General features: G+C 35.2%; 4 protein-coding genes across 4 annotated transcripts; all 4 read right to left on the bottom strand.

The window, feature by feature from the left end:
• Positions 1–21824: 21824 nt before the first annotated feature.
• On the bottom strand, positions 21825–37174 carry LOC132554698 (uncharacterized). The gene is made up of 5 exons (XM_060219009.1): positions 37001–37174; positions 35168–35234; positions 24204–24303; positions 22590–22771; positions 21825–22102 (listed from the first exon to the last, which is right to left on the bottom strand). The coding sequence occupies exons 1-5, from the start codon at positions 37172–37174 to the stop codon at positions 21891–21893; spliced, it is 735 nt and encodes a 244-aa protein (XP_060074992.1). The 3' UTR covers positions 21825–21890.
• Positions 37175–38200: 1026 nt separating this feature from the next.
• Positions 38201–44074, bottom strand: LOC132554697 (uncharacterized). Its single transcript, XM_060219008.1, has 7 exons — positions 44033–44074; positions 42233–42461; positions 41946–42095; positions 41321–41656; positions 40863–41129; positions 39178–39303; positions 38201–38376 (listed from the first exon to the last, which is right to left on the bottom strand). Exons 1-7 carry the CDS (start codon positions 44072–44074, stop codon positions 38201–38203), a joined length of 1326 nt encoding a protein of 441 aa, XP_060074991.1.
• A 1160-nt stretch (positions 44075–45234) lies between these two features.
• Positions 45235–51876, bottom strand: LOC132554696 (uncharacterized). Its single transcript, XM_060219007.1, has 8 exons — positions 51796–51876; positions 50371–50602; positions 49333–49482; positions 48796–49143; positions 48027–48293; positions 46739–46864; positions 46382–46532; positions 45235–45445 (listed from the first exon to the last, which is right to left on the bottom strand). The coding sequence occupies exons 1-8, from the start codon at positions 51874–51876 to the stop codon at positions 45235–45237; spliced, it is 1566 nt and encodes a 521-aa protein (XP_060074990.1).
• A 5547-nt stretch (positions 51877–57423) lies between these two features.
• LOC132554705 (protein NEDD1-like) lies at positions 57424–68348 on the bottom strand. Its single transcript, XM_060219016.1, has 13 exons — positions 68015–68348; positions 67214–67308; positions 66634–66747; positions 66122–66262; positions 65309–65538; positions 64804–64996; positions 63615–63723; positions 62410–62493; positions 62096–62194; positions 60983–61125; positions 59309–59426; positions 58424–59073; positions 57424–58196 (listed from the first exon to the last, which is right to left on the bottom strand). The coding sequence occupies exons 1-13, from the start codon at positions 68142–68144 to the stop codon at positions 58092–58094; spliced, it is 2211 nt and encodes a 736-aa protein (XP_060074999.1). The 5' UTR covers positions 68145–68348; the 3' UTR covers positions 57424–58091.
• Positions 68349–72089: the final 3741 nt, after the last annotated feature.

The raw sequence follows: 72089 nt of genomic DNA, 5'->3' as shown, positions 1-72089 counted from the left end.
TAACATCCTATAAACAGCTATTGTTTCATGACTGCACTGATTCACGGAGGGTTGGTATTGTTTAACATCCTATACACATCTATTGTTTAATGACGGCACTGATTCACTGAGTGTTGGTATTGTTTAACATCCTATACACATCTATTGTTTAATGATGGCACTGATTCACTGAGGGTTGGTATTGTTTAACATCCTATACACATCTATTGTTTAATGATGGCACTGATTCACTGAGGGTTGGTATTGTTTAACATCCTATAAACAGCTATTGTTTAATGACGGCCCTGACCCACCGAAGGTTAGTATTGTTTAACATCCTATAAACAGCTATCGTTTAATGACTGCACTGATCCACCGAGGGTTAGTATTGTTTAACATCCTATAAACAGTTATTGTTGTGTATAGTTTTAATGACACAGTTTTCCCGTCATCTTTATGTTTGATCGATATCCGGCGAAAAAACCTTTGATCAAAAGACTAATGTTCATTAATATCGATACTTCCGATGTTAATGTGAATTCTGTCTATCTGTCTACGTCATTCAAAAAGGAGATTTTATTTAAACCCTATCATTATTTATTTTGTCTTAAACTCATTGTCTGCTTAGAGCATAAAAGATATATTTTGAAATCTGGAGACATTATAAACGAGGTTTTAAATATACATCGCAAGAACTTGGAAATGGAAAGATGTAAATAAGAGTGGAAATCGACCCAAGTTGTGCCTTTTATTGGCTTCATTTCAGAATTGGAAAACCCTAATCACCACCTGTTTTGGTTATAATTTGTTTTTTTGTAAACATTTTCGGGGAATCATTTGAACATTGCCATCAAAATTAATAATCTTCATGCTCACTTGCTGATTTTCCCTCCGGCCGGGGTATCCTGTGAATGCGATACCACTTTTCATTTGCTGAGTGGTCCATCAAGTGATGTTTTGCAGCGTTTTATTTCAAAATTGATAAACATAGACAATCTGGGATGTGTAAACAAGAATCTTAATACAATTTTGTCGGGAAAATACTATTTTAAAATATTGCTTTTTGTTCGGTATTGCATTTACCTGGGATGTGAATCCGGAATCGGTGAACGCCGCAGTGTGTTTGGTTCATTAGTCAGCCCTAATGAGGCTCCACAGGCGTCGTAATACTAGTGTTAATTGGTGCATGGTGATACGTGGGTGCATCGATTTAGTACAAGGTTCTAGATTCTTTTTTGTGAAATTATTCTTAACTTTGGTGAGATTCCGGGAATAATGCTTCCCTAGAAATAATGAGGCTTCAGAATGTTCGACGTTCATTTAGACTAATTAACAGGCGCCGTATTTTACATTGTGGGTTTCGCTAAAACACTGCTGCACATTCGTTTCTTGATTTAAAGGCAGATCACGTTATGATATCTAAAACTGCCGCAGATTTTCAATGCACAACGGTGTAGTAATTCACCGGATGTACTTCGTGTACCAAGGGAAGCTAGAAATTAATAACACTTTAGATTGCTCTCCCGACTGAAATACATAATATTATGATATATTCAAGCGGAACCTAAAGCCTCCACATGTTTGTACCATTATGGTGATAAAAATAGGTTGGGCCGCAACAAATCCTTTGCGCACCTCTTGATATTTAAAATAGCTCGTCTTGGCTAAAAACAATTGTTAAAGCAATTGTCTTATTTATTAGATTTCCATTGAAATCTTATTTTATGTAAAAAAATTAACTGACTTTGCCAAAATGTGATTGAAATATCGTAGTTCGTTAAACCGAATAATAAAATGAACGATATGAGTTGAACCAGAGAAGATGTTTGAAACGTATCTTTCAAGATGGCGGCCATGACGATTTTTAAAAATTACAGATCGACTTTCATATATAAAAAAAACTATCAAAGATTCGTTCTTACCAAATTTCAACTAAACGAGAGAGGTGAAACTTTACAAATTAAGATTTCTGCGTTATGACCTCTTAAAATTACCGCCCTAAACTACGTATCAAACATGTGACAAAGTCGAAAAGTAACAACACTTTTTCAGCTTGAATCTTTGAATACTTTCACTATATTTTGAATAAGGACTGATAGGTCATGAAAAGTTTAAAATGTCTTTTCAAGATGGCCGAAATGAATTTTGAATTTTGAATTGATCAGAAAATTACAACACTTGGCAAGAAATATTACCCTGACAGTTAAGATCAGATGACTTCAAAAGCCTAACGTGCTGAAGAGCTCCTTACTTTCCTGTTGTCGGTGTTAGATTATTTTAAACCAGACAAATAGAAAACCAGACGTAATGTTAAAATACAGCTGGATATTACTTACCTCCTTATAACGGTCGTAACATGAAATGTTATATAAGTATAAAGCCGCACGGATAATATACATAACTATTTACCAAAGGTTCGATAAGAAATAACCTTTACATAAGTAGCCACATGCAAGCAAGAAAGGCATGATAACTGCATGCCAACAATCGACCAATTTTAGCCTCCATCATATTTTTTTTTATTTCGGTAGAGGCATTTTGCCGACAGCCTAACACGAGGCTTTCTCTAACTATAGCGGGGGACAGAGAAATCTCTACCCGAAAAGGAGATACTTGAATATTCAACCCAAGGCTTTCACTAGATTTAGTGTGGGGCAATTCCCTACCCGAGTAACAGATTAATGACTGTTCAACCCGAGGCCTCCCTAAATTTAGGGTAGAGCAGATAATTCCCTACCCGGGGAGGAGTTTCCTGACTATCAAACATATCCTACTACATGGCAGATTGTCTGATATCTTTGATAATAATTTCTTACAGGATGAACTTATGTCACCAATACTTTCTCCTATGTATATTAGTGATCATTTTTCATGCAAAATTACAATTGCAATTGGAATAGTATGGTATGCATTCGGGACTAACAGTAAATATAGACAAAAATAAAGTGAAGATACAAAATAATGATAAACTGTTCTATAAAGGTAGTAGAGTGGACCCGTTTCCTAATTTCGAGGTAATTTTAAGTTCTAACAATCGATGTAATTATATCCAAAACACTTGGCTGCCAAGGGGCATACAGGTATGTTTGCATTATTTTCTAAATTAATATAAAAACAATGCTCCATCATTTTTATATCTGTGTAGGTATAAAATGTGCATACTTTTGAAGTCTGGGTTGCGTGCAACGCATTCGATTAAAAAAAGCATAAATGAATCTATTGAAATATTTGAAAGTGATAAAAGGGTCGGGGGGGGGGGAGGGGGGGTGCGGAGAGAAATAATATGACAAATTGTGATTGGGTCGCTTCTACTTGGCATTAGATAGAAAGTATGAAATGATAAAATACTGGTTCAAAGTTGTGATCAGTACGAATTGTATTATTTTATTTTTTTCAGTAAACAAGTGTGGTAATAAAACTACTTTTCACTGCATCAACAGTAGGTGACTTGAATAGTTTAAGATTTGTGATATTGTCAAATCACTACAACGTTCGAAATCAATGATTTTTTTTATCAACGTGAATACGACATTCGACTTCATTTGAAACTTCATCTAAATGTTTTATTTATCAGCATATATCGGTATTTTCTTTTCAATTATATATTTGTAAGTATATTCCCATTTGGTATAGAATATATCTATTCAGATTACATACTTTTCTTTTTATCCTGCAACTGGCGAAATACACTGCCTCATATATTTTGCTGTATTCAGCAGTGACGAAAAACAACTGTATTCTAAGAAACTATTTTCTTAATTTATTTTAAAATTACATTCAATAATATAAATAACTTTTGAACTAAGTAATTTTGTATGTTGTATTTACGAAAATTAATAATATCGCTGTCATATCCGTTATAGTTTGGAACTAAATTTCTACGCGGAGCAATTATTTTGGCGTCCGTAATCAGGCAAAATGCAGAGTATCGTCAATATCAGGTAAATGAAGATAGAAAAATAAATCTGTTGAAGTTTTGTTTGTCTAATGTTCAATCAATGTCGTAGGACAAATAGAAAACATGGTCAGTGCCTTGAAATATAAACTTCATTTTGGCTCAGGACACAAAGATAAAAGTTGCACGCCAAAGGCTCATCATCTTTCTCCGTGTGATTAAATGTATTGTTTTGATGGGTAAATTGCTTAAACTTTTCAATAGATATTCAATCTTAAACATGAGGATATTCCTAGCTTTACTGAAGAAAGAAATCTCCATTCCAGAAGGAGATTCTTGACTGTCTGATCCAAGGGTTTTCCTAGCATTACTATAGGGCAGAGAAACACCGTGGATGATTATCATGGCTGTATATTCTGCTGCCTTGTCGAGTTTATAGACAAACTGCGAAATAGTTAAGTTTTCGTATATTAACATCATCAAACAATTCGAACATATTTCAATCGCAGTTTTCAGATGATTGCTTTGTGAAATCACTTTTGCAATCTTCACAAAATATACATTCTAATTTACTTTTATTTATCTAGATACAACATTTGATGGGTCTGTAATTTAAAATTCATTTGCTTTATAGTCTAACCGTTGTGTCTAGAGGTTATAATACGATGGGTAAAATGTTTTTTTTAAAGAATTGAGTTAAGGATGGAAAAAAAGACGTATCTGTACGTTGGTATTAAAATTTGTGCGAAATAAAAACCTGCCTATGCCTGTGGATTATTTCCTAATACAAATGTAATTAGGCAAATCATTGCCGACACAAGATTTACTTCAATGTTTCAAATGTCCATTGTTTTGTTTCAAAGCAATACAATACGAATCTTCACTGTTATGTGATGTGCCAAAGTCGTCTTCTTCGTGCCTATAAAACCAGTTGTTGCTTGACATATACAAATGTAGTTAAGCGTTCGTTTAAGGATAGAATAGATTCAAGTATGAATGCAATACACAAATGAATATCAGGAAAAGAGCTAAGCTCCCGTGTTTCACCTATTTGGCCGATATTTTGCCTGTTTGCGACGAAAACCAAGGAAACAACCAACTAGGCCATTGGATGTAAAAACATTCTGATGGAACTGGTGATAGAAAAATGCCTAATAAAATATATTGTATTTATCAGCGTCGTTATCATGAGATATTTGTAAAATGATTCTTACTGACTCTTACAGGTAACTGTAATCTTTACCGTTCCAATTATAATAAAAGCAAATGTAGGCTTAAAAACCGAGGACTTGAAACAGCCAACCTGCAACTAATTTTCTATTAATCAAATGAAACTTTAAACACGTGCCTTCAAAAGGCAAATAAAACTACGTCTCAAACCAGGTAAATTCGTTTTGTTGCCCTCTCCCACAGGGATGAAAATTTCATCTCTTCTCGCGGTGAACGATAATGATAGATTGCACCGTAAATCAGGATTTTAAATTTATTGTACTGATGAAAAAAATTCTTACAAAACACAACACAGTCGATACGGTATAAATGATGGATAACCCATAATTTGTTTTTTATTATTATTATTTTTCGAAATCCAAAATTTCTGGAAATTTAGATGTGCATCAAGAATTTCTTTTTCTGTAAGGTGAAGTTAACATAATGCCAAATGTCATTGGGTCCAGGATGTTTTACATATCAACTTTCCGTTGTTTTGGAGATAATCCCGGAATTCCAAGAGAAACCCTTAATATAAATTAAACGAGCTAAACGATATTCTAGCGCATTAGACTTCAAGGCTACCGAAAACCCCAGAGAGAAGACATTTAAAGGTTCTCAGGTGATCCATTGCTATCGGTGTTGGTATCTACAGCAACAGACGGGGATATCAGCACACGTTTAGCGTCTCGGCCAGCTCCATTTTAGACTTGGATCCATCACAATTATCTTCTTCCTTAAATAGTTTTCGAGAATTTAAATTGATAAAGTGATACCTTGTGTGACGATATTGAAGCTTTATAGAGTCCATTTAAACCATTAAACCGATGACAAAAATACATTACGCAAGAGCTGCGTTTGAACAGGCATATTTGTTATTACTTAGAACTTGAAATTGATTCATTTAAAGAGAATCTTAAAATCTATTTATCAAATATTGCATTGTGTAAAGATCTATATGGAAACATTAACTCCGAATAGGTAGTAATTATATATAGATGTAAAAATATTCCAGTCTTCAAATAATATCAATTAAATTATCATTGGAAGATTAATATGAAAAGATCCTGAAAAAGGCACATACTGATATTGCTAGTTTCACCGTTCAAAAGATGAATAGTATTCATGATCAAAGATACTTCGATGACAAAAATAAATACATTTATATTTTGCAAACTTAATACATACAGGACTTTAGATATGAAGTCCGAAGTCTTGGGGGATTCGGACGAGACAATTGGTCAAATTAAGTGTTACATCAAATGAAATCACTGCTTAAATTGATACAGAAAGTGGCAACATTATATATGATGATATTTTGGAAATATTCTGATAAGGTCATTGCGCTAGTGTAAATGATATAAGTCACCATATATTAGGGCAAACGCCATCTCCTAGAGCCTCTATATATGGTATTCAATAGAGCACGGTCTAATTAATTTACCCAACTTCATGGAAACAAAAACAAACTTATAGAAAGGAAAAGAAACACTTCTCACCATTTTGCATATCTGTTTATGCAAAACCACCAGAAAGGTTTGAACAGTTTGAAGTTTATCTGTCAGAGAACTTACTTTTCTGCTCTTAACCTGCAGGTAGGACGACAAAATTGTACATGTTGTGAACAATATTCAATTATTTTCAACATGTGCACTGGACGTTGTTCTAAAATGATTAGATATGTGAATACTAAAATTACGAAATTTATTGAATTAAGGTGCTATAGTACAATTCCTCATTTAGATTTTGACATTTCTTTCGATCACTTTTGATTCTCCTCAGTCGTCTCCTATGCTTCAAAAGCTAGGCCTTTAGCATCATTGACGAGTCTTAGAAGAACGACGTAAATGTAGGATGGGGTTTAATATATTGTTTGGCTCTGTTGTATTTGTGTTTAAATGTGCTATTTTCTTGTGTGCCGTTGGTTCGATCTTCTCCCCAGTGTTTTCCTTGGCAATGCCTTACTTTTGGTATTTCGTTGATAATTTACCCCTGCTGTGAAGAGTTTTTTGGGTTATGTTCCCTAGCAGAGACGTACCAGAGTCTTTAAAATGGTAGTTACTACTCTAAGCTCAGAACGTGTAACGACTGGTTTGCCCGGTGTCAGTTTAATGTGATTTAAGGTGTATCCTGAATGGGGGGTTGGGCATTTTACTTCGGTGTGATACAACTATAAATCCTACTGAACTTGCACTTTCACAAGGAAGTCAAAATACACATATCGACCGCAGCCTTCATACGCCTAGCCTACATTGGGAGACTATCCTTAGATGACCACAGCTGTCAGCTGGCAACCTTGATTTAGGTCAAAGCATTACACTTTGTAACAACAGGAGGACAATAAGCATATCTGAACTATCTTTTGTATTATATCGAAGGAATTTAACAAAGTTTCACATGAGGGTTTCATTGAAACGCTCAAATCTTATGATATGTCAGGATATTTTCTGAAATGGTTGCTTAGTCGTTGTTTTATATGGATGAATCATATTTTGAAAAGTTTTTTTTTTTAAAAAGCAAGAGTGTTTTTTACTTTGTATTTAACCTATATAAGTGATATTGTAATCATAAGCAATATGTTTTACTTAACATGACAAGAATATGTCTTCATTTCGACGGCATGTTGATGTATGTTGATATGTAAGTCATCAATTGTAATCCCTGGAGTGATTTAACGTCATAATCAATAATCTGCTACTTATATACTTACATTTATTGTAGTAAGGATGAGTTAAACGCTATCAAAACCAGGGCCCGTATTCATGAAACCATTCTCATGCTCAAGCATAGATTTTGTGCTCAAGCAAACTTTTTTATAATTCACCTAATTAATATGAAATAATACGGTCTCAGGAATACGGGCACTGGTCTTCGCCTATTTAAGTTAACTTAACACAAAATCTGGTCTTCTCCTGGTTAGGTTTAACTTACTCACAAGACCTTGTCTCCTAGTTAAGTTTACCTCAATAAAGATCAGGGCCCGTAAAAAATCTATGCTTGAGCATGAGAAAAGTTTCATGAATACGGGCCCTAGTCTTCGTCTAGTTAAGTTTTCTTAAAACAAGACTTGGTTCTTCTCCTAGTTAAATTTAAGGACATGTTTTCATCGTTATATTTGTTCTATGTATTTTCTACACACAAAATAAAGATTGAATTAAACTAAATGATATGGATGTTGAAATGTTGAACTTTGCTATAATAGTCAAAATATCAAAATCTTTATCAAATATTGTATGTGTACGAAGTAAGAAATGGATGACAATCTATAACGTATCAAGCTTAAGTAAGTGGTTTAGTTAATGCTTATCTACAAATGCAAATGTTTAAAAATTTTTAGAATAGATAAAATAATGATTGGCATGTGGTTTTAATTTCCTTCTTTGTAAGGGTAGGTTTGTCTGTCTTACATTTATATCACCACGCAATAATCTGCTCTGTAATACTGCATTTAAGTTACAACACACACTTGTCAAATTTTAACTAAATCAGTTCACCGCTAAATATTGATTACTGTCAGTATTCCAATAAGCAATCGATATAGTTCTTTTTATCTTTTGTGACTTTTTTTATAAGTTATATTCACTATAAAAGATGGAAATGAATAAAAAAATTAATAGGCTAAGTCTCTATCTGTCTTCTCTATCTAACTGTCGCCCGGATGTAAGTTTCGGTCTAACTTTGGCCTCGGGTGTAATTGTTTGATGGAAACTTTCTTTACACTCAGATTATCTGTGCCCTCCAATGTTAGTTTTCTGTATGAATGCAGCCACGAATAACAGTTTTCGGTACAACTAACCCGGATGTTATCGGTCTTTCTGTACTATCGACTGCTAGCTTCCGGTTTAAATATAGCGCCGAATGTTGTTTCGGCATCAGTGTTGGTTCGGATTTGACACGTAGTATAGTTATGCTCTCAAATGTCAGATTTCGGTACAACTATTCCATAAACTGTTCTCTTAGGTGCCAGGAAATTCGTTACTCTCAGATTATCTGTGCTCTCAAATGTCTGGTTTGAATGGAGCAATGGTTTTCGGTATAACTTGCCCGAATGTTAGTTTTTGGTCTAACAGTAATATCTATTAGTTTCCGGTTTAATTGTATTGTCGGATGTTTTAATTTTCGGTATCAATGTAGATTTAACACTAGTAAAGCAATACTCTCCAATGTCAATTTGATGTCAGGATGCTGTACTATCTGATTTAAGGTTCTGGTATAATTGTACCAATAATGTTACTTCTGGATGGAGAATGAACTTCGAATGTTTTGTTTTGGTATTTATTATCATTTATACTATTTAATGTTTCAGTGTGCGCTTTGTGCGGAAGCAACTGCACGATGAACGACGGCCTTGTGACGTACTGTGAAAAGGGATGTTGTGAACACCAGGACTACCGATACTGTTGTCCACTGTAAGTATGCCACACCTTTTAAACATGTCTATGCGTTACTTATCAATAATGTCCCCTATACATCTTTAACATTTTTTTCCCGCTAGTATTAACGATTTCTCTCGATCTCCCCCACCAAGATTACTTTATCATCAAAATTAACTTATTACTTTGATTATTTGGATTATTGTACAATATATTCAAATGTTTACTCATTTTCTGTGTTCCTATCAAAAGAATCATTTAGTCGATTACGTCATCAATTTTTGTGTGCTTTATCGTGGACTATGTCATTGAATTTTATATATTATATATACGTCATCTAATGATTCTTGTGTGCCTTAATAGCGCGTAATCAACTTATTTGTGTTTTACAAATACGTAAACAAATGTTGTGTACCATGCAGATGCGTCATCAAATACTATGTGCTTTACTTAGGATGTATTTTCCGTTTGTTGTTGTTTACTGAGATGTATATCAGTAAACTCCAAAAAGGGAAATCATTGAACGCTATACGCACTGATGGAAAAGTCCGACAACTGTAAGAAAACAAAATAACGGATCCCATTTTGGTGGTAAAAGTTGTCGGACTTGACGTTTGACGAAGGGTTCACGTCCATTTTGTCGGCAAGCAAGGCTTAATACAGAATACACACCGGAAATGTTAATATAAACCTGTTATCAACTCATGTGTTTCCTCACTGTTTGAATTTTATTTACGGTAGACATGCACACGCCATGGATCCTCACACAAACACATTGATATAGTACAACCATGTTTATATTTCATTGATAACTATGGATCAGACAAACATATTGCAAAATTAATGCATGTGCTATTAGGCCGATATCTTTTTGTATCTCTGATCACTTCAGCATATTAAACTTTCTGCCGTTGCCAGGAACGCCACCACGATTGCGGAAGTGATTGTCGGCAGTGCCATTGGTGTGGGTATTTTAATCTTTGTCATTGGAGTCTGCGTCATTTGCACGCGCCGGAAGTCGACCCCCGGGAATCCTGGATCTATTTTTGATGTCAATGCAGGCAAGAAATATTATTGAAGATGTTCGTTTCTTTTATAGAATGAAAGTCTACAGGTGATCAAAATAAGTAATCCTTGTAAAAGATATCATTTCTAGAGTGCTCTTCTGTTCGTGTCGTGTTTCCATGACTCTTTTGTACAGTGTACGACATTGAATTAACGGTAGAGTCATGCGGTGTATTGGTTTAACATTAGCCGATCCATATCTGTCATACGTCATTACACAAAGGAACGATGTCGAAATTTGATTTAGCTTTATATTATATTTGTAGATTACCAAAGATTGATGGAACGAGACGGGAACGAATCTAATTTTCCAAACACGTACATGTGATTAGAAATTTCTCCCTGCTCCAACTGAAGTGCCCAACATGATCGATCGCGATCAAATACGCATGCGCAACTGTCATAAAGTACCAAGAAGACTCTGATGAAGTGCCAGTACGGATATTGCGTGACGCATGAAAATTCCGTGAATCTTAGTCAAAAGAAAGTTTTCCGTTTGTCACGAAAATATCAAGCGGTCTTTAAAAGCTGGATTGGAAACCACGCGACATTACATACCATACGTTTTCATGTTTCAATCAGGTTGGAGTTTACAACAAATAACTCCCAAATGAAATTGCTGGTTTTATGCCAGTAAACATTTAAACATACTAAATATGATTGTACTCCCAAGTAAATGCAATGACGGAGCTCAAATAGCAAGTTAGAGAACAGCACCCTGAGGCCAGAACCTCTTACCCTTCATACAAACACTTGCTCGTTGACTATTTTTCTGTACAGGATGGCGCGTCATAGTGTCTTCTACTCCTCATTTATTTTCATTATTTGTCCAATTACTATACTGTATTTAGGATTTCATTTACGAGTTCTCGTTTCCTGTAGGATGTTTTATGAATTGTCATCAGTATCGATTTCAAATTAGACCCCACATAGCAATTTAGAAGTTGATTCCAGTCATGATGTTCGATATTACAGTATTTTTAAACACAAATAAACATTAAGAGGTAATAAATACGTTTCGTGAGCTGGAATTTGCTTTTTCAGTTTTCGCTTCACCAATTACTAGCTGCTATCATGAACTCATGGGAGCTTATCCTTAAACATAAATATATATGTATTCACCAAGAAAACAATCATGCTTATGCCTTTATTTTTCACATCTAGGTGAGAATATACAAAATTAAAAAAAAAATACAGAAGCAACTATCCTACATGATAGTAGCCAACTTTTGAATAACTGTTTCCTTCAGGTAGGTAAATCAGCTGAATTCTTGCCTGCTTTAATGTACAAGCTTTTATCAGCCATAGTTATTTATGTTTCCGATTCTTCTCAATTTGTTTGATGGAACGCGCCGTAATTATTTTGTGTCACACATACTTTTGCTTATTAACAAAACATTTGTTTTTATTTCGTCAAGGCTTAACGATCGTTCTGAATGTTGTAGACAGATGCCAATACCTGTAGGCATATTTTGATGTACAACTATATATTCTGATGCAAAGTCCAGTATAATTTGATCGTTTTGATTTGAAGTGTTTTAAAATTTTGATTGTAGACGAAACTCTTTGAGATTGCTTTTTCAAACTTTCTGTTGATCTTATCAAAAACAATGGACATAATTAGATTCTAAATAAAAAAAAATGTTAACAAATAAATACAAAGGTATGTCAATAAATCCATAACATAGGGTCTAATAAGTAATACCGACGGTATGGTCCAACATTTGGTTCTGGATCCTAACAAAAATCGAATCGTATTTATGATCGATGGAGTGGAAACAACAGTACAGACAAGCGAGGAAATCTACCCCTTTACAAAGTAGATCTTACAAGGAGAAGGTTTTAAATTGTAAATCTATATTGATCTTCAATAAAAGTAAAGCTCTGCCAATATATATACGAAATCTATTTCATCGGTGTGATGTTAAGACCAAGCGTTTCTAGGGATTAAATTATTTCAACCCCTGTAGTTCATGATTGAAAAGCAATATTTTGGTTATTTCTTATATAAATTTTTTTTAAAAGATATGAATGCTGCTGTAGATCAATTTTGGTCTCAGAATTAAAGTCTATATTTGGATGGATGTTTAAGAACAGCAATAACGCTATCGTTGAACTAATAAAGTCGTGGTAGCAATGTTATATATCAGCTATTGCAGGCAGCAGGAGTGAGTGAGACAACATGACTGAGTGCAGTCGACATTTAACAGCATTCTCGTCTGTTCTTTCTTCATCATAAAACACTGACAAATCATTAATTAGCATATAGTTATAAGTGATTTAGTCACCGACTAGGAATTTTATCTCAACACTCCATCATCATGTTTTTGTGGGATTAAAATATTTGATTACACAGACTTCTCCTTTGAGAATGCTAACTAATTAATGTGATGAATATTTAATTACGTAATTCCGACACAATTTATGAGACCGCCAATGGTTTTATAACTTTAATTTAAACACAAATTTCGTACACGTTCAGCCATTTTTTTTTTTCTTTTCAAATATAATATAAACCGAAACCATCTTTTAAGACCGAGTATATTGTGACCGGGTGAGGTTTTCTTACAACATGTATGTGCAGTAAGCCATGAAGAGTCGTATGTTAATAGTGTTATCGGAAAATGTTCACGTCAAGAGAAAAGCTGAAAGAATATAATTTATTCTTCAATTTTGTATTCTGTTTACAAAAGTTATTTTCCTTTCATATTTTTGTTAACGGCTACAGTTATCTCCCTTTCAAACTGATGTGTACATAATTAAATCATTATAAATGTAAGTCTTCCCAGTAATGACTGTATCGCTATGTCCCCCATATTGATATTATTTTATGTGATTTTAATCAATCGTGTGTGTGATACATCAGGCTTTGGTGTTACAAACATCAGATCTTGATGAATGAAATATCAGCATCTGAACCAGAATAAATTATAGTGAAAAACTCTGTAGTCTATCATTCTTATGAACTTCAAGAGTTATTTCCCTTCGGTTCACTCTTTCAGTTGGTAAAGCGATATGCTTGACAACTGATAGGGACCGAGTTGGAGATTTTTTTTTCTGTCTTCTGTCTCAAAGCTGTAATACTTATCATTATTTCCATTTATTATGGATGCATTTAAACGGGAAACAGAAAATACTTCAAAATACAGTCGAGACTATTGATTACACCAAGATGTTGGTCGTGGCCAATCCGACTTCAATGACATGGCGCGTTGAAATTTACCTGGAAGATTCTATGTGGGAGACTACTGAAATTCTGAAGTACATGTAACCATCTGATTCATATTTAAGAGTATATATTTTATCCTGTAGAACGACCATGTCTACCCGAGCTCCATCATGCCGTAATTTTGAATGACAGGTGAACAGTTCATTCCGATGAGACATAACGATTTAAGTCACTCATGCTCTTATGGTCTACTGTATCAAAGGTAGGGTTCACATTTTTATAGAGGAGATATTCTTTTTTTTTACCTGTAATGCTAAAAATATACGTCTGTATAATATAAACAGGACAACAAATTTAAAATAAAGTAAGTCTCGCATGATAGATATGAACAGAAACGCATTCTCTGAGGCTGTTCCCATTCTTGCTCCGACGAAAGGTTTCTCATCCTCACTCCAACTGCAGGTTGTGTGACCATCAGTATGCTTGGACGTGACTGGAATTGGATAATAGTCATGATTGGAGATAGAAAGGTGATATTCCGAGGTCATGTTATTTTCACATCCGGTCAATTGATGGTCAGTTGGATGGTTAGTCGGTCGTAAGATTTCCTCTTTATCGTAGTATTAGAAAAATGATTTGTTTAGCTTTGGCATTGTTTTTTCTGTTCGTAAAGGACATTCTCAGGTTCGTCATCAGATCACGATCACAAAGATGAAAGTGGTACTCACCACAACTGCTAAGTCTTTGTGAAAGTCATGTTACCATGCAGTTATTGCGGCTACTGATGATCTGCCTCGCAGTGTGTTGGCGAGCTTGGCAACAATCCTTAGTGAAGGAGAATATAACGTACCGTTGTCGCTGCAGTATAGGAAAGTGGCAGGTTTGAAGGAAAAGGGCATCCTGTGTCTTGGAGGATCTGCTGACGTCATCATCATCATCATCATCATCGTCGCCAATGGTAAATGTTGGTCATACATATTCGAAATCGAGAGAAAAATAACACTGTTAACATTATTTACAAAGTTGAAACAATCACATGCTTTACAACTACATGGCGTTACGCCCTGTTCGGGTAACTGTTCCTGTATTTGGTGGAATCTATTATTGAATTGAAAGCTTCATTCCCAGACAACTAAAGAAATCAACTGCTGTTTCACGTTCGTGTAAACTACCTCCTTTTCAAAATACAAAATTGATCTACACTGTGGTTACTGTCCATTTCCATTTTGTGTTACTGTTCATTTACATTTTGTGTTACTGTCCATTTCCATTTTGTGTTACTGTCCATTTCCATTTTGTGTTACTGTCCATTTACATTTTGTGTTACTGTCCATTTCCATTTTGTGTTACTGTCCATTTCCATTTTGTGTTACTGTCCATTTCCATTTTGTGTTACTGTTCATTTCCATTTTGTGTTACTGTCCATTTTGTGTTACTGTCCATTTTGTGTTACTGTCCATTTACATTTTGTGTTACTGTCCATTTTGTGTTACTGTCCATTTCCATTTTGTGTTACTGTTCATTTCCATTTTGTGTTACTGTTAATTTCCATTTTGTGTTACTGTTCATGTCCATTTTGTGTTACTATCCATTTGCATTTTGTTAGATAATTACAAAGACAACCCAAGAGACTCAATAGTTATGAAAAAATAAGTCATCGGTATATATCAATAATAGACTTAATTCTCTCTAAGTCGTGATTCGTTTCGCCATATGCGATATATGACATTCCAAAATCATTAGCAGAAAGTGGAAACCATGTCAGAGATAACAATTCCCCTTCCGCTCATCCAATATTGTTTTCAAAATAATTGGAACATTTATCATTAATTGTGAAACAAGATTTTTAAACCTGATTTATACAATGATTTAATGTAGGATTACGCATTTCCCTTCGAATATAAAATCTAATTAGGTCAGCTTGCACCATATATACAACAACATACATGCTTCGATGGAGTGCAAAGCGACAATTGCATCAATAGTACGAACAAAATCCAAATTGTGCATTAAGTGAAAATGTGATATTTCATAGATACGTCATAGCTTTATTTTGTACAGAGGTAAAACGTTATTATGGTCATTATGGATGCCTTTCTTGTGCACAGGAATAAGTATGATTCATGACGAATTAGAAATAATTGTATTCTAGTAGACATTATGGATAAGCTGGAAGAATTAATTCGCAATTTCGCCATGTCCGTATGATTTACCACATCTCAATTTCCGTTATGAAATACGGTATTGATGTCAATAAAACTAAAGTCGTCTAGAAGAACTGAATTAGTATTGTCATGCACACGCTTTCTGAAATAATTCAACAATTATGTATTACCTTTTATCTGCCCCCTCTTTTATAAAAAGACTTAGAGTTGTGTTTTCCCTTAAAATCCAACATAACACATTAGGTACCTCTTTAACTTTTTTCACCTCCTTTCTTATTTATCAGAGTGGCATGTGTCGAGCTACATTTTTCAATATTGATTCACATTGCTTAAACATCACTTTAAAGCTATCAGTAAAGTGGCTTTTTTCATCTGGACTAGTAAAAGTATTGGTGTTTGGGTTAAAATGGGTAACAGTCGTGTTTTTTGTGGTTTTCTCAGAGAAAATGAAATCATAGTCTCTAGTGGGACATCAGTAAACTTACACACACAAGAATTTATAAATCTTAATTGATTAAAATCGGTTCCTTTACATAAATCTCAGTTATCTCCAACAAAATCAATAAATTGGAGTAGAAACTGCACCCTCCACGTAAACACGGGTCTATCTTGAAAGTCATCATCGTAAGCTTATACCTCCTTGGCAGAGACATTTCAAAGAATTCCAATGTACAAAGAGGCACGGTGAAAAAGTTCAACACTCGTGTCAATTTTACTGTTTATAGAACAATCGCCAGAGAAATCGTTAAAATATCTACCACTTAAAATGGGTAAACCGTAAACCCCAGGATTACAATTATACTAAATTAATTTATTCCTTCGTCTGCCTTTTTCTTAAAGGCGTATAAACCTTTTTTCATTACTATGAATACAATAGTTAAACAGAGCTTCAACATTTAAAAGTTAACCTTTATGTAAATTTTCGAATGAAATAAAATTTTTAGACGCACGGGTACGATTGTTGAATTCACCTACAACAATCACATTTCTGGATTCAGAATATTCAATGGTACAAGTGCGTCAAACAAAACATTTATAACATTTACAAATTTAAAATGCCATTGCGGATTAGTAGCACAAACCCACCATAGCGCACACATGCATCTGTTTGAAAGTCATTCAGAAAGTAAATCCCCTCCCCAATCACGAACTCCGTATAGGTGTGAATCTACCTCGTCACTTTGAATGGCGTTGGCCGGAAGTTGGCGCCCGCTCTCAATCATCCAGGTACGACTGCTATCTGGCTTCATTCTGTGAGGAACGGAGTCTGGTTACAGCTCCTGTCGCATTCTCTACAGGGACACCATGGTAGAGCCTTCAATTGAAGGAAAGCCCATTACATATCAACTTGACACTTTCGCACTGCCTGAGCATAGGGCACAACTCGCGATTTTTGTCCTCAATTTTCGCAGGAAACTGTTCATTAATTCAATATCCGGAGCCTGTGATTTTCAATGACCTGTCTCGGACTAGTTTCAGGCCCTTGTACTAAACAATTCCAGCTTCGAAAGGTCGATGCTTGCAGTTCAAGACCTTGCCAACAATGCCGAGCTCATAAATATTTGAAATCACACAGTTAAACTTCAGGGTCCTCACCTGGATGTTCCTCCTTTAGCTAATAGATTTGAAGGTTTTCTTTGTAAGTCTATCACAAGATCCTTGTGTCTATTTCTCTCAAAAATTATCAGAGGTCTTGTAATTTGTCCAGATTTATGGTGGTGTCAACTGAATGTTTGTCTTCAGCAGCTTTAAGTATTGGTCACATTAGCGTTGTTATGATCCAGACAAGACTAGAATTTTGCCATTCTTATCAATCATGGTCTGGGTTCCCTTTTCCATTTTATGGGACCACACAGTTATCAACGTCGATGTTTTTCATTTTCTGCTCTATGTGATGGCTATGATTCAGATCTTTCTGGACGGGATCAATCTTTACGACTTGGATTTCATTGTGCTTAAGACATGTATCTAACCTATCAAACAGTTTATTTATACGCTTCACAACCACCTAGATTGCTTGGTAGAGATAGATTGTTTAAAGGTCGTGGTGCAATAGAACAAAGTGGATCATTAACACTTACTATACACACACATATACGTCCATAATTCTGTTCGTGTGAATTCGCAAAGTACATATATATACCATGGTCATTAGAGCATGACGATATTTCGATGATGGTCACTCTATGGAATTGTACTTACTGACCAGGTAGCTATTATAGGGTATATATATATATATAATCATTCTAACACTATCGGTCCAAATATGGTTAGGATCAGCTGGGACGTTCAAAGTTCGATTCATTTATTTTACAAATTTTAATATTAATTTATAAATAAAAGATGCCCAGCCAAACAGTTGCTTAAATATAACAAGTTGAAAGACAATTTCTCCTTCTATACATAAACGCAATTGTTAAGATAAAACTCCGGGTCAAGACATTTTGAAATGAATTTAAATTGACTCTTGTCATCTAATTTAGAAAACAAAAACAAAAACAAAATAAAATTTTCATACTTTTTCACATCATCAAAAAACGAAAATCATCTTAGGCTCTAAACTATGTGATATTCAGTATAAAATCTTTTCTAGTTCGTTATGCTGCCAAAATACAGATCTAGAATGTGTCCGCTTCATTGTTGAAGGGGAGAGAACCACTTCAAACACCAAATAACACTTTGCTTGTGAGTAAATATAAAATATGTTCATCAATGGTTACCTTACTTTCATCATCAAATGAAGATGGTACCATTTTTCTTTGTGTTAAATCTCAACTTCTGATGTTCAGCTTATATTCTGTATTTTGTTGTATAATTAGCATATAAGATGGTACAAAAGACACACAAGTGAATAACACCTTTTAATACAAATTTTAAGTGAGATACTGTGAAGCTTGAGTTTATTCTACTACATCATACAGCTGTTTTGCCGTAGGACTCGTCAATGATGCTAAGGGTCTAAACCTTGGCGGCAACTGAGGAAAATCAAGTGATTGAAAGAAATGTCAAAATCTGGATTGTAGGTTCACTAGACTATAATTCAGTAAATTTTATATCTCTGATAACTTTAGAAGAACATTAATATAAATTATTTGAAATTTATTTATACGAGAAACAACTGTAGAGTGTTAAGATATTCTAGACTTTTTGGACTAATCATAGACCTTTTTCAACTAATTTTTAAATCCGATTTCCGTGAAGCTTTATAACTTTATAACTTCAAGCATCCAATCTACATGTTTAGTGTGGGATCTTTGTTACCTCCTTATGCCTTTAATACCCCTCATTACACGACTAAAAGTAGAGCATATTCAATTAAAGAGTTGAATAATTCATATTAAAAAGATGATAAGTCCTTTCACCGCTAAGCGAATACTTCACAAACAATATAGCTTATGTTCTGTTGGTAGAATTTCAAATTTCATGGATTGAAAAGTACATTTTGTCTAAATATTGTTTAAACCATATCCGACACCTGTTCTTATTCTCTTTGTACGTTTTCTGGAGTCTCTGTGTAAATATTTGTTTCTGAATATTTTGTCCTAGTCTTAATGAATTTGAGTTTAGTTTATGTTGACACGTTGATATTTTCTTGTTTTTTATTTCTTTTTTTTTCTTCTTTTGTTTGTTTTTTGTTTGTTTGTTTGGGGTTTTTTTTAGCAATAAATCGTTTTTTTCACAATGAAATTCATACGAAGTATAAGTGATTTCATTTCTACAATGCACAACATCTGGTTTGTTGGTATTTTACGTTTTCTACGCCAAGAAGGCAAAATTTCAAAACTACCGTATTTTTATGTTTTAAGCGTTTTTTAAGTCAATGTCACGTGTAAAAAAATGTGTCAAAATTAAACCTGAAAAAAAACCTTAACACCATTGTTTTAGACCACGTGATTGTTTATTACATAGCTACATGAAATAATACACTTTACGTCACACAGGTGACATCAGACATGCTGATTATCTTTTTTATATCTAAATATATAATTAACACTGGGGATCACAAGTTAAAGACTAGATAAAGGTTGTAACAATTAATTATGACACATGTTTGCATTTGGATCTGACAATTGTGTCTGGTACCATTGTGTTTTAGACTGAATGGTTCCTTAGCTATACAAATCACATATATATACACACATATATATACACACATATTTATAGTCAATTCTGTAAAAATGCTGTACAATTGTATAAATGTACCTTTTTATATTACACGTTATTAAAGGTTATAAAAGGGACATTAAATACTTATTATAATTTCTCAAGATATACTTTATGTTTAACAAATTTCAGCTCTTCAATTTACGTTTCAATCATCAAAAATTGATAAAAAACATATATATTTCTGTAAAAAAATAAATTATACTTTTGAATAAGAATTGAAGCATTTATCACAATAGATCATAACTAAGTACACAGCCAATAGTATACAATAGTGTTTTTGTCCTCGGGTTAGGACATGCACAAGTTCTTATTACAGATAGTTTTATATTTAAAAAATAGATAATAGTAATTTGTAATTCTTTTAAGCTCCAGAAACGTTCCAAAAAGGTTTATCAAAAATCAAAATAAAAAATCACCCGCACTCTATACACAATTATGAGATCTTAAGTCTGTATTTCTATATAAAACATTCTTTAAACTATCATCAAGTAAGGAGTATTCATACCAACTAAAGGAAAAAAAAGCGGTTATGAATGACACGGATTTCTTAATAAAATGTAACGGTGAAATTGATTTAAAAGATAAATTTGTTCATGTAGAATGATATGTTTAATCATTGGATAATACGAAACGAAATAACCTTTAATCTCGATAACATAGTAAATTTTATAGCACAAAGCAATTACACCGTGAAAGTTCGTGATTGAAGAGAGAAAATGTTGTTGTGATATACAGGATGATGATTAAAACAAGAACGTGCTTAAAATGTACAGGATAATGATTAAAACAAGAACGTGCTTAAAATGTACAGGATGATGATTAAAACAAGAACGTGCTTAAAATGTACAGGATGATGATTAAAACAATAACGTGCTTAAAATGTACAGGATGATGATTAAAACAAGAACGTGCTTAAAATGTACAGGATGATGATTAAAACAAGAACGTGCTTAAAATGTACAGGATGATGATTAAAACAAGAACGTGCTTAAAATGTACAGGATGATGATTAAAACAAGAACGTGCTTAAAATGTACAGGATGATGATTAATACAAGAACGTGCTTAAAATGTACAGGATGATGATTAAAACAAGAACGTGCTTAAAATGTACAGGATGATGATTAAAACAAGAACGTGCTTAAAATGTACAGGATGATGATTAAAACAAGAACGTGCTTAAAATGTACAGGATGATGATTAAAACAAGAACGTGCTTAAAATGTACAGGATGATGATTAAAACAAGAACGTGCTTAAAATGTACAGGATGATGATTAAAACAAGAACGTAAAAGTGAGTATTTTCAATTTAACAAAACTGATTGCTTTTGTATCTTAAACCAAACTGTCATAGCTTATACATGTCTTTTCTGTTATGAATGTTTTGATACGTTCATTCAAATATACTAAGGTAACTCTATATCAAAGGGATCGGACACAATTTCTTGTATGTTACTAGACTCTCTGCTGGTATTACAACATACAATAACTACATATAACACGTGATGGCCTGTTTTATACCAATTATAAATCTTCATATGAGAAATATTATACAGAAAGGAAGTAGACGACAGAAAGATAAAAAAAGGGAAGTTCTAATGACCTAGGTTATACAAATATGTGCCAAACATCATAACACTTTTTACACGGGAAATCACGAGAAAAGAAAAGCAACACTTTCATTTGAATTACGTCGAAATCTTGCTGTGGTGATAATATGTGATGAAATGTTGAGTTGAAGTTAATGAAAAGTCTACACAGTTCAATAGAGTAGTGAAAATACGACTTCATTCAAAGTGTTATCACACTCCGATGATTGTCGTTGATTGCGTTATCCGTTCCTTTCCACAGTTTCACAAAGAATTTTATTAATCACTTAAATACTTTGGTGGTGACTCGGACCTCTCATCGTACGGGGGAGGGTAAATTGGAGACATGGGAGGAGGAGGTGAGATCGGAGACAAAGACAAAGAAGGGCATTCACGGGTTAAATGGAAGCTCGCCGGTAATGTGTAGGTGAACACTCCATTTTGGTACCGGTTTTGGCAGCTAGGACATGATGTAGTGGTTGTAGTATAAGCTGAAACAGAAAATATCGTTTAAAAATGACTGTTACGGGTTACACATATTTAAAAATAATGTTGAAAAAAACAAAACAATCATTTCTTTTTTAAATTGGTGGTAAAAAAACATTTATGTCGTCTTTGTAATATATGTACGATAAATGGGTTCAGCGAAAACAACAGAAATTAAAGATTCAAAATTTATAAAACTGTTTCTGGATTAAATTTATTTAATTGCATAGACACAGTAAAGATGAGCGCCGTCTATCCCTATCTTCACCCCAATATTTGTTCCTTCTCAAATTATAGGTATTCCTCGTTGCATAGGATGTGATGAGCCATTGGACTGCATTTACCTTCTGTCTACTCGAGAATTTTTTATCGTAACGTTACAAGTCTAAAGACCCATTTTGAAACTGTTCGGATTTGAAGAATTCTATGTTATCTGAATTTTTAGTGTCGTACTCGTCTAATGTACAACGTATGGAGACCTGATTTACTTACAAACGGAAGTTGTATGCTTGAAACTATCGTCAAGGTTTCTGGGGTGGATTGCTGATGTTCGCATTCTAGCTGAATCACGTGACGTTTTTGCGAACATGCAACATATACAGACAGAAAATACTATTATAGCAATGATTCCGACGGTTATTGCAATGGCCACGCCCACTAATCCTCCAACGTCTCTGTAAAATAAATGAATCAATGATTGAAACAATAATTCGTTGCTTTTCTTAATTTTTCGTTTCCAGTAACGTGAAATTAAAAAAAAAAATTGTAATGATTTATTATAACTTGTCCAATTAAACGAATAACGATGAAGATGGGGGATAAATAAGAACTATTCAGTCATTTTTCTAAACTTTTGTCTCCACATAGTAAAGACTATATACATACTTACGATCTATCACCATTGATTGGTTATATGTCAGATGCAATAACCGTGTATCTATAACTTGTATCAATTCAGTGAGACAGTAAATTTGAAAAGACGGACAAATGTTGTGTATTTTGAACATGCCATTGTCCTTCATGGACTCTTCAAATCAGCACTGAGAGCGGCAAAAAGCGTCGGAAATAAACTTAGTTAATAAATATTGAATAAATATTGAAACAAATATAAAACTTATATTACGTTACATTTTTCAACAAATTCACACCTGTGAGTAGGGGTCGAACTACAAATCTCGGATCTACACCTGTTATAAGGGTTCGAACTACAAATGTTGGATCTGTACCTATGAGTAGGGATCGAACTACAAATCTCGGATCTACATATGTGAGTAGGGATCGAACTACAAATCTCGGATCTGTATCTGTGATTAGGGGTTGAACTACAAATCTCGGATCTACACCTGTGAGTAGGGATCGAACTACAAATCTCGGATCTACACCTGTTATAAGGGTTCGAACTACAAATGTTGGATCTGTACCTATGATTAGGGATCGAACTACAAATCTCGGATCTACATATGTGAGTAGGGATCGAACTACAAATCTCGGATCTGTATCTGTGATTAGGGGTTGAACTACAAATCTCGGATCTACACCTGTGAGTAGGGATCGAACTACAAATCTCGGATCTACACCTGTTATAAGGGTTCGAACTACAAATCTTGGATCTGTACCTATGATTAGGGATCGAACTACAAATCTCGGATCTACACATGTGAGTAGGGATCGAACTACAAATCTCGGATCTACATATGTGAGTAGGGATCGAACTACAAATCTCGGATCTGTATCTGTGATTAGGGGTTGAACTACAAATCTCGGATCTACATATGTGAGTAGGGATCGAACTACAAATCTCGGATCTGTATCTGTGATTAGGGGTTGAACTACAAATCTCGGATCTACATATGTGAGTAGGGATCGAACTACAAATCTCGGATCTACATATGTGAGTAGGGATCGAACTACAAATCTCGGATCTGTATCTGTGATTAGGGGTTGAACTACAAATCTCGGATCTACACATGTGAGTAGGGATCGAACTACAAATCTCGGATCTACACCTGTTATTAGGGGTCGAACTACAAATCTCGGATCTGTACCTGTCTTCGGTTCTACAAACCTAGCTATCGCGGCCCTAACGAAGAAAAAATAACAACTTACTTCGTACAGCATTCGTCTCCTTTTCCACAGCAGTAGCCACTACAGTAGTTGTATTTCTCTTCTATACTGTCATAACAAAGGTCGCCTCCTCTACAACGACCTGCAAGAAAGAACCGAATAAAAAACACCTTGAAATATAGTAACTGTGTTGTAGAATATTCAACAACTCACTTAGTAATATCCATGTTGGATAATAAAATTTCTATGATCTAGAAACAAAGGTAAGTGTAATTAAGTTTTCTAAGTTTCGTAGCTGTATAAACAGGTACATGTGCGTGACGGGAAGTAAACTTTCAATTAAGTATTTCAATTGGTTTGATGAATACAACGATACGTTCAATGATGAAATCAGTAAGCAATACATCGGAACGATATTACCGATGGTCATTTGATATCATTTCAGCTCCCCCCCAACCAAATATTTCCATCTTGTGACTGGAAAGACATATCCCTCTTCTATCGATATATCGATACTTAAAAGGGAATTTTTTAAAAATATATTCGACAGCAAAACGGTGACTACACATGCTTACAAAAGATTATGTGCCGTGTGTATGTATGATATAGTATATTTATTTGTGTTTGTTGGAGTGATTGCTCTTCCAATTCATTACTAAACATCTCATTTTATTTATTTGCAATTTTTAGGTTATCTTTTTAATCATTTATAGCTGCAGAATCTTGTGCCCTTCACTAACGTTTTAGAATTGAAAACAAGCGTGTTAATACCAAGAAAGTTCTTGTTTAACGTAGAATGTGAAATAATTATAAAGTTTTAAACAGGAAATGATACGGAGTGAGTGCCCGGAGTTTGGATCTGTGTTTGTGACCAGTGTCCAGTGGCAGACCTTATGTGTTTGTGACCAGTGTCCAGTGGCAGAACTTATGTGTTTGTGACCAGTGTCCAGTGGCAGAACTTATGTGTTTGTGACCAGTGTCCAGTGGTAGAACTTATGTGCTTGTGATCAGTGTCCAGTGGTAGAACTTATGTGTTTGTGACCAGTGTCCAGTGGCAGAACTTATGTGTTTTTGACCAGTGTCCAGTGGCAGAACTTATGTGTTTGTGACCAGTGTCCAGTGGTAGAACTTATGTGTTTGTGACCAGTGTCCAGTGGTAGAACTTATGTGTTTGTAACCAGTGTCCATTGGCAGAACTTCTGTGTTTGTGACCAGTGTCCAGTGGCAGAACTTCTGTGTCTGTGACCAGTGTCCATTGGCAGAACTTATGTGTTTTTGACCAGTGTCCAGTGGCAGAACTTATGTGTTTGTGACCAGTGTCCAGTGGCAGAACTTCTGTGTTTGTGACAAGTGTCAAATGGCAGAACTTCTGTATTTGTGACCAGTGTCCAGTGGCAGAACTTATGTGTTTGTGACCAGTGTCCAGTGGCAGAACTTCTGTATTTGTGACAAGTGTCCAGTGGCAGAACTTATGTGTTTGTGACAAGTGTCCAGTGGCAGAACTTCTGTATTTGTGACCAGTGTCCAGTGGCAGAACTTATGTGTTTGTGACAAGTGTCAAGTGGCAGAACTTCTGTATTTGTGACAAGTGTCCAGTGGCAGAACTTATGTGTTTGTGACCAGTGTCCAGTGGCAGAACTTCTGTGTTTGTGACCAGTGTCCAGTGGCAGAACTTATGTGTTTGTGACCAGTGTCCAGTGGTAGAACTTCTGTGTTTGTGACAAGTGTCCAGTGGCAGAACTTATGTGTTTGTGATCAGTGTCCATTGGCAGAACTTCTGTGTTTGTGACCAGTGTCCAGTGGCAGAACTTCTGTGTTTGTGACCAGTGTCCATTGGCAGAACTTATGTGTTTTTGACCAGTGTCCAGTGGCAGAACTTATGTGTTTGTGACCAGTGTCCAGTGGCAGAACTTCTGTGTTTATGACAAGTGTCAAGTGGCAGAACTTCTGTATTTGTGACCAGTATCCAGTGGCAGAACTTATGTGTTTGTGACCAGTGTCCAGTGGCAGAACTTATGTGTTTTTGACCAGTGTCCAGTGGCAGAACTTATGTGTTTGTGACCAGTGTCCAGTGGCAGAACTTCTGTGTTTGTGACAAGTGTCAAGTGGCAGAACTTCTGTATTTGTGACCAGTATCCAGTGGCAGAACTTATGTGTTTGTGACCAGTGTCCAGTGGCAGAACTTATGTGTTTTTGACCAGTGTCCAGTGGCAGAACTTATGTGTTTGTGACCAGTGTCCAGTGGCAGAACTTCTGTGTTTGTGACAAGTGTCCAGTGGCAGAACTTCTGTATTTGTGACCAGTGTCCAGTGGCAGAACTTATGTGTTTGTGACCAGTGTCCAGTGGTAGAACTTCTGTGTTTGTGACCAGTGTCCAGTGGCAGAACTTCTGTGTTTGTGACAAGTGTCAAGTGGCAGCACTTCTGTATTTGTGACCAGTGTCCAGTGGCAGAACTTATGTGTTTGTGACCAGTGTCCAGTGGCAGAACTTCTGTGTTTGTGACCAGTGTCCAGTGGCAGAACTTCTGTATTTGTGACAAGTGTCCAGAGGCAGAACTTAAGGAATAGTATCGGAGAAACATCGAAACAGACAGATAAGATAATTCTTTGGTTAACCATTAAACATATAAACGTCATTTATAACTCTGGAACAAATTATTTAAGCCTAGTCTACTTACCTATAACAGTCAGTACACTAATTAATAAAATCCATCCATTGTGATAATGAGTCTTCATAATTATCAACGAAACTTCATAAACCAGCTATCTGTTATAAATGTCGCAGATAAAATAAGTTAAAATAAACACCATAACTCTTCACCCTGGTAGAACAAGCCCTCGGTACTCTACCCTTTAAATCGTAAACAAGTATATTCATTCTAGATTACAATACTTAGGTGTCGTTAGTTCGAGCTACGTCACAATTAACAATGGGCCCCTGTGCAATCGGCGGACCATCATTGTACACAATACACATATACACGTGAACAAAGCTGTTTAAAATAACCCCTGATATACTTTTCTATCAATTTTTATCATGCTTATCCTAATAGCTCATCAGTACATGTGCATATTCACGCCAACGACAAATACATTAACATAATATCATAATGTTACGGAACTTTTGGTGTTCATGTCAAATAGAAAAAAACAATCATTCATTCGATGTTTAATATGGACTTGAACCTGTATCTGTGCTTCGTGTTATGTGAAGCGTGACTGGTGTTTTTTTGCCCAATGGCGACGAGTTCGCACGACATAACTGTTAACGTTTTTGTATGAGGATAATAGATTGATCTAAACGATACATGATATGTTTACATTAACAATGATCGGCGGGGATTTAAATGCAATACAATGCTGTAATTAGATTAGGTTTTTTAACTGTAATTTTTTTTGTTACACGTGTTTGGTACAAACTCAAACCACAGTTATTGACCCCAGAGTACCCGTTTATGTAGGAGTGAATCATGAGATAAAGTCAGTACTTATTTAAGGATTTTGTCCTCAGATTGACGTTTCTAAGCTGGTGTATCACACCTAGAACAATAGATTCCACAATTCTAATATTGTCTGTCAGTATCGTGATCATTCTTCTCAGCAAACATCAGAGAAAGTGGGCGTGGACGCGAGTGTACTCAATATAGATACCCTTTATATAAATATATTTGCTATACACAACCTTGATGTAACGATATGCCATGATACCCTAACAATTAGGAATTACGGGTTAAGCGATCCATTAGTCACCTCCCAGCATCTTGTTATATCATAAAGGAGTTTAATTGTCGGATGAGTTCCCCAATTATAGTTCTAAGAAGCGGGCGCTTTGAGAAATGCATCAAAAAGCATCTGTGCCTGTTCAACAACAAGAGTCTCACTTACTTACACCCAGCCAAAGGGTCACTGACACACATTGACCTGTCATTCTGCTACCCTCTCAAACTATCTCTAACTGGAGTGTAAGTGTGAGAGTGATCACAACAGGTCACTACTTGATGAACCTCCACCTCGGGGAAACATGTTCAAAACAGATTAGTCATTGTTCCAAACATTTTGCGAGAAGGAAATCAATAAGGCAGATTAATGCACAGATGAACTGTGATAAAACAAACGATATCAAAGTCCATCAAAGTTCATGCCGCTAACACGTCTTCACTACTTGGACTGGTGCAGCACAGCTGAAATTAAATCATCAAAAACCGGCATTCAATCAAGCACATTTCAATCCAAACTATGAAAAATAACCTCAACCAAAACGAAAAAAAAAACATATTCCAACATTAAGTTTATAAGTTCATGATCTGTGTGTTTGGTTTTCAGACATTGTTTAAAACGAAATTCTGCTGTCCCGCCGTCGACTATTAAACAGGTTTAAGTTATTTAGCCATGATTCAACAATTTGGTCACACTATTCCAGATACATGTAATGGAAGCAAGTTTCTCTGAACTGATACACAGACGATTCAAAAACGGGAAACGAGTTGCTTCAATATGCTGTACCGGGAACTATAGCGCTTCCATTGTCTTCCTGTTGATAATTCTATATTCTCTGCTGAAGCACGTGCCATTGATTTGGCACTCGGTTTAAGGTAGCAACCCCGAAACAGTGTGCTCAAACTCTCAAAGTCATAACATGTATTGTATTTATAATGATAATGTCTTCTATCTTCTCATTAGTATGTCAATAACGCAAGTTTTAGTTATATCCGTAACAAGGATGTTTGTTGTAAATATTTATTATGTCCGTAACACGCGTCTTTGCTATAAACTTTCGCTATGTCCATAACATGGGTGTTTGTTATGTCCATAACATGGGTGTTTGTTATTAACATTTGTTATGTCCGTAACACGGGTGTTTGTTATGTCCATAACACGGGTGTTTGTTAGTAACATTTGTTATGTCCGTAACACGGGTGTTTGTAAGTAATATTTGTTATGTCCGTAACACGGGTGTTTGTTAGTAACATTTGTTATGTCCGTAACACAGGTGTTTGTTATTAACATTTGGTATGTCCGTAACATGGGTGTTTGATATGTCCGTAACGGGTGTTTGTTAGTAACATTTGTTATGTTCGTAACACGGTTGTTTGTTAGTAACATTTGTTATGTCCATAACACGGGTGTTTGTTAGTAACATTTGTTATGTCCGTAACACGGGTGTTTGTTATGTCCGTAACACGGATGTTAGTTAAAATCCTAAAATCCAGTGTAGATTGTAACTTTTAACATACTTCAATATTATGTCACTTTTGGGTCATTACAAACACAAAAAAATTAAATGTATCTCCATGTATTTTTCAGTCAAATCTGTCGTTCACGTATAAATACGTTAGCCAATATGTCTATTAGATCGACATGGCTTTTATCTACAAGTATTGTCAAATCACGATATTTTCAATAGAAATCACTTTAAAATGCCCGTATTAATTTGGCAACAGTGCTCGTGTACTGTGTACATACTACACCCTCACAGCGCCTAGTGAGTTCACCTGTACACAAGACTAAGGTAGATACAAAGTATATATATAAATAATATCCCTTGTCGTGTAACCCTTAATTGAATTAGTGAAAGTGTGGTGACGTCTGGACATGTTATAAGACGAAATACTACCGGATTTCACTATAATCTCCGCCCGAACGTGTAATCATCACCTCTACCATGTAATGCTGGACTAGATCGAACACTATGGGGATAACTGGGAGAGACAAGTGTTCTCAGCTGGTTTTGTCAAAAGGTTTCAGTACATTTTAAGCATGTGATGCTTGACGAAGAAAGTCATGTTTTCTTCCAGTTGATATCATGGATTCTAAAAGATGGCTGACGAATTGGAATCATCTGTGTTTCCTAGGTATTTATATTCTCCATTTTTTTAATTAGTGACCATGGATATATACAATAGTTATTTACGGAGCAATGAAAATTTGATTTGGTGGTCACGCGGAAATTTACCCGTTTTATATCATTAAATCATTTTCTTTACACATTTGACATCCAGCAGATACAGGTATTTATTTTAATCGTCAAATGTTCGTCCACCGGGGTCGCAAAAATAATTTTGTTCGCTCCAGTTGGCGATTGTCCCGCTATATATCATCATTGTTGTGTCGTGGTAATTGCATTCCATTGTGTTAAATGTAGTGTTAAAAATTATTGTATACAACGGCCACTAACCGTAAAGTTAGTTTTTCTGTGTATTTGCTCCTGTCGTTATAACAATGAACTACAATGCATCATTACTTTAACTTTCTGTACGTCCCTGTAACTACTTAGGACGAAATAATAAAAATGTCGTGTTCTCTATAACTCGATCTCGACAAGACGACCCGTTGGTATCCGGATAAGACGGTGAAGGAGCGACAGACGCGGTAGTCAGTGTAGCTGTATAGGAATGTAACAACCGAAGGAAAAGATTACACGGAAATTTGTGATGCGATTTCAAAATGTCAACTCTGTTATTTGTCGTGATTTCATAATGTCGTATTCCGGCGTTAAAAAAATGTACCGATTCCTATTTAAAATGGTTACACTGAATAACGTAATTTTTGAACAATTATTAAAATTCGAAATCCAGGCCTGAATCATGCATGATATATACATGATTTCAGTTTACTCAAACAACAGTTCTTTATTCATTCATATTTTTCACTTGTGTCATTTTTAAAGAGTTCTTTATAATTTTTTTAGGACGCGAAGAACCTATGATACGTACAAACCAGAATTGTTAACCCCGGATTTTGGTTTGTTTTTTACCGGATATCTGTTTACAAGCACGCATTGTATTATTGCATTAAAGCGGTTTAAGTACGAATTTTAATGGCCGCATTGAACAATCCATCTTATTCATTTTTTTTTATTCATGTGTAAACTCTCAACTGTCAGAGCGAAAGCACGCCAACACATCGCGACGACAAGTTGACGAATTAACAAGAATGAGCGTGATCAATGTCCCTTGTCTAAGGCTAAGTTTCACGATACCTACCTAGAATAGTTTCCTTGGTTCTGACTGACCCTCATATTGTACCGTTAATCGAGTCGTGACTTAAAATCTGTCAGACACATTTATATAGACAGCAAAGCATATTTACACAAAGAAAACAAGCATAAATTTTACTTTCCAACGTGTACTTATATTTACTCAAACAGCAGATAACTGTATTTATTTTTGGACAAGTACGGTTCTCGCCGGTATATCATGGTGAAGTTGACAAATTTGAAGTAAAATAAATCATTTGATTGGTTCGCTGTGAATGTTTTATTGCCTTGGGGAATGCAAAGGGATTGGGCAAATTTCATAATCACTTGTGTGTCTTGTAAAAATCTTTGCCTCAACCTGCGAACCATTTTTTTTTCATTAATTCGAATAGTGGCAAAATTGAAAAATAATTCACACGTGTTCTTGACGTTTTTCTGAAATTATCAGATTTATGAAAAGTATTCAGTTCATGAAATTATATAAAACATTTAGAAAATTTGGTGTTATTTCATGTTTCATTTTATATAAAAGTGCATCTTTTACTCTTTCTTATATAAAAGTTGCAATTTTCGCCTTTTAAAAAAGTGTTTCAAACCTATCTAATATAATGATTGTTTTCCTCCAATCAATATCGATTTTTTTCGGTCGACACATATATTTAGGCTCCAATAAACAGCTACTGTACATTATGTTAAATTTCATGACATGTGCCATTCGCCTATATATCGTTTGTCCACTTTCATATAACAATAAAGTTATATATCTTAAACAAATCCACGAGAATTCATTAGTACAACTTACTACGATGTCATAAAACACTCCATGTCTAACGTCTATCGTAAATCTTTACGCAATCGTGTAGGGGGCGAGATATAGGACAACGGAGAAGAATGTGTGTTTGTGCAAACCACAGTCGTTATATTACACTCTGAAAAACTGCCAATCACCACAGCATAAACTTATAAATATTTAGAATTTATTAAGTTTTCGGGCCATTCGGTGAAAAGTCGCAGTCACTAAAATGATGTAACTGTTAGTAGGTGGCTATTTCAAACAATATCTAGAGAAGAGGTTAGAGTGCATTAATAAATTTGTCTAATCTATTAAGTGTATTTAATTGTCTCCAGTACATTTCTTGTGCATTCTTTTATTCCTAATCACAAAATCATTCACGTAATACACTGTAGAAAGGAGCTCACCTTTTTATCTATCACAAACATACTTATGTTTTGTTCCGTTTTAACCATTATGTACTATGAGATTGTACATGTTAAGTATCATGTCATCCCTTAAATGAGTTCAAGACTTGAAGAGTTACGTCCTTTATCGAAGAACGTGACATGGAACAAAAAGCAAAATATCTCAAGCCGCCATGATTTGTAAAATGTGAGTAACTGGTATCACGGCAAATTTATATATCGTGACAATTTTCATGAACGGCTATTGTTGATAAGTGGGCTGTTGATAAGGTCATTATGTAATGAGCACAAGTGATCAAGTTCTCCTGTATTAATTGCAAATATGTATTACACTTTTACAGTGGTGCTGTTGTTTGTTGTTGTGAACGGGAACGACAGTGAAATCAGAGAATCGAATACGTAAGTAGATTTTAAAAGTTCTGTCTCTAATAACAAATCTACGCATCATTCTTAATTACCTGAAGTACAAAAATGTATATCCCTTATCTTCGCTTTGTACTAATTGCTGAAATTGGAGGACAGTCCTTCTGTAGAAATAAATCATTTCAAATGTTTGTCAAGTCAAATCAAAGTTAAAATGTTGATATTCTTTGACCCTTCACAAAAACAAAAAAGAAAAAAAAACATAATGAGAACATTCTTGTTGCAGGACCAGGGTCAGGACGACAGTTCTGGTGACACGAATTGTCATCCCGATATTGACTATTGGAGGACTGTCTCTGGGTTACTTCCTGTTCAGGGGATGGATTAGGTTTTCCTGTAGTCGCCAGAAGACAATTGATGGGGTATCCAATGTTTGATTGTGTATGGTTAGAGTGACTGATTCTTCTGCAGCAAGGAGGGGCCAGATTTCTGATGTAGAGACTAGAGATGGACAGGAAACGATGGTTATGTTACCTTCCGGGGATGGACGTGTGTACAATAACCTAACGTATCAAAGGAATTAAGGAAAATTTTCTTTTCTTAAATACACAATCACATCATATAAAAGAATAAATGTCTTCATCGCATTCATTAAAGTTCAATTATATAGAGACGGACGCAGCATCGCATTTAATGTCATAAATTTAAAATTATTGCCCCATTAGGGATCTTTACTGTTTTCATGTTGCTCGACACTGAAATTGCGGTAAAGTGTAATTATACAATCACGGCATTTCAGTTGTCCGGAATTAATTCAAACACGCCTTAAACTATCAAAAATATTTTTACACTTAAGCTAAACAATAACGAGCAATATTGAAAGCCGAATTGCTACATGTAACGTCCATGAGTTTCCACCGGTACGCGTTTGGAAGTTAGAAATTAAATGGAAACTTCTATTTGGCTCTTTAAATTATCAACAGATATGTTATAATAGTACTTGTAAAAGTAAGCGTTTTGTCTACACATACATGTAGTTTTTTTAATGGGTGAAATGACGAAATAACGAATGTATTTCGAAATATTTGTCAGGTTTCCACGTAGCTGTTCTACTATAGTCGAAGGCGTGAACGTGCTGTCAACGAAAATGTCGTAATTGTGAAAACAAAGTGTTAGGCTGATGACAGTATGAACTGATAATATGTAAATCATGTGACAAGACTTTAACACTGTGCAATTCTGTGATAGCGCAAAGTTTAGTGCGTGTTAAATGTTACTTATGATGAATTGTGTTATCAAAGTGCAGTCATTCTAGAGTTTTACAACAAAAAGATTGAAAGTAAAATGTGTTTTGTTTTATTTTTATACAAATGAATATCATTATTTATGTGGAAAAAACAAGTTTATTGGTTTAAACATATCTTATTTGCCAAAAATTTGACAACAACGGATTGGGCACAAGTTATTTCAACATTATCAACGCCCTCTCCGATTAACATTTGTATAAATTTTAAGGTGATGGTATAACGGACACAACAGAAACATAATAACTAACGAACTTTCTATATACAATGCTGGTTTGTAGTAACTTAAATTGTAAATCTATTGCTGGCCCTTATATAAATTTGTACTATTCTAAAAATGTCTATATTAATATCGAAAGGTAATTGATTATCCCCAAAAAGTAGTAAATCAATATCAATTATGTGATTAAAACGTAGTATATTTAAGTCATTTAACATAGTAAGTCTCTGATTTTGGTAATTTGGACAAACGAAGAAGAAATGATAGTTATCTTCACAGGCAAAACCACAGCAACACATTGGAGAATTCACGAGATTCACACGGAAAAGATCGTAATTTAAAGAACTGCACGCATGTCTTAATTTTGTATGAATAATATTTAGTTTTCTCTCTCTCCATAATTGAAATAAGGGGGCGGAGTCAACTCTCTTTGACCAGAAAGCAAAGCCTTTTTAAAACGCCTAAGTGATGGTTGTAACCTGACCGATAAATCTAAATTATTCCATAAACGAATTGTGGAAGGGATGAACGACAAATTTGTATGTGATAATCTATAATTAGGTAAAGTGAAATTATTTCTATTTCTCAGGCTATACGGGTTAATTTGGTCTACAGTTGGTGGTGGCGATAAAACATTTAGAAAATTTGGTGTTTTTTCATGTTTCATTTTATATAAAAGTTGCAATTTGCGCCTTTTACGTCTTTCTAAAAGTGTTTCCAAACCTGATTCATAATATAATGATGCATTATTAACATAGGAAGGCAAACCTGTAATAATTCTAACATATTACATTCGTCGTTAGTACATCCGTCCCACACTTCGCACGCATCCTCAAAGATAGGTAAAATGAGTGTAAGATAAATTCTAGATAGGGTCTCCCTTTTAAGAATATATCTAAGTTTTCTCAAAACTTGAATACTATAAATATGGTCTCCCACTTACCTTTGGCTTTCAAAGTAACTCCTAGATGTCTATGAATTTCACTAAATTCTAAAAATATTCCATCAAACTGTAGTTCAAAATCCTCGAGATTATTAGCATTCGAAACAAACATTACATCAGTCTTACTTGGATTAACATTAACTAACCATTTTTTGGACCAGACATTTAATGCTTCTAAATCACGGTTCAGTAACGTAGAAATTTCATTGCAAGAAGAAGAAGTGTGCATTAGAAAGGTATCATCAGCAAAAAGACGTGATGCAGATTGAAAATTTTCAGCAACATCATTGATATAAACAGGAAAAAGCAACGGAGCAAGAATTGACCCTTGAGGAACTCCAGCTTTAATGAACCCTATATCCGAAACAGAATTACCAACAAAAACTTGTTGATATCTATGAGAGAGATAATTTTCTAACCATTTCAACAAATCTCCAGAAATATTATAAGACTTTAATTTTATTAGAAGGCCCTGATGCCAAACCCTATGAAAGGCCTTCGATATGTCACAAAAAACCAGACATGCGTGCTTCTTCTCATCTAAAGATTAACAAACTCTATGAAAAATTTCCATTCAGTGATAAACGGTTGAATGACCTGACATAAATCGCGATTGGTGTTCAAGAAAAAGAGAGTTATTTAACAAATGATTATGAACATGTTTAAAAACGATTCTTTCAAAAACTTTACCAACAGCAGATAATAATGAAATAGGTCTATAATTTGTAGCGTCGTGTTTGTCACCTTTATTTTTATAAAGAGGCATAACCTTGGCTTTTTCCCAAGCCTTAGGGTAAATTCCACTAGTAAGGGATAGATTAAAAAGTAGCATTAGCGGTTTACAGACAGTATTTGCAGTGAATCTCAACATGTGATGACTAATGCCATCACTTCCTGAAGCTTTTCCAAGTTTCAATATTCGTAAAATGTGTTTGATCTCCGAAGCTTCTATCCTAACAGTGTGGAGACGACTCTCTGTCCTGTATCCTGGATTATAGTGTTAATTACCGTTCTCACCTCAATTAAGATCAGAAACTTATGTCAAACTACGAACGAATGTGATTAGATCAACCAAAGTTATATCACTGCAAGAGTACAGTGATCCCTTCTTTTCATTAGTTTTTTAAGCAACATTTCAAAAAATTACACTTTGGTTGCTATGGAGATTTGCAGCTGTCAAATCAAATTGAAAATTTGAGATCATGTTGTGCATATTATCCCAGTAGGATTCTATTGTATTTCTATGATAAAGGAAAAGGAAACAAAAATCGCTTAAAAAATAAACAATAATTCTTGTTAAATAAACAAAAAATCCAAAAACGCATATTTCTATGACACAAATTTTGACGCCTGTAACGGGAGACATTTTTTCTTTTAATTACGCTCTATTATTTTTTTACCCTTTCCAAAACCAGCACCAAAATTTTTTTTTTATTTTGAGCATCAGATTTTCATTTATCCTTAATAGGGCTTGAGAAAATATGTCTTCCCTCAAGGATTCGTCAATGTGCTGAGGGTCTTAATCGTGAAAATGAGGATGACACATAGAATAGTTTGGATGAAACACTAAATCTACAAATATGTCTACAAACCTAATGCTATTGGTCAGACATTCTTATGTTATCAAGATAGATGTTTTTTATGAAAAAAGAATTGTAGATAAAACATGAGACAATTAATATCTAATAAAAAAACAATACATTTGTATAATTTAATTGACAATTAACTGCTTTAATGAAATGAAACATTTTTGTTCTCTTTGAAAGAATAAGCTAGTAATCAGAATTATCCAGTATATATTTGTTTATCATATGGGATAAGTCCTATTTTCACCGAGTATTCAGCAGAGCTAGGATGAAGCTGACTGGGCATGGCCTTTATCCCTGCCGCTGCGAGTCTTGGGTCCCGTTCATTCAGTACGTTTCCAGATTCGGGCCGGACCTGTGAAAGGTACTTCAGCACAACGGAACCCAAGATATCTCTCAGGGTCTGGCAAACAGTCCTCATCAGTCTTATATATGTACATTTGTACCTGTATTTTACGTTCAGACTTCCATAAATGACTTAAATATTTGTACTATTTCATACATCTTTAAAATGTTTGAATTCTAACGGATTTCAAATGTGTGTAGCAATTGTTTAACATCATAGGTAAATCTAATGTGACGACGTAGTGAATTATATAGGAAACGTACAGACAATATACATACAGATGAAAATCAAAAGCCATTTAAAGGGTGAAAGCCACTACTTCAAGTCAGTCGCAAGCTTATTCTTATTTCTAGGCAATAGATATACGGAGGCGGTATCAGCCTTACCTTTTCCTGAACGTTTCTACTGTTAGGCTCTCCAATGGAACTATTTGGGTTATATATAAACGTAATATCTTCTTATGTCTATTTTTCAACATTATTTATTTTGCATATCGTTACTTTAATATTTTAAAGCAGTTTCCAGTAGCAATTGATCTAATTACAGCGAAGAGGAGTGTCTTGTGGCAATCAGAGAACTCTGAAAAAGTTTAAAGGTAAATGTACAGCTCATCAAAATAAGATAATATACATAAGATCTTAAATCAATTTTAATTTCAAACGAGATTCGATGAAACATAATTTTAAATTTTCCATAGGATCTTTTATGAAATTAAAACGAACTCTAGTTACTTTTGATCACATAATTTAGAAAAATTATATTTTGACAGATTTAAAAGTAAAAAAGCGAAGGACAAAGTTAAATGAACGCCGCCATATTTTGCGTGCATGACATAACATCATACTTCATATTATGACATCGCTATCGATCTCTGACTGGCGTATCCAATCAAAAACGTTCCAGGATGTATTACATTTGTGACATTCACTCAAAAATATCCCCTGGTTAACAGGCGTATTGTGCAATGAAAATATAGTTTTTACGTACCTATCTTTATGCCTATGTTTGTTTTATCGTTGGATTCACACATACGTTTGAGTAATACAGTATATATGCAGTAATTGTTTTACAAAACTGACATATTAAGAAAATCCGAAATAATCATGTTTCTTCCATTGCAATTTCGTTGACGACAGATACTTTCGCGTAGTCTTCTGTCTCTCTAACAACTTGGACGCACAAGAAAACAAAACCGGATGCTAACACCAGGGCACATCCGGCTAAGTAAAACGCTGGCTTGTACCGCTCCACTTCATCATAACTCATTCCCACAGCATCTGCAACAATGTCAACACCTACGGTGATTAAATGTGCATTCGTGTAATCAGAAATATTAAATATAAATATAAACTTTATTTATTTTACAACAATTGCGAAACAAGTTATGTCAACTTATACTAATCACTCTTGTTGGCCCGGATGTAAGCGCGCGAGGGTTCTTATTGTGGGAGGAAACCGGAGTACCCGGGAAAAAACCACGTGGTCGGGCTGGTGATCCCTTACCTTTTCACGTTCGTTCCGGGAATCGAACCCCGGTCGGCTAGGTGAAAGGCGAGTGCGTTAACACCGCGCCACCCGACCACCCTTAGAAGATGCATCGTCATACACATTTATAGACGAAGAAATCTAAAACGGTGTTCCTTAAGCAAATGATTGGGTAAACCCATCGTCATGACAACACTCCGCAATCAGTTGATAGGCAAATTATACAACATTACAGTAGAGTTATGGAGTTTAGATTTAAGTGAATTATTTATTAGTATCGTAATTGATTTCTACAAAAAAAAACATAATCCAAACTCAAAATCGATAAATCATTTACGTGGATACTACTAAGTAAAAGGAATGTAAACATAGATGATACGGAAGAGTAAGCGTCTTCTGCTTCATCGATGGCTTCCGTCATGCTGATATTGGCCAACCAGGTCAGTATTGAACAGTTACACTGGAGACTTGGTACTTATACAATATTGCCAGCGTTACATGAATGATCAACTTGTGTTCTGTATGTGGAGTCACAAAGCATTAGTGTACTAGTACTTACATTAAATATGTAAACAAATTGTTCAGATACGTACACTGACATGGCGATGACAGCAGAATACCAACACCAGCACTGAATTCTAAAAGGCCTTTAACAATCCGTACGTTCTTCTTCCCGTACACAGTTGGAATCAGGTTTTGGAGAAGAGTAGTGAACGCCACTACAACAGACAAATGAAAAAGGGTTAGAAAGACGTGTCGCATAAGACAAGTTATATTCCTGATATGCATGATATGTAGTCATAAATACACGAGTTTTCCGTTTAACTTTCAGTCCGTAAATTAGCTAACCTTTTTAACAAATCGCATTAAATGTGCGATCCTATCACACAGTTGGACACTAGATAATGTATATAGCGTGTGTGCTGATGATGTGTGCACGAAGTTTTTTTAGTGCATTGTACATTACCACAATGGTGGTCCGACCATCCGTTAGTGTCACTAGTGTCCAGGAGATATATATTGATATATTGTTGGTCTAATTAGAACTCCTTATCTATTTCCACTGTACTGAAATGAATCACAACGACAACAGTAATTGTTACAGGGTTAACGTGATCTATGTATAATTTTACTGTCGAGAAGTTAGATTCGTTAGAAAGGTTAGACACATCAGTAAGGTTTGACTCATCAGTAAGGTTTGACTCATCAGTAAGGTTAGACACATCAGTAAGGTTTGACTCATCAGTAATGTTCGATTCATCAGTAAGGTTTGACTCATCAGTAAGGTTTGACTCATCAGAAAGGTTAGACATATCCGTAAGGTTTGATTCATCAGTAAGGTTTGACTCATCAGTAAGGTTTGACTCATCAGTAAGGTTAGACACATCAGTAAGGTTTGACTCATCAGTATCATCAGTAAGGTTTGACTCACATCAGTAAGGTTTGATTCATCAGAAAGGTTTGACTCATCAGTAAGGTTTGACTCATCAGTAATGTTCGATTCATCAGTAAGGTTTGACTCATCAGTAAGGTTTGACTCATCAGAAAGGTTAGACATATCCGTAAGGTTTGATTCATCAGAAAGGTTTGACTCATCAGCATCAGCGAGACTACACTGATCATAAAGGTTAGTCTCATAAGTCAAGTTTAACTTATAAAATTGAGGTAAAACTAATCAATATGGTTAGACTCCTCAGTAAGGTTAGAGAAGTTAGATCGATCAGAAAGGTTAGACTCATTAATAAGATTAGACTCATAAATAAGGCTAGATTCATCAGAAAGGCTAGACTCATCAGTAAAATTAGACCTATCAGTAAAGATAGACTCACTAGTGATTCTAACCCCACTGATGAGTGTAGATAAATCTAGCAGATATTAAAGATTACTGTACGGGTTAGTCAACAATTGGTGCGAGAGCACTAATTTTGTATATACGATTTTGCCACGTCTGTGTACGGCCTGTTAGGTACCACGTAACTACTTCCGTCTAGACAACAGAACATGCTGTAGGCAATATGATATTATAAATTAATATCAGCTTCTAATCATTGTATTTACTTATATTCAAATATGCAATTATATCTTGTCATTACAATGAAAATACAACCCTTGACCTGCTTATCACAACACGGCGTAACCTTGCTAAACAAAGCCAAAGCGCCTTTTTTTAAACTGTAGAGTTCTTTCTATTGGGATAATTCCAAATTGTAATGTAAAAACAGTCTTTTAGTGCCTTGGACATGATAAAAGCTGAAAGGATTGGTAGTTGAATGTTTACCTTTCGAGATACCCAAAATAGCAGCATAAATGGAAATATGAAGTAGATTTGTCGACCACGTTGCGCCTATTGTCCAAATTCCAGAGATGAATGCAATCGGTCCCATAAAACACAAGGTGGACACTATCTCTTTCTTTATGCAGCAAAACATAAATACTGGTCCGAGGATCTGACCTCCATAGTAGAAAAAGCCACCCAGGTAGGGAGCTGACGAGCTGTCGCTCGTATCGAAAAAAGTAAAGATCTCTTTTGATAAAATGAACTGACCTGGAAAGAGAGAAAACTTCTGTCAGTGATATGACGAAATTCAGGAAGAATATTCAATAAAGTAATACGATGCGGTTGCGCAGTTATTGAGGTGACAGCGAAAACACTGGGTACAAAGTGTCATAAATGTAAATTCGTGAAAAGGCGGAAATGTCGTATGGGAATTTATATAGAAATAAAATCTTACTCACCAAAACGGTCTAATAGGAGGACCGTCATCAGAATATACAACGACTTCTGATGTAATATGCTCCAATCAAATGGAGAATAATATGTCTTGATCCACTTTTCATTTGTAGATCCCAGTCTGAGAGAGACAAACAAAGCGAAAATCATGATCACTATCTGCCATCGATAAAGCAGTCTCCAGTTTAGATTGACATCATCTATAGACATTATTCCATAATGAATGACAGATGCACATGCACCCCCAATGTTAACAACACCAACAGCTATGAACCTGCAGTTGTCTATGTTCTCAAGAACAGGAACGACTGCTACAAGTTTCAAACAAGAGGCTCCAACACCTGAAAAGGAAAGATGTCGTCTTGTAGAATGACCATTTAATTATTGACTGTGTACCGACACGAAAACAGACATTAAATGATTGACTACAAATCGGCTCCAAAATAAACAATGAAATATACAAAACTTCAGTATATCTTCCTTTGCATTACGCTGTCTTTATTTCTGAATGATACAAAAGTTGATCGACAAATAAAGTCATACATTTTTCTAGAGAAATTGAACTCGTACAAGTTGCTCGGTTGACCGGTCTGTCACGATATCACGCGTGACTTACAGTGAAAAACATACCTGCGATGCCACCGATGAGTACTCCGATCAGGCCTATGGCGGCTTTGTCGAGCCAAGATGCCACGAACATGCCACACATCATCATTAAGCAGCCACTTATTGCCACTATTCGGTAACCCACCTTCAGCGAAATCAGGGCCGCGAATATTGCTGTAATATTATAAATTATATAACAAGAATTAAGTCTGATTATTTTTATAATTACAGATAATTTGTAAACTTCCGAATATTTTTATTTCATAATAGAAAATGGTTTGTGTTGATTTGCTGATGTAAGCATTATTTACTTGCGATGGAACTGACACCAGTGTACACACGTCGAACCTCGCGTTGTCCGCTCTCGCCCCAATCGGCTGTGTAACCGAGGGCCTCGTCCTTTGTAGTAATCCATTGATCCACCAAGGAAAAACTGAAGAAGATAGCAGTGCATGACAGGATCGTCCCAACGGCTCCTTTTAAGCAGCAACATGAGTGTCCGCTTCCGGTCTGGTCCTCATCTTTATCTTCGGCATGTTGCTATTTTTTTTATAAAAAAAAAAAGACCAGTACAGATAAAGGTATATCGGTTAACACTTACACCACTTATTTACTTTAACAGTATAGTGTAGATCATCTCGGAAACCTAACAATGGATCTTCTCTATTTATGACACCTGACAATCACAGCAATGTTAATTTGAAACTCGTTTTACATGAATCCTTCTGTTTCCTACTGCATTCAAATTTAGTGTTATGAAGTCTAAAACTTTAGTCAATGACAATTCTGTTATATCATATCCCGCCGAGTAACAGCATACCGACATGACACAGCCTAGACAAGACAGCATCATATTCCGCTAATAACATCATACCGACATGACAGCCTAGACAAGATAGCATCATCTGTATATTCTGTCGCGCATACATTAGTAAGACAACTAATAACTGAATAACTATCTTTAATTATCATTAATGAATAATAAAGGACGACGACGACGACGACGATGATGACAATGATGATGATGATGATGATGATGATGATGATGATGGCGACGATTTCTAAATCCATACAGCCTTTATTTATATAAGTAAGGAACATTATAAATGTATGAATCTCTATTCATTCGTTTATATATCGAGGGAATGTAATTTATTTTGAGATCATGTATGCCCAACACGGTTACGAATCATCGAGCGAGTCTAGTCCGTACACCTGCGTGTTAAGTTTACCGGTTAATATTACTGCATAAATAATACACATTAGTATTCATGGTGTATTTTATCAACCTCGATATGAGAAATGTGAAGAATCTGTCAACGTAATGTTACGAAACATGGTCAGGGCGTACTAGTGATTTCATTTTAAAAACATTTTTATTGGAAATAAAAACAATAGGTGCTGGGCAACCGGCTATAGCCTATATAAGTCCTTCCATCTAGGATGGATAAATATATCTGAATTATTATACAAGATAATAGTATATCATACAATCACTGCAACACCAACAACTGACATCAATTCGTATCAAATAACACACGAGTAACCTCCCCTACATCGTGTTAAGGCGAATTCAGTTCGAACAGTTTTGGAATAACAGGAAATGAAATATGTCCGTAGCCCGAAGGAAGTACATTTATCTATTAAACATATCAAATAGACTTAAAGAAATTTGAAAATGTGCACAAAAGTTACCAAAAGAAATATGTGCTAATATTTTTGGTTATAAAACCGATACAGTTGTTCAGCATTTGTTTTATATGTCATATAGCTTCGTGTTGATTCACATTTAAGCTGTACGGGATGTTTCAGTTTACACTAAATGTGTTATACAACGAACAATGTGAATTTTCTACGGTTGTCTCCTAGGTCCCTATAGTTTAGGTGATTAACTTCACTGACAGATCTTAGAATGATGAAGCAGCTGTTCGGTTTCGTTCTCTGATTCTTTGGAACTGAAAGGTGTTATTCATTAGAAAGTTTTTTTATACAGTCCTCAAAACACGGAACCGGACCATCGTAAAAACAATTGAATGTAATTCTGTACATGACCTACATCGCATTTACGACTGATTATTAAATATGCAACACATGTTAATACAAATACTTACCCTATTCACAGTCATATCTGTTTCTGACTTGTCTGTGCACATTTCGAAACGAGTTTTTCTGTAAAAGTATTTTGATAATCGGTTCTCAACGTAGTCAGTTCCACTACACGCAGGTCACAACATTAAATAACACACGACGTGGATTTGACAACAGTCGCGTGAAATGGGACACCAGTAAATTGTGAAGCGGTGTAGTGAAGTCTGAAATACGACATGAAGTAGGATTCAAAGTCAGTCGTCCATTACGGACGGTGACATAAAAATAAAAGAAGTTGTATATGTTACACAACATAACATAGACTGAGAAATGTAAATGTTTTGTAAAATTGTTGATAAAAATGAAATTGCCATATTTAATGATTTAAGTAGAAGATAAATCAATACGTTACGTCAAAAACAAAACCAGATGAGTGACATAACATGTACACGTACAGTAATTAACTTTTTCGCAAAATATATTACTAGTATGAAACACTGTCATTTAAAAATGTCAAATCTTGTGTAATTCATAAGGATTTTTACACGTGAGTGAACAACGTGTATTTACTTATTCTATTAGTTTTCCTGTGCAATTCGCAGAATTAAAGTTGTTGGTGATTAACTCCAAACATTTCAGTATCCACCATATACTATCACGAATGCAAGTCAAATCGCCCCCAAGACAAGTCGCCCCAATCCTAAATAAGGCAAGTCGCCTCCTCGTAAGACAAGTCGCCCCCTCGTAAGACAAGTCGCCCCCATATTTCAAGACAACTCGCCACCCAAAAATATAATGAGGTGTTATGCGTCAGTGACCAGTGACAGTGTATAAGTTATCAGTGACTATAAGTGACTATAAACCAGACATTATATGAAGAGCAGAAACAGTGTAGTGTGTTTGCATGTGCATATGTTTTATTGTTTATAATATTGTGTTTCTATTTAATTAGAATAAAGCGAGTCCATGTATATTAAATCATTCTAAATGTATTACTATTATTGTAGATTTGTTTAGCCTATGGATGTTCTTAAAATAAAGGTGCATGTAAATGTGTGTATATATGATGATTGAATATCTGATTTATGATTGATGTTATTTATATGATATAATGATAACGTGCATGTAAAGGTGTGTGTAAATGTGTATGTATGTGGTATATGTGTACATAATTCTTATAATTGGAATAAATAAAATAGCATCAAACAACAAAATGATTATATTTTTATTCATTATTTTTCTTCTGATAAAGGGGGCGACTTGTCTTGATGTAGGGGGCGAGCTGTCTTGACAGGGGGCGACCTGTCTTGAGATAATAGGGGGCGACTTGACTTGATACCACTATCACAGCCTGAAATGACGTCCGGTGTCGCTTTTTCAGCATGTGATCAAAATACGCACCAGTTGTATGAACGGCGACATCAGCATTGTCAGGGCTGTAACGATACCCATAGTTTGTGTCAGATGATAAACTGAAGTTTGTATATTTAGCACTTAAATGTTACCACACAGTGTCTGAATGTTCGCTGTCTTAAGAATATTTACAAGCGTGGTTAATTGTATTGAACTTTTTTATCCCGTTCGTGTTTGGTCGTCATATCTTCCGAGACGCGAATTATACACAATTCTTAGTGTATTAATTAATATAAAATTTACAGGAAGACAGACAACTACGTTTGTATGTGTTTTCTTGATCTCGTGTCCTTGTAATAGTCATCTGACAGGAACATTGATTATATTGATGAAGGGGCAAGCTCATGTGGATATTTCGACGTCACCCAATATCATTTTTACAGAGTTTCATTTTATGACAAGATAATCTTGACAAAATAGAAATTTTAAAAAATAGTACAAGTAAAGAATATTCTGTAAAATCGCTCATGCGATCAATGAAACTTATACCTTAAATCTTAAATGCTGTTTTGACCTTATGTCATAGATGGGTGGCAGAAATTCCTGTACAGATTTGATCACAATACGCCCAGAAACACAATGCCTTCATGAAGGTCGAAAAATGGAGACCATTCTTAAATAAGTAATTTATCATCACGATCAGTCAAACACGCAAACCCGCTACATTAACTGTCAACACAAGAAAGGTGTTAAAACTAGCGTAAGCACTGTTGAAATTTTATTCACATTTAAAAACAGATCTTGAGGAAGGTACATACAGAGTTGATACAGGTAGTTACGTGTGATGTCAGTTACTTGCCTTTAGTTTATTAAATTTTTTCTCTAGGAATTTCACCAAAATAGCTATTTTAATGCGATTCATACAAGTTAACGGGAGATGTTATTTTGTGTTTTAACACTAACGATGTACTAAGAAGTATGTTCAATATTTGTTTAACATTTATTTCTTAAGCAATTACATTTCTTCTGTTTCAGTGATGTGGCGATCAAAAGCCTTGACCAGACGAAGACACACAAACACAAGACCGGAAGTTAAAACTAGAGAACTTCCGGCTAAGTAAAACGCTGGTTTATACTGGTCAGTTTCATGGTAACTCGCTTCCACCGCATCTACAATAGAGCCAACTGAAAATTAGTAGTATGTAAACGCTTATTTCTATCTCAGTGGAACCATGATACTTAAGAAATCAAGGTATCCTCAATAAATGTTCGATCCTGAAAAAGTAATGATTATTCTGCAATTCGTCGCAATCGCCACAATTGCATCTGCATTAGTGTTTAGAGTGTCCTAATTCCTATACAGAATTGATACGTACACTGACATGGAGAAGACAACAGAATACCAACGCCAGCTCCAAAGTCTAGAAGTCCTTCAACAATTCGAACATTCTTCTTCCCGAAAACGGACGGAATGATGTTTTGAAGAAGTGTAGTGAACGCCGCTTAAAAGACGAAAAAAAAAAAGTTTATAATTCTAACGCAACAATTCTGAAATAACGACAAGGTAGTGAATAAAGAAAATCTGCCTTTAAAATATATTATAAAGGGCTAGTCACAGGAGAAAAATGCTGTATGAAACAGTTTAGTTCATTACTAGCTTTCACACGAGGCTACATTCGTCGAAGAGCTTTTTAATACATGTCACATAGACCTTGCTAAGTCCTTCCCTCTCCCAGTTCCCATTGTACATATGTTTATGATGTCATGTCTGAAGATTAACATTAACAAAATTTATATATTAATCATGTATATAAATGTATCTAATATAACTGGAAATCAAGACGGGTCTCTTCTACATCAGTCACTTAACCAGATCTTACTAGCAATGAAGCTAACAACGATAGCTCTCCAGCAAAGCTTTGTGATAACCGTGATATATCGACTGCTCTATTCTGAATTTGCCTTTTCTAGATAGCAACAACCTGATTTCCCAACCTTTGGAATTTTTTATGCCGCAGTTGATTCGATATTCATGAGATTGTTCACAATATCATCATTTTTGTGCAAGGCGTCGACAGTTGACGAATGAACACACGATACATGGTTTTTGAAATGAAGTTTGATGAAAATTATGGGGAAGTTTTATTGTCTAATAACGATCTATTTATATTTGTTTACATGATGATAATTTTGGCGTTTTTAATGCTTTTTAGGATGCTTGATGATTCCATGCTTAACCTGATTCTTATCTTCTCATTTGGGAGCGTGACATTACATAGTTGAATTGACCAAGATTTCTATGACAGGAGTCGTCGATAAACAAATGACGTATAACTTTCCGGAACATCTGGTCTTATTTCTTTTGTTTATTATTTTGTCCTAGCTTCATCATATTTGAGCTTGAATAAAGGTTCTGTTGACACTGCATGCTTTTATTTGTTTTTTTTTGTTTTTTTTTTTTTTTTTTGTTTTTGTTTTTTTTTCATAATCTCGAAATGAAATTATTTTACAGTGTATTTTTTGCGTCATGGTAATTAGAGAAAAAAAACAAAGAACCAAAATCGAAGTAAGCAATGATTATTGCGTTTGATCTGCATCTTGAAGTAGAATTTTCATGTAAAAGTTCTACTAATTGAAGACAAGGCTATTGTCAAACAAACTTACCTTTTGAGATACCCAGAGTGCCAGCATACATTGAGATATGGAATAGATTCGTCGACCAGGTTGCAGCAATTGTCCAGACACCAGCGATAAAGTCAATTGGTCCCATGAAACGCAAGGTTGGCAAGATCTGTTTCTTTATACAACAAAACATAAACATTGGCCCGAAGATCTGACCTCCATAGTAGAAAAAGCCACCCAGGTAGGGAGCTGCCGAGCTGTCGCTCGTATCGAAAAAAGTAAAGATCTCTTTTGATAAAATGAACTGACCTGGAAAAAGACAAGAAAATACGTAATTATATGTGCAAATAAGACGATGTAGCTATTCAGGTTCAGGTAAGAAGACATCAAATTTATCAATGGAAAGAGTAAAAAGTGACCAATCGAAAATTTAAAAAAAAGATACACAAAGAAGAGCACATTTTAATACAAATTTCAAATTAGATACAAGGGAACTAAAAAATTAATTAAACAGCATAACACGGATGATTTTGGTCTTTCTAGGACTTGTCAGAGATATCAATGAGCTTAAATGTTGAAACCTAGAAGACGAGTAAGGAAACTCAAAAGTGATCGAAAGAAGTGACGAAATCAGGAGGGGCAAGTGCACAAGGCCATACTTCAAGAAATATCGTACTTTTTATATATCTGGCAATTTCTGAATAACGTCAAGTACATGTGTAAATTATGAACCGTGCCACTATTCGAAATTACGGCAAAAGTAGAGGTGACATTTGGTAGCTGTCATATTACATTACAAAAGATTAATTACCAAACCGGTCACATAGTAGAATGGCCATCATTATATACAAGGGCTTTTGGCGAAATACACTCCAATCAAACGGAGAAAAGTATTTTTTGATCCATTTTTCATTTGAAGGTTGTAATTTGGTAGAAGCAAGCAAAGCGAATGCCATGACCAATAGTTGCCATCGATAAAGTCTTCTCCAGTTTAAATCAATGTCATCTGTTGCCCAACTGGTTGCAAGTATTCCATAGTGAAGAACAGACGCACACGCTCCACCAATGTTAACAAAGGCAATAGCAATAAAGCGGCAGTTTTGTATGTTCTCCAGAACTGGAACTACCGCTGCTAGTTTCACGCAAGAAGCACCAACTCCTGAAATTAAAGTTGATCCTTGAGAAAGATTGATCAGGCGATGACACAAAAATCTACTATACTGGAATACATTGATGTTTATTTTGTAAAAGGGAATTGACCGATAATTGTGTAACGGGTGTCGTGAATCAAGCAAACGAGGCGTACATTTAGGAAACAAATGGAGGTATTCCAACCTGAAGCACAAACCTGCGATGCCACCGACGAGAACTCCAATCAGGCCTATAGTGGCTTTGTCTAACCAGGATGCCACCAGCAGACCTGACATCATCATTAGGCATCCACTAACCGCCACCACCCGGTAGCCAACCTTCAGCGAGACCAGGGCCGCAAATATTGCTGGAACATTGCATGTTTTCATAACAGTAGGGTCATATTGACGTAACTATACGCGAGTGATTAACGTTCATTATAGCAGGACTAGACATACATACATTGCTGTAACATTATAAAGTTTGAGGTAAATTCAAATATGATCCTTTTTACATGTTTGCATTTTATCATTAATTATATAAGTACTGATTTCGACATAACTTATGCAATGGAGAGTATATGTTGTGTATGTTGAGTCAGTATTCTTTCCCAAGCTATCAGTAATATGTTGATAAAGAGTCACACCTGATGCAGTTTACCGAAGTAAAAACAGTTGGAAGCGGTAAAGAGGTATTGCATTTAATGAAGCCATGCATCATTAAATATCTTATGTACTTCAATGTTTAACTTTTCCTTCTAAATAATGTATATCTGCTTGTTTTCGTAGGAATGTCATTTTCGCGATTTTCGCGGTCGAGCTTGAACGAGAATTCAAAAGTTCAGTTAACATTTCCAGCATATATAAAGAGCTTTTCAATACAAATAATCAATCACATTAAGATGTAGTTAGTAAAGATGTTACTAGAAATCAAGAAATGAAAGATGTATATGTTACACGCTGAACTACCTCACTAATTGTGAGCTATTTGTTTTAGCAGAGTTTCAAATATGTCGAAGATTGCAACTTCTTTTGATCCACACATGGTGCTTATAAGCAGCACATGATAGTTTCAAATTTTGGTCAATATATAAATTGTTACATCAAAAGTGCTTGTCTTTAGACCTTTCAACAATGACGAATCGCTTGGTTGAATGACACCCTACGAGAACATTCAGAATCGCAAGACAACAGTATCATGCAACAAAGTAATATCTTGTCTGGTATATTATCGTTTGTACAAAAAAACTAATTACTTGTGAGAGAGCTGACCCCGCTATACACCCGTCGAACCTCGCGGTCACCAGTCTCGCCCCAACCACTTGTGTATCCGAAAGCTTCATCGTCCGCTGTGACCCAATGGTTGACCAGGGAGAAGCTACTGTTTATTACTGTACATAATAGGACCGTCACGATGGCTCTGTGTGAACAACAATACGATGTGCTTCCGCTTCCGGACTCATCTTCCTCGGTACTTTCATCTTGTTGCTGTTTTTCATAAATAGAAAGATTCAGGTCAGATTGGTAATGAAAAATGTACCTACAGACGGTCTTATGCGACCAGGTAGTTGTGAGCTGCGATAATGTAACGGTTTAAATATTTTACAAAAAAATACCAATTGCTAAGATACAGTAAATACCAAATTAATTTAACTATACGCCATCCACTCGATCTTCGTTATATGACTTGTCAGTGATGAAAGAGATGGAAGAATGTAAAAGAACAAGATCCCAAATGTTGCAATCGACATATGTATCGACAGGTTTCGAAATATATGTTTGAATTTATATTATTTAACGTTTTATCAACAGCTACGGTCATTTAAGTATGACCGCCATTGTATGTACGTTAGGTCCTTTTCTGATTTGAACCTAGTTGGCTACAAGGTTTATCATCAATAGTAGATATACATCTTTATTGCCATTGAGATTCTGGTGAAGCTTAAACGCTTCTTTGTGAGTTTTATTCGGTCAATCGATCCGTCTGGTCCCTACATCACTAGGAGATTGCATGTTCATATAAAGACGATGATATGGTCACTTAAGGGCGTTTCAAATCATCAACACATTTAAAATATTATAAAACTTAACAAGATAGCATAACATCACAGTCTATCTTACTGCACTGAAAGCATGCGTGTCTGTTCTCTTAGTAGACTCACATCCAGACAAACGGCAATAGTGGTTTTTATAGCCGAAGCTTTTCTGTCGAGTAAAATTGACTGAAAAAAAAATGTAAAAAAAAAATATGAACATGGAAAGGTCTTTATCGATATAAGACAATACGAACAAAGGGAGTAATATTAGTGTTCCTGAAATGCAACTGTCTTCTGGTTTATCGACGACAAGTTCATGTATGTTATATTGAAATTAGGCACCAGGAATGATGTAACACTCAGTGTTTCCCAAAAACAGCATTACAACGGTCATTAAACGTCTCAATAACTGCAAACTTTTCTGTCAGCTGTAAGCATTCATCGCGAAAATAATGATATTGAATAGCAGTCACGTAAATCAATAACAAAATTAAATAGGTTAAACGTTACTATTCAGAAATGGAAAAGTTCACTTTAAGGAAACTGAAATCAAAGAGTTTGTACAAGCAATGGTATCAGTGCAGAACGTTAATGCATTTGACTAGACTATAAATAGATGGAGAACCCAATACAAGACGCTGGTACCTTAATCATTATCAGGTCATCGGAGTAATTGGATGTAGAGAGGCTTCGTCTATGGTGAGTTCTTTGCGTAATCTCCTTCATGCGTTTATGAGTCAGAAGGGCCCACGCCCAATAGAAACAAGACGACAGTTCTTAGGGAACTTCACGATAAATACCACACAAAATTATAGTCTATGCCTACCAGTACAATCGACGATTCTTCCGTAAACTGTTTATCCATGTGCTGACAGAGCTAACTAACGTTGGATTTTAGATTCAAATTCGTCTAAAGTTGTCTACATCTCACACCTGTGAGTTTATCGTATTGCACAGGTCCAGATTTAGTGACTATGATAACGACACTTAAACTTGTGTCATATATCTAATCGAAATTTCTCTTAATCTTATGTAAATGTAACTTGGTTCACGTGAAATTTAAATGATAAATATTATACAAATTACTTTCTTAATGTTACGACATACATTTTTGTTCGTCAGGATTTTTTTAGCCGATATTTAATAATTCAACGTGTACCTGTCGTTTGTTTGCATGTGTTATCAATTATATCTGTTATCAAACGTCAGGCCCATGATTAAATAGATATAAACATTGTGTTGATTTAAAACGGCATTCGATTGCCGGTAATCATGGCGAAAGATAAAACCAATCAGCATTAGCTTAACGTTCCGAGACATTCGACATGTATCAAATATGTTTGTGCGTGAGGTAAGGAGAGGTATGGGCTAAAACATTCAGGCAGCCGTATTCACTTCAATTGTTCACTGGACTGTGTACGTTGGTTTTATATGTCTTAACAACCTAAACTTTGAAACAACCCGGCACAAAAACGAATACTAACGAGCATCAAACAGGTCTATTAACGAGCATCAAGCACACCTAACTTCATTTCACATGATATGATTATGACGACTGTAAAACTGCACCTCTCGAAACTCTTGTGTTGTGAGTTTGTCTATCAGTTGATAAGCTCTTCAATATACTCAGCTCAGTATGAAAACAAAACGTCAGCCAATAAAGGGACACAGTTAGTTCCTATAGGTATGCCAATAGTCTGTTAGAAGATCGTACCACCGTACGCTTCAATGTTGTCCACAATCATGTTACTGCATCATGATACACCTTTCATTGAAAAGCTCCCATAACAAGAGAACACATGCGTCCTATCAGTTTAGGATTGGGTAAAGTGGTGAACAAAGTCCTAAATTTCAGAAGAGGGTGTTCAAGTTTAGTCAAAGGCTCTACGCAGTTCTTTAAAACCCACATACCACTAATTCCTCTTCTTGAAGAAACATTATAACTATAAGACTGTATCCAAGATTTGATAGTACAAAGAATGGTAGACAGATGTTTTGGTTCAGTTGAGCAACTGAGGAGCCAGAAATAAAACACTGCTATGGATGCTCTCAAGTTTAGGAATCCAATGAAATAAGTAAGTTCCATATCCTTATCTGCATGGTTGTAATACTGACACATGATTAGCTAGTATTTCTTTCTGGGAAACAACGGATGATGTATAGATAGTGTCTCCTCCGTCACCGAGCAAGCCTGGTTCTTTTCTGTATGCAGAAAACGTATTTTCGTCTATAAAAAGGATAAAGTTAATATACGCCTTGTCTGCAGGCACAATTACATGTTCATACCCATCATGTACATATTGAAGAGTTGAGGTTAAAGGGATACATGACTTGTGTTTTCAATTTATATTTTAAGCTAATATTCTCTGAAAATGATAGACCGACTGGATTTAATCCACTCTGAAAGTGATTCCAATCCGGCATGTTTTCTTTTCACTCACTCTCTGACATAGTTTTCTAAGGAATCCATGAAAATTTTGAAATTCACATTCCAATTAATGTAAGGGTTTTCACGATATTTTTTACCCTTCATGAAAAACTAAGATGGACTATAGTAATAAGTAGCAATACATCTGCCATGGATATTTTTCATAAAGGAAGGAGCTAACGGAATACTGGACATTTTAAAATAAAATATGGACAAAGGTCTCAAATTATCTAAACATGAACTATTGTCATGGTATAAAGATTCATGTACTTCTACTTCTCACATTTCGCTAATGATCATCAATGTTTTCAAAAAGAAATTTGAATGCCAGTAAAGATATCTGTTCCTTTCAATCTATTTAGGCTAATGTATGGAAACCTTCTTACAGCGTGTGTTCAGTCTTCATGTATACAACCCTGTCAAAAGGTAAGTTAATAACTAAGGTGTGTTAAGGAAATCAAGTATATACATCTACTATCCGTTTTTATTAAGAGCACAATGCGAACCAGACAAGAATTAAATGGTGAAAGGAAGAGGACATCAAAACGCTTCAGATCTTCGGGTGTCTCAAGATGTTGTCAAGATAATGGAATTGTCTTCAAACAACGGAAACCTTTCCAGATGTCGTGCTAGATTGTTTATGAGCTACAACACATTGCTGAAACAGATTTCTGCTGGTACAGGCTACACAGGACTGTTACAACTGTACGAAATATGACATATATCATCCAGGGGCAGGTAGTTCTTCAAAAGGATTTTAAAAAATTGGACACAATTTTGCATTGTAGGTATATAAATTAAATTAAAATCTAAACAAATAGATATATGTGACATCTCTTTTCAGCTGAAGTGACATCAAATTTAGCTGGGGGGGGGGGGGGGGGGGGGGGGGGGGGGGGGGGGGGGGGGGCACTCAGTGGTCGCTATGTACAGGTAATTGCTAAAGAAGATTTTATCAATTGTATGACAGAATTGCCAGGTGTTTTCTTCCTTCTATCAATGTGTTGATTATCATTTCACAGAAGGAAGTTTTATTTAAATGAATATCTCATTGTAGTTATATGTAACAATATTGAAAATAAGCATCATATATTTTGTATTTCCATAAGCCATCTGGTTGGATAAGATCATTTAAACAGACGAATGCGTCAACTACCTATAATATGAATATAGTGTTTACAATCAATCATTTTTTGTGACAGTGGATTAAAAATAAGAAATACAAAAAATATGTTTAAATATTTTTAATCTTCATATTGAGAGATACAGAATCTCATCACTGAAGCAAAATAAGTAAAAAAAAAAAATATTGAAACAGAAACAGTTGTAGAAAATGCGTATATGTTGATATAACATAGCAATGCCAATATACAGAAGTTATCAATGAATCTTTAAAAACATATGTACGATATGACCTGGACATTTTCATCTTGAAGTTACATAACCAGTGATGGTTGCTCGACTTTTCTGATGGACATTTTTAAAGTCATAACAATATGGAAACACATATATCTGCTGGAAATATGCATCAAGTTTCTCTGTATCTAAGACTGTAAACTCTTTCTGTTTGTAATTCTGTTGTATCTTATTGATGAAAATGTCACTTAATTAGTACAAAAATATTAAATATGACTGCTTTAAAGCAAGTATCTATTACTATCTGGTAAATATATATATATCTTTTTGTTAAAGTCTATTCCTATGCAATATCTTTTTAGTACCAAATAATAAAAATAAATATTTTTGAAAATCTAGAATCAAATAATACAAGGATCAGAAGTGTGTTCTACTAAAAGTCTAATATGCTTAAAGAGACAGATACAAATTCGGAACGACTTATCAGAAAATAAAGCAGAAAAATGCGTTCTTTAATAAATGACGTTTTTATAAATTACTTTCATTGTTGTTAAACAGTTTAACATTTCAATTTAAATATACATGTAATATTCAGTTTCATTTTCAAGCTAAAGATCTTACACACACAAGTTTGATTAAAGATAATAATAACTTTACTTCATTCATTTTAAAAAATTGGATTGCCAGATCATCAATGAAATAAACATGACATTACTAGTATCCTAACTATCAAGGAAGAAATACTGTTCATCTGACATGTTTTTATATTATGAGCAAACTGTAAAACCTAGATCTGTAGAAGAGCCAAGTGTCAGTCATGTGATGAGATCTCGTATGGCACTCCACAAAAACAGAAAAAAAAAATAAAGATTATGAACACATGTATGATAGATGACAGAAAAGTAAAGCACCAACTGGTAATCAAAATAACAATATAACATTTCTGTGCTGCTATATTGTAAATAACAGAAGTCAACAAAATGCTAACTGGGGAAGGGAATAGAGATTAAATTGTATTTCACATGAAACTGTAAATAATATCAACTTGAAACAACTTTTATGTAATATTTAGGTTTTGTAAACCTTCATGCAACATAACAAAATGGAAGATTTTCGTGTCAACATGAAGGTGAGAAAATGATGAATACCTGATACTGATATTATACATAATCTGTCTGTATTTATGAGAACCTAAAGCAGATGTTTTCTTCCATCTTTCACTCTAGAAGTATTAATATCTATCTGATTAGGATAGCATACTTCAGAATAAAGTAACGTGGATCTTTCTGCTCATCTTCCATGAACTATATGAAATCCTTCGACAGACTATCTAGAAATTCTTCAGTAATTATTTATTGCACTGCAGAGGAATATTAACACAAACATTTCCAGACCAGACCATAACTCCACAGCAGACAAAAACATTGGGGGAAAGAAAATGTGTCCCACAACACAACAAATTTCAGATAGTTTTAAAAACAGAAATATTGATACACAGCATTTAATTACGAACTAACCCTGTCAACAAAAATTTCTCACAACAGCACAGGCAAGACTCAAGTCACATACAATGCTTGTACAGGATTAGTCCAATACAGGAAATATGGAAGACAAGTTTGATTTTGATTTTCCAATTGTAGTTTGCATTGTTAACATTTCAGGTTCTTTCACTTCCTAAAAGTAAATTTGAAATAAAAAAGGTCCATCTATTTTCTTTGTTAATATTTGAAGTAATCAACAACACTGGCAAAACTTATAACATTCTCTAAGAGCTACAACAAGGAGACTTGTGTCCCTTACAGTGTTTATTGGCTGGGTTTATTGACTGTGTTTATTGACCTACCATTAGACATGGTCACTTGAGGCAGAGTCTCCTTGAAGTAACTGGTGGTTACTTCACTGAACAACATACAGAAGTCCAGTTACATACAATCCACTGCAATGGGGGCAAAGTATTTGCCCAAAGACATGTCCATCTCAGGACATGTCTGTTTCCATTTCCAACAGTATACCCAGGATTGTGATGAGTAAACTGATCACAATAATCATTCAAATAGATAATGACAACTTTTGCATTAAGGCGGATAATCTACAGATCCATCTACCTCAAGATGATTTGACACTTTGGTAGACTTGGCTTAATTGTAATGCTGATTTTAACATCTGACCCTAACAAATGAAAGTCATAAAATATTTCTGTACATTTATGTAAAAATATATACATTTCTGCATCAATATCTTAATTTGTCCCAGTAGTGCTGTTTGAAAATTTAGAAATGTTACAAATTTTAAAGTGAAAAATTTCAGAGCAATACACATTTTAATACAATATGTCTTGGACAGGCCTTTGAGACAAAGTGGTTATCGACCATGGAAACGTAAGAACATTACACAGTCAACACCAGTTTTAAACACAAAACCAGAATAACTTAATCAAAACAATTTTGACAAATCATTACAGCATAAAGGAATTTAATGTTTACTTTCACCATTGAAAAGGCTTTGTCTATGTTGGATTGTGAATTTGTTAAATAACACTAAGAGTTCAAATTAAGAATATGGGAACAGTTAATCAAAGAGGCATTTCTTTAAATGTTACAAGAGACATAATGAAAACTGAGTTTCTTTTTCTATAGGTGGTAGCGGCCAAAATACACAGCCATCATTCTATATCTAAAGGCAAGGATAAAGCAGCTTGTTATGTGGATCAAAACGATTACTACAAAAGACATAGAAAGGATAGATGTACTCCAAAATATTGATCTACCATTTGGTAACTGATCAAATGTTGACTTGATAACAGCAGTGTAGTGACTGGTGGTGAAACTAAACAAAACTTTGTATACCTAATTTCACTTAAGACAGATTGATGTTAATAGGCTTCCATTTTTATGTATTTATGTTGCTAGTGGGTTGTTACATTCAGAAGTATAAAAAGTACCATCATAACTAACATTTCACTTCTATGTTATTGTATCAAATAAGAAATCATACATTTAAAGATTTAATGAGCTCTGTTGATTCATTGAATGCTGTACTGAAAGAAAGAAGAAATATTCTTTATAATTCAAGGCACATCTCTATACATCACAGATGTTTCTGGAATAAATTCTCTCCTAAATTTGTTGGGGAGTCCTTTGTTTTAACTCTAGAAACATCAGAAATGTTTTTTCAGTCGTTTGTTTTCTTCGCGTAGTTTCTCTACCTCAGCCACCAGATCCTGATTTACAGAGTAATGCTGCAACAAGCTGTTTACCTCGTTCTGTAATTATAACATTCGAGAATTAGTCTATAAAGGGGACACAATGTGTAGAAAACCTTGACAATACTGTTGTAATTGAATGGTTTAGGAATACAGTCAAACAAAAGAAATTAATAGGTATCATAAATAGGGACAATTTCAATTCAATGTCCTCATATAGAATCAGTTGTTAGGTATTTCAAAACATGAAGATGATAAAAGATGGAAAATATGCATTTCTGATTTACCTGTTGAATTTGGAATTGGCGGATCATCTCCACCTGTAGATTCTGCATTTCACGATGCATCTGGTCGTAAAAGTCCTCTAGCTCATCACGTATTAAATTCCTTAACACCTGTGTCTGGAAGTTCCCTGCTGGTAAAGCTTGTGGTCCTACCTCCAACTTTTGACCTTCTTCTAAACTCTTGCTTCCATATGCCTGATTTTGTGAACCATAACTTCCCTGCAAGACATTTTCTGAACTTTGGCCCCCATTAAATGTGTCCTGTGAAATTTGACTCCTGTGTGATAGGTTATATGAATCCTTACCCCTATGTGTCAGATGCTGTGAAGTTGCATCTACTGATGCAGAATACACACTGGTCACAGCATTCACACCCTCTGGGGAAGGGAACTGTTTCACTCCAGAGTTATCTGCCCCTGCACAACTTCCTGGTGAATCATCCAGATTTAACACAGGAATGCTTGGTGATGCACTGATACCAGTTGGACGAGATGGACTGACCCTTGGGGCAACCTCTGCTCCAACATGTGAAGGGGTGGAGCGACTAGGACTAGTACTAGACCTGTACACATGAGATTGACCTTGACCTTGGCTCTTTGACCTTGATATACCATTTTGCAAATATGGACTTCCTCCATTTGACATGACACTGTCTGTAGGATAAATCAAATAGAAAGCTTGAAGTTTGGAGTTAAAACCAATATCATTTATTAATGAACATGTAGATGACTTGAGCCATAACTATAAAAAAAAATGAAATTTGTTGTTCATATGAAACTGTTATCATAACATCATTTCATTTGAGGAGTTAGATTAGTCTTTGCTGAGATGTTTCAAGCTAGAAAATGAGGGTTGTATCAAACCCTGCCCACAGACATTTTGATTTACCTTGAATGTTGCGTTGATTACCATGGCTTGCACTGGATGGAGTACCCATTCCAGGAGGCGAAGAAAACTTACTACTGCTGTAGTAGTTATCTTGTTGAGACCTTGATCCATTGACCGTCTACAATATCAATGATACAGTATTTGGCTAAAGAGAAATCAATTTATCAATTTGTGTTGTTGACTTGTGATGTGCTGTGTCTATCTAATCATTAGATTTCTACATTAAAATTCAAACTTGGAAAAACATTTAAACAAGAAAACCTGAGAAAATGAATATCAGTGAGTTAACAAACAAAGGTTTCATTAAAATTAATTAATTCATTTAACTATCAATATATAACACACAAGGTCAGCAAGGCGTGACAACAATAAGAGTGTATATATGCAATATCAAAAGTAAATATTTTGGTTAAGAACATTTATCTCAACATAAATATTCAAATTGTTGATAAAAGAAGCCTATGAAATATCTGTAACAGGAATTATGTTACTGGCTACTTCTGATCACCCTGAATTTTCTGAATAGTATGTATTGAAATCAGAGAAATATGTCTTCTGCCAGGGATTGGAATTTAAATAGCATTAACTATCAAACTGGGATGGATATTACCAGGTATGTTTCAGGAAGTGGCAAGATTTTGAATGAAAACAGGAATAGAACATTTTTTACAACTTGTCAGTCACTTAATCTAATAAATAGTATACACAATAATGTACAAAATAAATTGTATTTAGATAGAGCATATACTGGTATATTGTAAATCAAGAAAAAGGGGAAAGAAAATCACTTTAACAACACTTTCTACCAGACAATATATGTTACTGTAAGAGACAGATATGTTCCACTGGATAGAGCAAGACAAACGGACTTGTTACTCTCTCTGAAACAGGGGTGTACAAAGACAGATTGAGTCAATCAGTTCGACACTTGTTCTACAACCTACCAAACTGTATATAGTACAGGCTGAGACAGGTATATCCTAGGACAGGGCAAGACACACTGTATGTGCTACTGTCAGAGACAGGTGTGTTCCAGGACAGGGCGAGACCAACCGTATGTGCTACTGTCAGAGACAGGTGTGTTCCAGGACAGGGCGAGACCAACCGTATGTGCTACTGTCAGAGACAGGTGTGTTCCAGGACAGGGCGAGACCAACTGTATGTGCTACTGTCAGAGACAGGTGTGTTCCAGGACAGGGCGAGACAAACTGTATGTGCTACTGTCAGAGACAGGTGTATTCCAGGTCAGGGCAAGACAAACTACACATGCTACTATTAGAGAGAGGTGTATTTCAGGACAGGGTAAGACAGACAGAATCACTTTTTTTGGACAATTATTCCACAACCTATCAAACCTTTGGTGTTACTGTCATAGACAGGTATACATATCAGGTCTGGAACAAATCAGTTGACCGATTTCATTCAATTTTTGTTCATAGTGTAAATAGTATTGCTAATGCTGATTGACTGAGTAATATCAGATCAGCCCAACAGGAAGCTCATTTTATACGAAGTTGGGTAAGATATAAATGGGTGAATTTTAACTCTGATTGAAAATTGAATCATTCAACAGTTACTGCCTGTATATTGATTCTCAATAAATTGTTACACCGCTAATACATATTTTCTAGGATGGGGTGTGACAATCTCTTTAAAAACAGTTACACAACCTACCAAACCGTATGTGTTGCTGTCAGAGACCGGTGTGTTCCAGGATGGGGTAAGATTATTGCTGTGGTTGGTGAAAAGTGGAGACACACCAATATTTTCATGATAGTTGCAGCTTCCTGCATCAGCAAGAGGTGAGAAGATGCCACCTGTGAATAAATGAATTGAATATAAATATCAAAGTTCTGGTATGTTACTTTATTGACAAGATGCAACCTGAATATGGTCCATAAAGACTTGAACTATCAATATTCAAGAGCATTTCAAACAATCTCCGCTGTCCTCACACATGCACATGTGCTAGGAAACACTAGCTATTTCATTAAGTAAAATCTATGTACACACATTCCTTGTCCTGATCTATATATATGGATGTAAACATTAATGAACGCCTCTTTTAGGTTTGTTAAAAATCATCTATAATCTTATAATGCATTAAAGAAAATTCATTTCATTACTTCTGTAAGACTCTCATCTTCTGTCATCTTTTGTGATAAAAAAACATATCAGGTAAATTTTAAATATAGTGTTTGCTACACTAGAGACCTACATGCCCAATACAGACCTGTCATGTATATACCCATATACAGGTCATTTTTGTTGCTTGTGGCACACCACTCACCTCTCACAGAGATTATTTACTCAAGAGACCAAGTAACAAAGGGTCCAATTTTATTAGAATAAATGTCAAATTAAAAATGACCTTTATAATCACCAATCAGCATTTAATATGCCTATGCCATTCTCTATTTATTCATAAATACAGGACTTTTCCGTTTAAATTTGAACCAGTAAAATTGATCAACCATTCTTACCAAGCTGTGCAAAGTGTGCAATCCCAGTGTACAGTTATACAGAGGATGTTGTATTGTGTGTGTGTGTGAGATGTATGCATAATTTGCTGATGATGTATGCACAAAGTGTGCACTAATTTTTTGGTGCATTATACAATACAACAACTGTACCTTTACCTGTTTAAAGCTTAAAACAACATAATCTGAAATGTTTTAAATACATAAACACTGAATCAAAACACAGAATTCAGAATAATTCCTGAATGCTGACCATGTATTGGGTAATTAGAAATCAAAATAAACAAAACAAGCCGGAAGAACTTACTTGATGACTGATTGTCCTGACGGAGGAAGGATCCCAGATTTGAGCCAGAATTTGACATTTGCTCTGCTTCTCGGTCACTATACCCAGTCAGTGAGTTAGCTACAACAATTTGTTAATATCGTGGGTTCTCTTAATCTACGAATTCACATGTCCACAAATTGTTGAAATTAGTATAAGTAGATTTCTTGAGCTCAAACAAACAAGAATCCTGAAGAACTTTATTCCTGACCTTGTACTTTTAAACCCTTACATAATATTATGACAGGGGAAAGGTTGCTGCCAAGATTGGTAATAATGTACATAGTGATACTTACCATGGGAGTCCTTGACAGGAGAAAAAGTGTCATTGTCAGGCAAGCTCCCATCCATCCTTCTGGGACCATAATCTGTTTTCTCAACTGTAAATAAATATTTTTCAGAGATGTAATTTTTTTCCCCAAGTGTTTCAACAAGGTACACCTCAAATCTGCATCTGTTACACCACCAGTAATTACTGGAATGGCAGCGATGAACATCACATGACATCCACTTATCTTTTATCAAATATCATGGCTTGTAAACTTTAATCTGTGTCCAGTTATTAACTAACATTATAACAGAGCCAATGATAGTAAGCTTTCCCAATCCCATTGTCAAGTAACTCTCTTCGTTGAAATGTGTGAAATTTTGTTGCGGGGGTAAAAATATCTGTACAGTACAGGTAAATGTTCGAATCATGAGGTGTCAATGACTGTATTATCATAGCACACAGTTCGTGATAAAACTTTGATACATCAAAAAATTTCAACCATTTCAGTTTGATTCCTAAAAGTTTTACTGTATTGTAACAAATACAAATAGGGAAATAAAGCATATAAAAAAGGCAATCAAGTTTGAACAAAACAAGCTGAAAACTGATCATGAGAAAGCCGACCTGCTGACAAGATCAAAATGATGAAAATAACAACAGGCGTTCCTTCTCTGGAAGTTTTAGCTATGATTGTTATGCTTGAGGAAGTTGTTGTCTGTTGGCTTTGTATTTATTGTACTTTTGATGTTTGAGGATTTGTTGGAGATTGAGGATGCTGTTGTCTGTTGGCTTTGTAGTTATTGTACTTTTGATGTTTGAGGATTTGTTGGAGATTGAGGATGCTGTTGTCTGTTGGCTTTGTAGTTATTGTACTTTTGATGTTTGAGGATTTGTTGGAGATTGAGGATGCTGTTATCTGTTGGCTTTGTAGTTATTGTACTTTTGATGTTTGAGGAGTTTGTTGGATATTGAGGATGCTGTTGTCTGTTGGCTTTGTAGTTATTGTACTTTTGATGTTTGAGGATTTGTTGGAGATTGAGGATGCTGTTGTCTGTTGGCTTTGTATTTATTGTACTTTTGATGTCTGAGGAGTTTGTTGGAGATTGAGGATGCTGTTGTCTGTTGGCTTTGTATTTATTGTACTTTTGATGTTTGAGGACTTTGTTGGAAATTGAGGATGCTGTTTATCGAATAGAAACCCATCTTACTTCTGGTGGTCTTTATAATTACCTGTGATGTTAGAGGAGTCTGCTGGAGCTTGAGGGAGCTGTCGTCTATTGGGTGGCGACACATCCTTACTGTTGGCAATCTTTGACCCACTTTTACTCAGAGACTCAGACTAAGGTAGAAATACAGTAAAATTATCATTGAGTCATTTTACTAACAGTCTTATGTCAGCTATTAAGGCTTCCCATAAGAGGAAGTCCTAATTCATTTGGGTAAGATCAATACCAAAGGTACTTCCTGAAAGTTACCATGTGAAATGCACAATGTAAAGTAAAATGTTAACAAAACATTATACAATCACTTAAGTATAAAGTATTTCATTCACATCTCAGATTTTGCCAACTTAAAGAATAAGTGATTTCTGCTTTTGTTAACATAAACATGTGCAATTTTTGATTTTGGAAAATATTGCAGTGCTTTCTGGAAACAGAGATAACAAAGATTTTCACAGAATGAACTGATCTACATATACATCTTTTACAAGTAAAACAGACTGAAGATTTATTGAATTGATGACACCATTTAATATATATAATCACTTTAGGGAAATATGTAAAGACTTAGGAAACCTCTATGTTTCTCTCTGATAAGGTAGAACATTCCCAAGAAATAGGGTGTGATGGTTGATATTGCCTTAACTTTATTAAACAAAGGAATTCATGGGGTTTTTGTTTTCATTCTTGCTTGATCAAACGTATGTCTCCATTTTCTTGTATCCCTATTTTCAGATGTATACTAATGGAAAAAAAATAAAATAAATAACTGGTCAGTAGCCGATGATGAAGACTTTGCATAAGTTCGAACATCACATGGGAGACCCCTTCATGCTTCTCGAAGCAACAAAGGTAAAATGTTCTGTTCAAGGATGTAACAAAGACAGCACAGAGACAATCCATGATGCAGTCTCCTGGGAAACACAAACTGTCTGGAGTTCGGATCAAACTACTGACCACAGATATTAACCTCAGATGTTGTAAAATCCTATGGTCAATCAACTGAGCGATAACTGCCCCTTCTCTGAAAGCACCACAAGTGCCAAATTTATCACAGTGTCACATAATACTATACTTAAGAGGACATAGGGAAGAATATGGTCACTAAAGATCATTCTCAACATTATTTTCAGGTTTTCAAGGAAGACTGTCTATTTGTACTTCATGCAATACCTGTATTGTTCGCTTGCAGCACTTACCTGTATGTTGTTGGTGAACCGCAGACACTGGACTGATGACTTATGGGCATTCATGACTTTAACAGGTGTGTCACCTTGGCGAAGGTCATAAATGTATATTTTGCCACGTGTAGATCCAACGGCAACTGTTGCACCATCAGGCATTACATCCACAGAAGTGAGGGGACTTTCTGCTACAATCACCTTTGGATACCTGTAAAGATTTTACAACACAAGCTAGTGGACTTCCTTAAAATCACCTTCAGATACAACAAAAGTTAGGGAGCCTTCTGCTTCTACGTTATATTACTTTTAAATATAAGACAAGTTAGGGAGATTTATGCAGACTTTCGCAGCTGGATACGATATATGGGATGTGGTATCCACACTGACAAGGATACAGAGATAACAAAAATCTCTCCTTAAAATCCTCTTTGATCAGCTTAATTGCAAGTAGTTGTGATAACAGGAAATGAAGGTAATCAGCCATATGAGATCAGCAGTAGAATACTTTATAAAAACTCACTTCTTGCCTTCCAGATCATAGCAGATAATGCGCTTGTCAAGGCCAACAGATATAAGGAATATTGCGTTGATGGGAGAGAAGTTAATGCCAGTGGCAGGTGCACGGTGGGCATCACTGAAACTGTGGATAAGACGACGTGTGTTGGTATCCCACAGGTTAACAGCCCCATCATCTGATGCTGAACCCAGTAATGACTTCTTAAAGTGACTGTATTGAATCTCCTTAACAGCCTGGAAAACACAGTTATCAACAAATACAGATATTTCATAATGCATTGTACTGCTAGGTCCTCCTGAAAACTGACATACAAGGTATAGCTACTAACCCCAAACAATCATTAATATGTGTATACCTGCTTCAGTTTGCCAACAATTTAGTGTGTAGTTCATTTGTTGTTTTTGTTAAGTCATTTTTAAAAAGCAAATTCTGGAAATGATATATCTGCTGCTGGAATACAACAAATTCATACAGTTGGTATATAAAAAATACATTTTGTTAGATCCAATTTTCCCCCCAGTTATCATTTTACAAGACAATTTGCAAGAACTCCTCTTCCTGCTCAAGTTTTTTTGTAAATTTGTGTTATCAATTTACCATGCATTATAAAAAATTGAATAGGGGATTTTAGAAAAACACCTGGAGGTCATGGAAAAAAAACAGAAGCACTAGATTTCATAATCTCAAAGTGAGAGAAAAAAAGAGGTACAGGCATTTTGTTGACAACAATTACACTACTGCTTCATTTATTGTTGATGAGCATTAACTACAAAAATATTAAAAATATTCTTAAAGTGGAGTTTCATTTAATTTTACCTGTGCCTTAGGAGCAACCATTGGACTGCAGCCTTGTCCCGATACAGCATTGTACACAATTATCTCCCCTGTGTCAGAGCCTGAAGCGATGTACGTATCATTCCAGTTAAACTTAGCACATGTCACCGTTCCAGTGTGGCCCTGGAAAATCAAGACAGCTATTACAATGCCTGTGGCACATTTTTTTTCAAATCTCATTTAGATACAAATAAACATTTGAGTATAGTATTCATGATCAGAGGTCAAAAATCATGGCATTATAACAAGAAGAAATATCATCAATATTAAGACAATTTTACATAAAGAAAAATATTTTTGACTTAAAAAATGAATGTAAAAATTGTTGAGAAAACCTACCACTAACTTTCCCACCTATTTTTGCAGCTTGTATCAAATCAAAATTTTGTTTTATGATCATATAATAAAATTTTGTGTCAGGACAATTATTAAATCAACCAAAAAAATTTGGTTAAATAATCTGGAGATTCTACGAACAACAACTTAGTCCAGACCTTGTAAGTTTTGCGTAGACTCCTCACTTTAAGGTCCCAAACACTGATGGCCTGGTCAATTCCACTGACGATATAGCGAGATGTTGAATTAAAATCCAAGAAACCTCTTCCAGTCTATTGAAGCATAAAGAAAGTCTTTAATAAGTACATGTATAAGTCAAAACCTTTATACAAGCAGAAAATAAATATATAAGCGAATAGATACACTACTTAAAAACAGATATATACAGGTTTGCTAGCCAAGTCTAACAAAACTGCAGGGGTCAAAAGTCAGAGAAGCAGAAAGTTTACTTTGTAGATGTAGGTCACAATGAGTATTGTAGACAAGAAACTTTTTACAACAAAAAAGTTCGAAAGAAAGACACATTAGTTTACAGTCATTTTGATAATTGTTTACCAATAAAGGTAGTACATGAGAAATGAAGTCATTATGATTTATCATCAAGAAACAAGCATATGCCTGGTAATACAACATAACAAGTAATGCAAGGGAGATGGTTGCATAGGTATTGCAGATAAAAATGTAAATATTATTTAAATAAAGCCCTTTTTCTGGTGTAACCTTGTTGTATATACTCACCACAAATTTTAAATCAAGTATTGATACGGATGAGTTTTTCACAGCAGTCAACGAGAGCTTGTCACTAGAATTTGACACACTGGATAAATAACTATCTGTAAACTTTTAAGGAGCACAAACTCATTTGTGTATTTACTTATATCTATTACACCGGACGGGTGGAGGCACAACATCCTGCAATCGATAAAATCCGGTAAATTCTTTCTAGAACTGCCATGGATACCTAAAGAATACAGAGTCCTCACTAAATGAATGTAATATCTATTGCAGTTATGTGTTTTGTGTGTTTGGTAAAACATACATGACCTATTTCACATTTACAAAATGTCCTTCAACTCAATTTCCACCATACTATTTATCACAAATTTACTGTCCAATAACTTAACAAAATAACATAAATTAATTCTTTGAATTAACTTGTGCAATGAAAATATACATCCCATTCATTCGTGTCTGCTTACCTAATTATATATTATAGACTTGTGAGCAATGAATCAATGCTAGAGTTTGAACTAAAAAAAATCCTGATTCTCATAGAATTTTTATGCCAATTATTTCTGTGTACTGACTTAATTTTATTTGGTGTATGATGACTAGCCCTGTAGCACCAGTAAAATATCTGCAGCTGAAGTAACATGTGTCCCTATCAATTTTGAAAAACATGCTAGATAGTTCCTCTCTGTTTTGTGTTGGTTGATAACTAGTAAGCCGGGACAGGATAATCGTATCAAATAAAAAATAAAAATCAATACATTAATTTTCAATATAAAACCAATATTGTCATATTTTCAAAAAGGATACTGTCATGACTCCAGCAAACTTTGGAAACGTTGTGATCGTGAGGATTGAACTGTTGTACCAGCGAAAAAGACGAATCGACATCCCATAGTTTGATATCGTCGCCGGCCGACGCCAGCTTCATCCCACTCATAATGTACGGAATCAATCGAACATTAAATATCAACAACCAAGATCTTATTGAAGTAAATCACGGCCATTTAAATGTCACAAGTGTATCAATAACATCGTGTTGTCAGCTGTCATAATACAAACGGTGTCAATATCAACATGTTGTAAAAACGTAAACAATGTCAACAGCAGGTTCTAAACGAGACTTGCGACAGTTGAAATTTCAAAGATTCACAACATGTAGTCTTAATGGCGCTTGTCATTCAACATTAACGCCGTTATTTCACATTGCAATGCAAAATTATCGATTGAATGTGCAATTTTGTTCACAAATTATCCCGCGCAACCTCCATTTTCTTGTCTGGGTGAAAATGAGGCTGATAAAGTCAGTTCATATCTTTCAGATTCACAAATTATTTACGAAACGAATACATATGAGTATTTTAAAGTTGATATGTAAATTACACAACAAAATGAAAAATGAATAATTTTCTTCACACCAGTAGAAACAATCGTCCTTAATGACCTTTGATGCAATCGCACCAGTTACTGTAGCAGGAAACAGATCAAGAATCTACCAGAGGAAACAACTTTTTACGCCTTTTCGGCGAATGCCCCGAAACCCCGGAAGTGCACTTGTAGCGATACTTGTACGTCAAAGGTCCCAGCTGGGCTATGACGGCGAGTACCTCTCTACTAACTACCAAACATGATAAATATATATATGTGAAAATAATCCATTGATGTATCTTCAGTTATGATAATTCAGTGTCGGTGGATACGTACATATAGATGGCCAATAGCTGTCTCTGATAAACATTGTATAGAGAATGCATGGGCCATTTCTTTAGTTAAAAAAAACGTATGTTGGAGATGGTGAAGAAAGACTAAATTAAAACTGTTTTCCGTCTCTGCCGAATACAGCAAAAATATGTGTGACCGCTCAGATAACGGCAGCACAGTTATAAGACTATTTAAGAAATTTTCTTACAATTTCATCTGACATGATAACTGATTTTTTATACCTAAGAAGAGACCGAGATAAGCGACTGATGTAGAGGAGTCTGTCGTGTTTTTGATTTCCACTTCTCGTGGGTGTATCAAAGATGGACATGGCCAATAAATTTCTTTTTATCTAAAGTGAAGACGTCATCAATATAACTAAAAGTGAAATTAAAAGCTTTGTAAGGTCTAGTGTGACCTGGTTTGATAATCTCTTCGATAAAAGATCGATTTTTTCCATATCACGTGATATCCAAAGTGATGTATCAACGCTAGAAAATAATGCCCTTAAGTGAGTTGTACCTATGGATGAAAAGTGGGTCCAGCATTTCACCCAAGAGGACAATCAGCAGTCTAAACTATGGAAGCACCGTTGGTTCACCCCGCCAAAGAGAGCAAAGACTGTTCCATCAGCTTGAAAGATCAATGACACATATTATGTTCCATTTCTTCAGCAGTTAAGAGAAAATTGAAATAAAAATATTAAATTAATGCGCCGTGGAAAGGGACAATGCCAGTGTTCCCAAGTCTGTCACTGCAGTGACTGCCATTAACGATTGCGAATTTAAATTGATTGAGCATCCGCCTTACTTGTCTGATCTCGCTCAAGCAGACTTTCACCCTTTTTTTTCGAAATTAATACATGGTGATTTCCGGCACCCACTTTCGGTCAGATGATGACGTCATATATGCAGAGAGAGGCTTTCTGAACTGCCATGAAAATGACTTCTTTAAAAGTGACATTTAGGCCCTAAAACATCACTGGCAAAAGTGTATATATACTAAAGTGGATTGTGTTGAAAAATAATGCAATATGTCCTCCAAAAGTCAAACCCATAAATATGAGGCTCACAACTTGCCAATCAGCCCTCGCATGTAAATCTTCTTCCCTTTTTCTGGTTTCAAGTCTTCCAAGACCTTATGTAACACTTCTCTGATGCCGTGTACTGGTGACATAAACTTAACATCCCTGCTGTATGTTAGCGCCGTGCATGTCATAAAGTGCGGCTAATTATGGGTCACGCCTTGCAGAACAGGTGTGGTTTCCGAGATGCCGTAGTTTAGGAGACCTTTGGGAGACCAGGAATACGATATGATGCATTCTACTGCATGAAGTGTGGCGTTTTCTTCAGTGTTTTTACTAGCGGGACATTAAAGAGACTAAAATAGATTCTCTGTCCTCAATGCAACACTAAAGCTTAGGATCTTGATGACACCAGTATGCTGGCTGTTGTTATCTTGTTTTCAGAAGTTTTCAAAAATGTGTATCAGAGTATCAGAATTTATTTACGCCATTGAAAACTTGATGGCGGATACAGACGACAAATACAGTGCAAGCACGGCGTCAGTGAGGTAACCTGACGAGAGACTCTGAAGGAGAAAGGTCTCTTTGAAGATTTGAAGATCACAAATTCCAATAATTTTCTAGGGTAACAATGAAGGCAACAGGTGTCATCAGTATTTTGACGTCCTACCCACCGCGATATGTATAGTATTGTTAGATGAAACTAGCCTAGTAGGAAGTTGAGCCCTAATATCATATATGTACAATGGAATGAAAGGTCGATTGGAATTCTGACCTGTTTTGTTCAAACTCGTACCAAATTTCCACCTATTGATTTTTACCATCGATCTCCTCGGACGTCTTTAAACCTTGTTGGTGAACTGCAGGTCCTGAAATGTACGTCATGTCCCCAACTGCCTGATTGTAAGAGGCGATTAAACTTGGGATCTAGTTTTCCTTCTGTTCCTTCTTCCTTACATCTCTCGTGACACTTCCTGAATAATTGGGCTTTAGTTGAACCAGGGACGTATTATATGTCCCTGGTTGAACGTTCGCCCATATAAGGAAGGATTTCCACAAACATCGTGTATTTATAAAATGATAAACAAATATCCTTACATATCATATTATTGCATTTCCAAACTATGGTATTCACATGCTGCAGTTGATTCAATATTAAAAGACCTGTTCTCATTATCATGATTTTCGTGCAAGAAGTCGTCAAATTATAGAGAAAAAACAATGCCAACATGACAACATAATTATAATACAAACTCAAATTCTATAAAACTAGGGGAAAATATGAACAAAAGAAAGATTTATACGGAGATCCCTGAAAAAGAACAAGGAGAGCAAGACAAGGTATTCCGGAAGAGTAAGCGTCTTCTGCTTCATCGACTACAACCGACATGTAAACCTTGATCAACTCGTGTTCTCAAACGAAAACAATGTATATAAAACAACGGAACCAATAGGCAAACCAACGAGCATTAAACACGTCCAGTTTCATATCGCACAAAGAAATACAATTGTTCTCAATGAGATCACTATGACGGCCATAAAAGTTTTCCTAATATTTTCATCAGCCTGCATCTTTTGAAACCCTGTGTTACGAGTTTGACCGTCAGTTGACGACTTCTTGTACGAAAATCGTAAATATGTGAACGGGCCATGTAAACACCATGGGTTGAGGATGAAGGAAAGTTGATATCAAGGAATGGAAAATTCACAATAGGGAAATTGAGATCATCGCGTTTATCATACAGCTTCGTGTAAATCTGTTGGTTTCGTGAAAGAAAAGATCGAGATAAGCGACTAATGAAAAGAGTCTGTAGTGTCCTTGATTTCCCATTCTGGTGGGTATATTGGATGAACGCATTCAGTAAATTTCTTGTTATTCATAGAAAAGAGTTATCAATATAACTGAAAGTGAATGGCCTGTTTGGTCAATATCTCATTTCAGTAAACTATTAGTTTAAGCCCGTTTTCATTACTTTAATTGCTCCATTTAATGGAATGGAATTTTACCAGTTATAACTGAATAGTTTTTTAAATCAAAACGATTCAAATGATATTCAACAAGTTATTAATGAGCAGAAAACACCAAGTTATACACTCTCAAAGGATCTGTATTTTCTCATTTGTGTAGGTAACAATCAGGCAGAAAAAACATTTATTTAT

This window comes from Ylistrum balloti, unplaced genomic scaffold, assembly GCF_031769215.1.
Source record: "Ylistrum balloti isolate Yb309-2 unplaced genomic scaffold, AGI_CSIRO_Ybal_v1 Utg370432, whole genome shotgun sequence".
In the NCBI taxonomy this organism is placed as follows: domain Eukaryota; kingdom Metazoa; phylum Mollusca; class Bivalvia; order Pectinida; family Pectinidae; genus Ylistrum; species Ylistrum balloti.
Note: the sequence above shows the minus strand (reverse complement) of the source record. Positions and strands in the feature narration are given on the sequence as shown.

Excerpts from the sequence above, each read along its gene's own strand:
- LOC132554698 (XM_060219009.1), bottom strand. The coding sequence starts at position 37,174 with ATGAGGACTGTTTGCCAGACCCTGAGAGATATCTTGGGTTCCGTTGTG. Across the intron at positions 35,235-37,000 it reads CTAGCTCTGCTGAATACTCG|TTTGATGGAATATTTTTAGA; the intron begins GTGAAAATAGGA and ends TTTGAACTACAG. Across the intron at positions 24,304-35,167 it reads AGTTACTTTGAAAGCCAAAG|GTCGTTGTAGAGGAGGCGAC; the intron begins GTAAGTGGGAGA and ends TCTTTCTTGCAG.
- LOC132554697 (XM_060219008.1), bottom strand. The coding sequence starts at position 44,074 with ATGTGCACAGACAAGTCAGAAACAGATATGACTGTGAATAGG. Across the intron at positions 41,130-41,320 it reads CCTCCTATTAGACCGTTTTG|GTCAGTTCATTTTATCAAAA; the intron begins GTGAGTAAGATT and ends CTCTCTTTCCAG. Across the intron at positions 38,377-39,177 it reads GCTGTCATCGCCATGTCAGT|ATGCTGTGGGAATGAGTTAT; the intron begins GTACGTATCTGA and ends ACATTGTTGCAG.
- LOC132554696 (XM_060219007.1), bottom strand. The coding sequence starts at position 51,876 with ATGAAGGAGATTACGCAAAGAACTCACCATAGACGAAGCCTCTCTACA. Across the intron at positions 49,144-49,332 it reads TCTCGTCGGTGGCATCGCAG|GAGTTGGTGCTTCTTGCGTG; the intron begins GTTTGTGCTTCA and ends CTTTAATTTCAG. Across the intron at positions 48,294-48,795 it reads TCTACTATGTGACCGGTTTG|GTCAGTTCATTTTATCAAAA; the intron begins GTAATTAATCTT and ends GTCTTTTTCCAG.
- LOC132554705 (XM_060219016.1), bottom strand. The coding sequence starts at position 68,144 with ATGAGTGGGATGAAGCTGGCGTCGGCCGGCGACGATATCAAACTATGG. Across the intron at positions 67,309-68,014 it reads AGTTTGCTGGAGTCATGACA|ATAGTTATTTATCCAGTGTG; the intron begins GTATCCTTTTTG and ends AAAAGTTTACAG. Across the intron at positions 65,539-66,121 it reads TGGTTGCTCCTAAGGCACAG|GCTGTTAAGGAGATTCAATA; the intron begins GTAAAATTAAAT and ends TGTGTTTTCCAG.